Source organism: Rhamphochromis longiceps, linkage group LG14 (genome assembly GCF_057381845.1).
Source record: "Rhamphochromis longiceps isolate RC_006_pf linkage group LG14, R_longiceps_female_GT1.1, whole genome shotgun sequence".
Lineage (NCBI taxonomy): Eukaryota > Metazoa > Chordata > Actinopteri > Cichliformes > Cichlidae > Rhamphochromis > Rhamphochromis longiceps.
In genome coordinates, this window is record NC_140570.1 from 27580670 (window position 1) to 27640427 (window position 59758).

A 59758-nucleotide genomic window follows, 5' to 3' on the forward strand; every position below is an offset into this window, starting at 1 on the left:
TATCTTTTTATTCACTGCAAACCGTTTTATTCTCCGCGGGAGTTTGCTTCATTCATCCTGGCCGCTGTTTACATCCCGCCAGACGCGGATGCGCAAGCAGCTCAGTGCGCACTCGCGGAGCAGATACTCCACACGGAGCGGACATTCCCGGACTCTCTCATCATTGCTCTTGGGGACTTTAACAAAGCCAATCTGAGCCATGAGCTTCCGAAATACAAGCAGTATATTAAATGCCCGACCAGAGAGGAGAGGACATTGGACCACTGTTACAGCACGATCAGCGGGGCCTATCGCGCGGTGCCGCGCGCTTCACTCGGACTTTCTGACCACGTCATGATCCACCTAATCCCCGCGTACAGACAGAGGCTGAAACTCTCCAAACCTGTCGTGAGGACTAAAAAACTGTGGAGCAACGAGGCTGCGGAGGAGCTTCGCACGTGTTTAGAGACCACAGACTGGGACACATTGAAGGCTGCTTCTAACAGCTTGGACGAGTTTACGGACACTGTCTCCTCCTATATCCACTTCTGTGAGGACAGCATTGTGCCATCACGCACCAGGGTGAGTTATAACAATGACAAACCCTGGTTTACTCCTAAACTCAAAAAGCTGTGGCTGGGAAAGAGTAAGGCGTTCAGAAGCGGAGACAGGGACTGCTACAGAGAGGCCAAGTACAGGTTCACTAAAGAAGTGGACATTGCCAAACATCAGCACTCTGAGAAGATGCAGCAGCAGATCTCAGAGAATGACTCGGCCTCTGTGTGGAAAGGTTTTAGGAATATCACCAACTACAAGCCTAAAACCCCCCACTCCACTGATGACTTGCTCTTGGCCAACACCCTCAACGACTTCTACTGCCGTTTTGACGAGCCATCAGGCAGCCTTCACACCTCCAACGGCCCCAACAATAGAGACACTTTGGACACTCATTCCCCCACCTCTCCCCCCTCCATAGAGCCATCACCACCTTCAAACTGTTCACCTGCAACACCCGCCCCCTCACCCCACACAAAAGAGGATTTCACACCACCTCCTCCGACCACAACTCTTCATATTCATGAAGCAGATGTGAGGAAGCAGTTTAGGAGTCTGAATGCTCGGAAAGCTCCCGGCCCAGACGGTGTGTCTCCTGCCACCCTCAGACACTGTGCAAACGAGCTGGCCCCAGTGTTTTCTGGCATCTTCAACTCCTCACTGCAGGCATGTCATGTGCCTGCCTGCTTCAAGTCCTCTACCATAATCCCTGTCCCCAAGAAACCTAGGATCACTGGACTAAATGACTACAGACCCGTGGCTCTGACATCTGTGGTCATGAAGTCATTTGAGCGCCTAGTTCTCTCCCATTTCAAGACCCTCACGGCCCCCCTCCTGGACCCCCTGCAGTTTGCATATAGAGCCAACAGGTCTGTAGACGACGCCATCAACATGGCCCTACACTTCATCCTGCAGCATCTGGACTCCCCAGGAACCTACGCCAGGATCCTGTTTGTGGACTTCAGCTCTGCCTTCAACACCATCCTTCCAGACCATCTCCGAGACAAGCTTTCCCAGATGAATGTGCCTGATCCCATCTGCCGGTGGATCACTGACTTCCTGACGGACAGGAAGCAGCATGTGAGGCTGGGAAAGGCTGGGAAAGAATGTCTCGGACTCCCGGACCATCAGCACCGGCTCCCCTCAGGGCTGTGTTCTTTCTCCTCTGCTCTTCTCCCTGTACACCAACTGCTGCACCTCCACCCACCAGTCTGTCAAGCTAATCAAGTTCGCAGATGACACCACCGTCATTGGGCTCATCTCGGACGGGGACGAGTCTGCCTACAGGAGGGAGGTTGAACGTCTGGTGTCTTGGTGCAGCCACAACAATCTGGTGCTGAATGCCCAGAAGACAGTGGAGATTATTGTGGACTTCAGGAAGCACACAGCCCCACTCCCCCCCATCATCCTGACTGACACCCCCATCACCTCTGTGGACTCATTCCGCTTCCTGGGTACCACCATCACCCAGGACCTGAAGTGGGAGCCCACCATCACCTCCGTCATCAAGAAAGCCCAGCAGAGGATGTACTTCCTGAGGCAGCTGAAGAAATTCAACCTGCCAACACAGACGATGATGCAATTCTACACTGCAATCATCGAGTCCATCCTCACCTCCTCCATCACCGTGTGGTACGCTGGAGCCACTATCAGGGACAAACAGAGACTGCAGCGTGTTGTGCGCTCTGCTGAGAAGGTGATTGGCTGCAGACTCCTATCTTTGCAGGACCTGTACACCTCCAGGACACTGCGGCGGGCAGCCCGGATCTCAGCTGACCCTTCTCACCCTGGACACAGTCTGTTTGACCTGCTCCCCTCAGGCAGGAGGCTCCGGTCCATTCGCACCAGAACCTCTCGCCATAAGAACAGTTTCTTCCCCTCTGCTGTTGGACACATGAACAATAACCACATGACTGTCCCCGCCACTAACACATGACCCTACGCTGTGTCACTGCATCATTTCATGTTTGGCACTGATCACCACCTGCACTCATGTATATATCTTTCTACGTAGCACTCATAATTCTTATTCTCATGTATATATCTCATGTATATCTCATGCACATATCTTTCTTTCTACATAGCACTTTAATTCTTATTGTTTGCACTGAAGCACCGCAGCAATTTCCTAATGTTGTAAACCTCAACATCTGGCAATAAACCCATTCTGATTCTGATTCTGATAAATTGACACATACAAACAATAATTTAAAAAATGTATAATAACTTCACAGAAAAAGTTTTCTAAATAACAAAGAAGAAGAACTCGGTTATGTGCTTTGAAGGTGTGGAATTCCTCTTTTTTAGTTTTATTGTGAGGTAAACAAGACAAACAGGTCCAGTAAGGACAGGTGAACAGACAAAAAAGACAAGCAAGTTGTGCAAAAACATTATTAAGGTGAGTCCAGTATCTGTTTACTATGTACAGTCCAGTTTGTGTGTTGGTTGAAATGGTAAATGAAATAATTTAATGTAGTAATGCAAACTACATAAACTATATAAAGAAATAAAAATGCTCTCAAATGCAATAATGCCCATAATGATAATAATAACGATAACAATAATAACAACAATAATAATGATAATAATATGAAATAACAGTTATAGTAGTGTCATTACAAAGTATAGGTAGCAAAAATAAATGAAAAAATAAATCAATCATTATGTAAATACAGAGATAAGAGATTTTATTAAATTATGACTTTCCTTTTAACCACTTGAAACGGTTGGGTCTAGAGCAAGTCACCAAAAGTGCTGAGGGTGCAGTGCAGATGCCCAGTTCACTCCCCAATCACCCACCAACACAGAGAGACTCATTTAAACCAAATCGGTCAGCACTGACATGATATAATATAATAATAATATGGATAGCAGTAATAATAGCAAACAATAATGAAAGTATTGATGATGAATACCATGTGAGAGACCCTGTTAAGAGAAAATACCAGAAGTTTGTATGTCTGTGTAGGTGCATATGTGTAGTCAGGCAGTTGTCTATTATGTGTAGCCAGTATCCAGAAATTGATTTACAATTATATGCAATTTTGACTTTGAATTGTAACATTAACAATTTCTAAACCACTAAATTATGATTAATTTTTGCTCAGTACATGTTTCTTGGTGTTCTTCTCAGGCTTAAACAATATGATAAAACATTTTGGAGCAAATATACACATTATTAGTCCAAAGCTGGAGGCCAGAATGGCAAAAATCTCCACAACCACAGTGAACTTTCCAGGAGAGCTGACATATGCTGGGATAAAGGTGATCCACACTGCACAAAATATCAGCATGCTGAAGGTGATAAGCTTGGCTTCATTGAAATTATCAGGTAACTTGCGGGCTAAGACAGCTAAAACAAAGCAAAAGGAAGCAAGTAGGCCAATGTAACCAAGCACAGCCCAGAAGCCAACAGCAGAGCCTAATGCACATTCCAGGATGATTTTCTCCTTGTATGCGGTTAGATTTTTTATTGGGAATGGAGGGCTAAGTACCAACCAAATAGTACATATTAAAACTTGAATAAAGGTGAAAGACATAACAGTCATTCTTTGTTGTGGAGGACCAAACCATTTCATCACATTACTACCTGGAAGTCTGGCTTTAAAAGCCATTAAAACCACTATAGTTTTCCCAAGTACACAGGAGATACAGAGTACAAAGGTTATGCCAAATGCAGTGTGGCGCAGCATGCAGGACCACTCAGATGGTGCTCCAATGAAAGTTATTGAACATAAGAAACACAGAGTCAGTGAGATGAGCAGCAGGAAGCTCAGCTCAGAGTTGTTGGCTCGGACAATTGGAGATGTCCTGTGACGTAAGAATATAGCAGTTGTGATAATAGTCAGACAAGCACCAAGAACTGAGAATGTAGCCAGGATGATTCCTAGGATGTCTTGAAAAGAAAGAAACTCTATGGGTTTAGGAATACAAGTGTCTCTCTTTGCATTAGGCTGGAATTCCATGTGGCAGGGTAAACAATCAGCAGAATCTGAATGGGAGAAAAAAAGGAGTTAAGGTGCTTCTTGTAATTTTGGCTTTATAGATTACAAATTTATTCTTGTAATGTATTCGATGTTGCAGATTTGCATCATAAAAACATTTTACATGCACAGACAAGCATTTTACTTTACCTGTAGTATTACTAATCTCTCCCTCAGGACATGCGGTACAGTCATAGCAGCAAATGGGTTTTCCTTTTTGCAGCACTTTACGAGTTCCTGGAGGACAACTCCCACTGCACACTGACACTGGCACCTGTGTAATATAAAAAGGCAGCGTAACATATGTAAATGTTTGCTATAAAACTGAAAAGATTACATTAATTTGACTTTTTACTTTCGTGCTGCCCTCCATCCAGATGATGTTTTTGTTAATCTGGAACTCCTGGCCCTCTGGCAGTGATGCATCATACAGCCCTACAGTCACTATGTCAGTTATGCCAGCCATAGTTTTCTGCCAGTTAACCAACTCATAAATAGCCACAGGATCCCCATTAGTATCGAATGACACATCATATCCATTTCGGGAAAAATTTACTTTCTTCAGCTCAGTTAGAATCTGTAAGGATGAATTGAGACATAAAGGGAGTGGAAAGAAAAAACAAAACAATATTTGAACAACTAAAAGTAATGTTTCACTTAACGTTTCTTAGAGACAGTGAAACATGTTGGCAATGACTGATTCGTTTTTACTGACCTGCTTGGACTGTAATTTGGTTAGTTTGTCACACTGAGCTGTGACATTTCTTCCCTGACATAATGCATTATGAATGGCATGTGCAATTGCATACACAGCCTTGTACACCATGTTACTAATTCTAAGCTGAGATGTATCAGTGTACGGGGTTTGGAGAGTCTTTATATCTTCAGTTCCATTACATACTTTCTTTCCTGCAGAATTACCTAAAAATAAAAAAGGCACCAAAATGACAGACAATTGAATTCATCCATTTAACATCATATCTTTTGAACATATCACTCAACAAACAAAGAGTCACGTTTGAGAAAAGGGGCCACAGTAATAGTGTTGGCTGACTGCCTAAACTTGACCTAAAGGTTAAACATATAGATTATGATTTGTTGCAGTAACGGACCTTTTTGATTATGTTGAATTTGAAATTGCTTAAATTACAAAAAAGAACATGTCTGGCCTTTTTAAGACCAGACATTTTACAAGAAACTCTAACAACCAAGAAAAACAAAAAACGAAAAATGTTTCTCACTTTCTTTTATTGTGCAGTTGAAGGAATCCTCCCAGAACTCAGTAAGCAATGGTGATACAGCCACTTGAGCAAAAGAGAGATTCAACAGGAAGTTTCTGAAACCTGGGATTACAGATTTCTGAATTCCAAATCCAATGGTCCCAGCGAGAAAACTGTACTTCCTTAATCCCGGGTTGGTCACCCATGACTCACTGCCTATCCATTGTCGAGGTGGGAAAGGCTCACGTGATAACTCCTCAAACAGGATCTTCATGTCTCCTGAAGATGCAAATGCCACAACAACTACAGCCTTTGACCTTTAGAGACAAAATAATTTTTTTGACTGTCTCATAACATCATGAAAGATTACATTAAATAAATGAAACTAAATTCCCACATCATATAGAAACCTGCGGATAACATCTGCTACTTTCTGAATCCTGCTATGTGGGTGGGTCCGATAGAAAGATACAGAGTATTCCACACAGATCCCCTCTCTCTGTGCTGCTTCTAGAAAAGATGCTATGCCGTTATTTCCATAATCCGAATCTGACCGAACAGCACCTATCCAAGTCCAGTCAAAGTGTTTTATCAACTTGGCTAGAGCAGCAGCTTGAAACTGGTCACTGGGGATTGTTCTGAAAAAACTTGGGTACTGCTGCTTGTTAGACAAGCATGTACATGTGGCAGAGGGGCTCACCTAAAACAAAAGAAGACAAGGTAATCCTATAAGAACTGCAGATGTGCATGCATATTTTAAACACCTAGTTTGAAAAAAAAAATTAAAGTATTTACTTGAGGAATGTTAAAGGGACTGATGATCCGTGACATGCTGATGGATGGCGTAGACCCAGACTCACCAACAACAGCCATCACCATACCTGACTGGGAGCAGTTTTTGCCAGTGTGAAACACAAGGTCCAAGCTATTCAAAAACTGAAATGCCAAATGCACTGTCATGGAAACTGATGCACATGAGTCATAGATCTGATACCCAAGCCTGATTCCGGGCAGCAGCTCTGTATTGTTGTTAATCTCTTCTATGGCAAAGACCATTGCATGTGACAACTGCAGCTCATCGGCATTTATGCTGCAGACAGACAGTCACCTCACTGTTAAAATTGTAGGCTACATAGATTTTGTTAAGATGAAATTTCATACAGATAACACACAGCAAGAAAGATTACCATTACAATACATGCAACATGTTCATAATTTTTTCCATACTGACCTCCCTTTGCATCTTACTGGCTCAGGCATGATGGTATAATCATGGCTCACTGTTTGCGTGTAGGAGTGAAGAGAGAAAGCACCCCCAATAATGAAGTCCCCATCCATTGAGAATGCAGGTAGATGAATGCTACCCTGCAACTTACATTTCACAGAAGAAGCTTCAGTACCAGCCCAAGCACCTGTAAAGCTACTCCTTTGATTCAGACTATCCAGAGACACACCCAAGGCAAAAACTGAGTTCAGCTGAAACAAACACAGAGCAGATACCAGACCAATTAAAAGAACTGAGACTGCCATCTCTCCCTGATGCCAGGTATGTGTGTAAGTGGAATTTATATAGGGTTTTAGAGAAAGGGCTCTGCTCTACGCCTTCAAGAGGACATGATCTTACGCAGTGGTCTTTGATTAAAAGTCTGAAAGGTCATTCATTACTCTAAACAGGAGTGTATATTACAAATAGCCTTGACAGATACTATGAGTTTAGCTGGATTCATTTAGCTAAAAAAACAAAACAAAACAAAACAAAACTTTGTCCCCGATAAGGCTTGGAGATATCCTAAAGTTATCTTATCATTCAGTATTTCTTCATTTGATGTTTAATACATTTAGCTCAGTTTATGTGTTGAGAGTTCTAAGTTGGCATGTTTGCAGTCATGTAACTGTACAATATTTCCACACAGAGTCTTTGGCAAATTAATGCTGGAAATTTACTAAGAAATATTAAAAGAAGCTATAATTGTAAAGTCTCACTCTGCTACTACCACCTAGTGGACAACACGATTAAATAAAATATGAGCAATTCATCTTTTACTGTCAACTGAAGACATTTGAATTATAGCCTAATCACAAAAACACATCTTAAAATACTAACAACTTAAAAAAAGAGGCTAATACTAATATATACACCAAAAATGAAAAACATAACCATGACTGTTTCTATTATATTCTCTGCTGTTTTTCCTCTTCTGGTTAAAAAGACCTTTTCTCTTCAGTGTCAGCCAGTACTTGCTCAGATAGAATTGCTCTTACTTTATCTGGAATCACAATCACAATTTAAGGTGCTCTGATCAGCGTTGTTGTTGCTATACAAAAAAAGTAAAGTAAAAACATGGAAGCAAACATCAGCAAGAATGGGTGACTGAACTGGAGATTTAGGTTCCACGGGCATGTATAATGGCCAGTACTCCTTAGATTTCTCTGAGTGGTCACTGACTTCAGAGCCAGCTGTACAGAATAAGCCTAACATACAATCAACAAGATACATGTCTACGCGTGAGTCTTGGTCTCCATAGTGTTAACAGTACTAAAGATAAAACTGTAGACAAGTAAGTAAAGAAACTTGATTTATTTACATTGCCAATTTTCTTCTATGTTTTTATAAGCAGTAGTTTTTCTGTGAAAAAGAATAGAATAAAATAGAATGGAACAGCACTTTGTGTCACTGTACATATACACAGCGAAATTATGGAAGCTGCACACCAACTGTGCAGTAATGAAATATAAATAGTAATACAGTAAGAAACAAATAGATAATGGTAATAAGAACCAAAGCTATTTAAACCGCGTTTTCTCAACGATATTAATAGCTCTGCAGTTTGTTGCAATCCACTTGCCATTTGTGTCAGTCAAAAATTGCGAGGTAGACGTACTGAGCCCCCGATACGCTGTGAGGTGGTTCGTTGCAAGCTGAGTGACGCGTTAGCCAATGTGCTAGCAGCAGGCCCGACTAATGTATGCATCGCGTCAATGTGATATTTTAAGCTGAAGAAGAAAATTCCTTCTTCCACAATGTGCATACGACTTTATGTCAGTCAACTGTTCAGTCTTGTTATTTTTTTAATACTCAAATTTCCCATCAAGAGGGCCAATGTGCATTTATCATCACTGCCAGACCTACTGCCCATTTGCACATGTGCGAATGTAACTCTTGGACAAACTGCCTGAAATGCGTTGACAGAAACGTTTCAGGGATTTTGAGTCATTCTGCGCTCCAGATGCATTAATTGCATTATTTATTTATTTTTAATTATCACTGATTAATCTTTGTTAACGTGTTAATTTTGACAGCACTTTTATGGCCTTTATTGTTTTTTGTTTTTGTTTTTTTACAAAAATAGCAACTTTGTCTTCTCTACAAAAATGCCGCAGGGGCAGCAGCAAAAAATATATTAAGTTAGTAATGCCGAATTTATTGATTCTACTACTTGCTTTACTACTCTACTTTACTTGCACTAAATCTTGCATAGTCTGGAAGTTGTCCAGAAGTTGACATTGTCATTAGGGTATTCTTTATCTAATGAGCTAATATGTACCTAGAAAGTGGATGCCCTGTCATAAAATATGCATGTAGGTGGTGCTATACTACAATGAAAAAGAAACCAGAGGAGATATAAAATGAGGTAAGCATTAATTAAGATAAGAAAAGTGGTGTAAAGAGAAAGAGTCATTATGGGGCCATTTTTTGACACACTGAAGTTCTTGTATTTCTATGTGATCATGATTTACTTCTCATCCCACTTTTTCATCTCAGAGTCTCTTTTCTCAACCTGCAAGTTAAGGAGACAGTTTTATCTTAATGGGATGCACAAACCTGGAGATGTGATTTTGGGGGGGCTGTTTGAAGTTCACTACACCTCTGTTTTCCCTGAGCTAACGTTTACCTCAGAGCCAAACATGTTGAGTTGCCAAGGGTAAGTACTATATTCATGCATTAAATGCACCAATTCATGAAAGCAAACACTGGTGCAGATTTTTATACTTTTGTTAATTTTCAATATTGAGTTTTTGGGGTTTTTTGTTTTGTTTTTTACAAGGTTTGACCCTCCTGGATTCAGGCATGCCATGACAATGGCCTTTGCTATTGATGAAATCAACAAAAACGCCAATCTGCTACCTAATGTGACTCTTGGATACAGTCTTTATGACAACTGTGCCACACTTGTAATTGGATTCAGTGCTGCATTATCATTAGTCAGTGGTCGGGAGGAAAAGTTTCTGCTTCACGAGAACTGTTTGGGGACCCCTCCAGTTGTAGGGATCGTGGGTGATTCCTTCTCAACATTTTCTATTGCAACCTCTGATGTAATAGGTTTATTTAAAATGCCAATTGTAAGTTTCCTGTCCTGTATTTTACATGTGCTTTTGGCATGCTGTATTAAAGTTAATGTTTCTCACTAGGGTGAGAAATGACAAAATGAAAAAATAGGAAATATACATTGTATATTAGTTCCAGCTTCTCAGCATCAATCTGTTTTGATTTCAATTGTGTTTTTTGATAGGTGAGCTATTTTGCAACATGCTCTTGTCTAAGTGACCGTCATAAGTTTCCGTCTTTCTTTAGAACCATTCCAAGTGATGCCTTTCAGGTAAAACTTTCTTCTACAAAGAGCAAATGTATTTTACAGCAAGTGAATTGATGTAAGTTACCCCGAACTAAACAACGCAGTTTTTTTTTTCAATTTTTCATTTTTTTCTGGATTACGTATTGTGCAAATTGATTAGAAAGAAAAACTGTGATTATGTAATTTTATTGTTTGCACTGAAATATAATTCAAGCCTAAACTAAGAATTTCACTGGTCTTTATGTAGGTTCATGCAATGATTCGAATTCTAAAACACTTTGGGTGGACGTGGGCTGGTCTGCTGGTAAGTGATGATGATTATGGAGTCCATGTAGCGAGATCATTTCGACAAGCGTTGGCTCAGTCTGGTGGAAGTTGTCTTGCCTACTCAGAAATTTTGCCCTGGGGTGAAAACTCAGCTGAACTAAGGAGGATTGTTGAGGTGATGAAGAAGTCCACAGCACGTGTGGTAATTGTCTTTGCACATCAAATCCACATGATTCAACTAATGGAGGAGGTATATCTAAATCAAATTGTATTCATCAGCCGCCTCTTGCTTAGTAATTAGAGATGTAAATTATATTACAGACATTATATTCATGCAAATGAATTGCATGCTGTGTGGTCAAATATTTATGGATGCTGGAGGTATTTCCATTCTTTGTTGTGATCAGTGATGGGGTCATTAGTCAAAAAAAGTAATTTATTACATATATTTTCCAGCTCACTTTTCTTAAAGTAATGTAGTATGCTACTTAATTACTCTCAGGAGAAAGAAATTCGTTATACTACTTGCTACATTACTTTTGCGTTTCTCTGTTTTTTCTCTGTTTCATAATTAGCATTTTAGGCTACAGCCCCACACACCAGCACAACTCCTTATCCAAATTAGGACACACATATAATCTTTCTCCTTGTATTTCGGGTAGGAAAACAAAGCCCACAACACAAAGCAAAGATGAAAACAGCACAAAGAGACTTCAAAGTCATTGCCACAGAGATTCTACTTTAGAAACATGAACAGATAGAATAGGAGGCTACAGCCTACTCGTGACTGGTTTTGTTACCTTTTGAAGTTCAAGGTCTGTTTGCTGGGCTGGGGTCATCATTCCCTCAGTTTTAACATCATGCTTGATTCTTGGCTAGTTTAGCATTAGCATGCTATCTTTGCAGATGCTTGTAAAGATCTGAAGTTGTGTTAGCAGGATGAGGCAGTTGTTTTTGCTCAGGTTGAAGTTTGCACTTTACCGTCATGCTCATGTCCTTTTGGACAAAAAAATAAAAGTAATGTCCATAGTGGATATGAAAATTACTTTCATCAAACTGTGCCACTATCTTCCTCCTCTGTCACATGAACCAAAATCAGCTGGTTGTAGCACATGTGCAAAAAAGAACCAATAAGCATAATGCATAGCAAGTAAACCAACATTTCCTACCACTACTGAGATCTCAATTTCCATCCCTGTATGTAATGATTTCAAGATTTGTAATGATTCAATCCTAGACTATGTACAGATTCTTTTTGTTCCTTATATTTCTAAATAGGTGATAAAGCAGAATGTAACAGGGCTGCAGTGGATGGCTAGTGAAGCCTGGACAACAGCAGCTGTACTCCAAACAACCCGACACATGCCATATCTGAGTGGCACTCTGGGCATTGCCATTCGTCGAGGAGAAATACCAGGGCTCAGGGATTTTCTAATGAAAATGCATCCTGACATTTATGACAGAAATAACAATGGAAATAGCATGGTAAGATTGTAACTTTAAAATACACTTGTACTCACAAAATTAAAAAAAAAATGAAAATATCTTTTTTAAGACTGTTTGAAATATTTTTCAGGTAAGACAGTTTTGGGAATACACCTTTCAGTGTAGATTTGCTCCACCTCCATCAGGTTGGTTACAAGGTGGGGGAGCACTCTGCACTGGACAAGAAGAACTAGCAAATATGGAGACTGAGTTTTTGGATGTTTCTAACCTCAGGCCTGAGTATAATATTTACAAGGCGGTGTATGCTCTTGCATATGCCCTTGATGACATGCTACGCTGTGCACCTGGGAGGGGGCCTTTCAGTGGGAACAGCTGTGCTACTTTGCAAAAATTAGAGCCATGGCAGGTGTGGTATTGGTTAACACACTAACATTTATTTTTATTGTTGTAAAATTCAGCTCTTACACTCAAGTGAAAAAGAATGTTTAAATGGGACGTTATACAGTACTGTGAAAAACTAAGTACACTCTTTCAATTCGATTCAGTTCAGTTTCATCTATATAGCACCAAATCACAACAACAGTTGCATCAGGGCCCTTTATATTATAAGGTAGACCCTACAATAATACATACAGAATAAAACCCAACAATCAGACCCCATATGAGCAAGCACTTTGGTGACAGTGGGAAGGAAAAACTCCCTTTTAATAGGAAGAAACCTCAGGCAGAACCAGGCTCAGCAAGGGGCGGCCATCTGCTGCAACCGGTTGGGGAGAGAGAAGGAAGACAGGACAAAAGACATGGTGTGGAAGAGAGCCAGAGATTAATAACAAGTATGATTCAATGCAGAAAGGTCTACTAACACATAGTGAGTGAGAAATGTGACTGAAGAAAAAACACTCATTGCATTATGGTAATCCCCCACCAGCCTAGACCAATTGCAGCATAACTACAGGAGGATTCGGGTTCACCTGATCCATCCCTCTATATGCTTTAGCAAAAAGGACAGTTTTAAGCCTAATTTTAAAAGTAGAGATTGTGTGCCCTCTCTCTTTTGATTCAATAGCTTGGAGAACCACCTTTAGTAGCATTAACTTGGAGCAATCAATTTCTGTATGATTTATCAATGTCTCACATTTTTGCAGAAGACTGGCTCTTTTTTTAACAACATTGCTTTAGTTATTTTGATTTTGTAGGTATGTTTATGTACAGCACTTCGTCCATTGCAACACTTTAGCTTTCTTCAAATTGTACTGTCACAAACTTACACATTTAACATGATAATTTAATCTTGTAGAATCTGTAATGTAGATCTTGGGTTTTTGGAAATTCTGTAAGCAGTGCATAGTCTGACTTTCAGGCAACCTTGCTGGGACGCACTCTCCTGGGAAGAATTTGGCATTGTGTTAACACACGTGAATGCTCTAGAACACCAAACTCCTGAATCTTCTGTTTATATAGAGGTGGTCACACTTGCTGATGATCAGTTAATAAAGTACATGTGAGTAGCAATACCTTTCTGCTACTTACCCTTTTAATTCCTATGGAAATAGTAAGAGTGTTCCTGTGAACTTCTTTTTCACGTGAGTAATTGGTGTTAAAGACAGATTTTGGAAACACAAGATTTTATTAACATTGTCATTAGAACATAGTTATTTTACATGTGTGAGATGAGCAAATTTATTTGCAAAATAAAAATGAATAACTGCACATTTGACTAGACATTGTGGTGACTAAAGATTGTTAATTTCAGTAAATTGAAATAAAAAACAATGTTGCAAATTCTGTTATTCCACAAGTTGCAATGCCAAACTAAACTATCCTTAGTTGCTGTAATAAAATCAGTTGAGAATTAAGAATGATCAGTTGAGTCTATAATCAAGTCTCCTTTTCACGTCCCTTTCAATGGTAATCTCTTGATCTTATTTTTTTTAGTTGATGCATTATTTGGAAAAAGTTCACTTCACTACTCCATTTGGAGATGAAGTGTCATTTGATGAAAATGGTGATGCCTTGCCAATATATGATATCATGAATTGGCAATGGCTACCTGATGGAAGTACGAAGGTTCAGAATGTGGGCGTGGTTAAGAAGACAGCCTTGAAAGGTGAAGAACTCAGACTTGATGAAGACAAAATCTTCTGGAACTCTGACTCTAAACAGGTTACTTCTGTTTAATGTTGTTTTTAAATAGTTCTGTGTGACACAGTACAATACAATAATGTTGTGTACAATATATGTGGTATAACTAACCTTGCAGCCAGTGCAGTCAGTGTGCAGTGTAAGCTGTCCCCCAGGTACTCGCATGGCTAGAAAAAATGGGCAACCTGCGTGCTGTTTCGACTGTGTGCGTTGTTCTGAAAGAAAGTTCAGCAATGAAACAGGTTAGTATCATAAAATGTTTCTGATATAAGCAGTTGGTTCACTAGGGTGAATGCTGAAAATACAAAAAAAATGTATCTTCCACTTTACACTAGATTCTTTGGAGTGCACCAGTTGTCCCGAAGACTTCTGGTCAAGCCCTCAACGTGATCGCTGTGTTCCTAAGAAAACAGAGTTCCTCTCCTACCATGAACCTCTGGGTATTTGCTTGACAACTGCTTCATTGTTGGGTACATTTATCTGTGCTGTGGTCTTGGGGATCTTCACTCATTATCGCAGCACACCTATCGTCCGTGCCAACAATTCAGAATTGAGCTTCCTGCTTTTAGTATCACTGAAACTATGCTTCCTGTGTTCACTGTTATTCATCGGACGACCAAGGCTATGGACATGTCAACTGAGACATGCAGCATTTGGGATCAGCTTTGTGCTTTGTGTCTCATGCATCCTGGTGAAAACAATGGTTGTTGTGGCAGTGTTTAAAGCCTCAAAGCCAGGAGGGGGAACCAATCTTAAGTGGTTTGGTTCTGTACAGCAGAGAGGGACAGTATTAGTTCTTACTTCAATCCAAGCAGCTATATGTACTGCTTGGCTGATATCCTCCTCACCAGTTCCTTATAAAAACACTCAGTACTACAATGACAAAATAGTTTTTGAGTGTGTGGTTGGGTCTACAGTTGGCTTTGCAGTGCTACTGGGTTACATTGGTGTACTGGCTATCCTTAGCTTTCTGCTAGCATTTCTAGCCAGGAATCTTCCAGACAACTTCAACGAGGCCAAACTCATCACTTTCAGCATGCTGATCTTCTGTGCCGTGTGGGTGGCCTTTGTTCCTGCTTATGTCAACTCTCCAGGTAAATATGCAGATGCAGTAGAGGTATTTGCCATTTTGGCCTCAAGCTTTGGCCTATTGGTGGCACTGTTTGGACCAAAATGTTACATAATTCTGCTGAAACCAGAGCGAAACACAAAAAAGGAAATAATTGGTCGTGGCACGGCAAAGTCATAAGGTATCAGTTTTCAGCAGTCTTAACTAAAATGAATAAACTATTTTAAGTGCATATGTATTAGCATTACTGTTGCTTTGTATTTGCATTCTTGCTTTTTTTTTTTTAACCATAGTATATACTGGATTGCTTCCTCCCTGAAGAAGAACCAGTATATTGAAATGTTGGCTTTGTAGAAGTGTTTCAAGAATTAAATTATTACATTAATGATTAAATGACTGTAATTGTTGTTGTACTTGTTATTCTTTGTATTACTATTATTTATTATTATTTGCCTGATTGCATTTGTGAGGGTTTGAAATATATGAAAAAAATAATAATTTGTCTATGCTGATTTTCTTTCTAAGGAAAAAAACATGTATGAATGTACTATTGCTGTGTGATTTATTACTATTACTGAAGGCTACTTACCATACCAATACCAACTAGATTTTTAAATCTTAATATAAAATGAATAACAGTAGGGTGGACATTACGTAACGGTGTGTTCACACCGAACGCGATGGACGCGAATAGAGCGTCAGGTTTACATGTAAAGTCAATGGAAAGGCGCGATGACGCGCGATTGCGGGTCCCGCGAAAATTCGGAAGCAGATTTGCGTCGCGAAAACGCCAAAACGCGTGAAACGCGCGTCAGTGTAGCGCGTCTGGCGCGTTTGACGCGCGAATAAAACCACGCGCGTGAGTTTTTGTGTTGCACTTTGTGCATACGCGCGTTTCGCGTCTACCGCTCGAGTTGGAAAAATCTGAACTCCAGCGTCAAATCGCGCCGCGACAACCAATCAGGAGCCTGGTGACGTGGCTGTTACCTAGGTCAAAGGGGCAGATCCAGCCAAAGCCTTTCATACTTCAATGGAGGGGAAGGCTAATCAATGCGGTAGCAAACAACTCGGAGCTGTACAACACCAGCTGCTTTCTGTACCGAGACAGGAATAAAAAGGACTGAGCTTGGAGGAAGATATGTGAAGAGATCGGGCAACCTGGTAAGTTCATTCATTTCTCTTTTGAAAGTTTTCACTGACCCGGGGAAGCCGCACAAAAGCTAGCAAGCCACCGCTATTTTCCCACTGACGTACAAATACCATTCTGCTTTTATGCATGTTATCATTTAGGAATATATTTTATTGTTTATTAATAAACAGCACACAGTGGTCCCGCTGTTCATCCGTCACTGCTTTGCTTTTTCGCTGATTTTTTATTGCACAGTACAGCATTGCATTCTGCAGCCTGATTGACAAATCTCCTGCGCTTGCCAAATTTATCACGTTTGGTTTTGATAACCATCGCGTCCAATAGAAAAAACAGCACAAAAACACCCATAACTATGAGCCTCATTCGGAAATAGACACCTGCACTGTGAGGGAAAAAGGCGCACGAAAGTGGCGGGCAGATGAAGACAAACCGCGGCATAATAATACTTTTACGTTTTGCAATCTACAAAGGTTTGCACTTTGAGAATCAATTGTGAGAACTGTGACCAGGGGCTAGTTATTCTGAGAACCCCTGCAATAAATGAGGGACCACTGTCTACTCTACGATTATTATATCCAACCTGTTAACATTTAATACTGTATTGATAGAACCAACTGATTCTGCAGCAGAGCATCCCCAGTCCCTGAGCTCCTGCTGCTGCACCCACAGATATGTACAGCAAGCACTGATACCTTTTTAGTCGGTGGGATTCCCTTGTGATCACCTTTACTAAATATCTACAACCAATCTGATTATATCCTGTTATTGTTTTTTTTTTTTCCAATGTTGAAATTAAAATCTAGTAGCAGCCTTCTCATTTCTTTGTGTTTTGTGCTGTTTTACAGGCCCACAGAGGAGGACGGCTCCGAGGCAGATGAGGGACGGGTCCCAGGACGGTCCATCGGCGGTGGAGCTGGCCATCCTGGAGTCCCTGAAGAGGCCACACCAGTCTCCAATGGAGCATTTCCTCCTCAGCCTTGTTCCTGCTCTGGAGAGCAGCTGGTCCTTTTTATTCCTGTCTCTCTGTAAATTCTTATATTTTATATATTTATGTTTAATGTTTTTCTGTTTGAGACTTTTAATATTATTTTAAATAAATGTTTATAATGACTAATGTCTCAGTTCTACTACACAGCAAATGTTGGCACACGACTTGACACATGTAGAATTTATTTCATATTATACTAATGACAAAATATACTGATACAGTGGGATGCAGAAGTTTGGGCAACCTTGTTAATAGACATTATTTTCCTGTATAAATCGTTGGTTGTTACAATAAAAAATGTCAGTTAAATATCATACAGGAGACACACACAGTGATATTTGAGAAGTGAAAAGAAGTTTACTGGATTTACAGAAAGTGTGCAATAATTGTTTAAACAAAATCAAGCAGGTGCATCAATTTGGGCACCACAAAAAAGAAATGAAATGAATATTTAGTGTATATCAATGTGTGTGTCTCCTATATGATATATGGGGTGCCTTTGTCTGGATGTGCTTCCCATCCAGAGCTGCACAGCACAGAGGGAAGTTCCAGCGCTCCTGGAATCCCTCTGTGATGGAGCGCCAGTCTCCAGGTGAAGGCACAGCCATGAAGTCGTCCACTAGACAGTCCCAGATGGACGTCGCTGCCTGGGGGGTGATCTGGCTCACCGTGGACACACCGACTCTGAAACTGAACGCGATGGTCCTGAAGGAGTCCCCGGTGACAAGGAACCTGGACAAAATTGTTCAAAATTAGTATTATGTGTGCTGCAGTTACAAAATACATTATTCAAATTCCAAAATACTTTTGTGATGTCAGATTTAAATCACAAAACATGAATCTTACATAAAACCTTTTGTAATTATAAGGATAATTACAAAATGTATATTAGATAATATCTAAAACAGTTGTGTTTTGTTTTAACTTTAACATATCATAATTTGATTGGTAGCAACTTTCACAACTACAGTGAGCCAATCACTCATAATTCCTAAACATGTCAATCAGGTAGGAATGAAGTAAAACATTAATAGAAATAAAGAGTTGTGTGTTGACATGTAGCCCTTTCCTTGCTTAAATCATTAATATTTTTGAAAAATTAATCTGTGATAAGACAGCTTATCAAGATAGAACCATGTAACTAGAGATGAACCAAACTGTTCACAGTTTTATCTAACTCTGTTTTAATAAAGGCTGTGACCCCTGCTATAGAGTCTGACAGCTGCAGGGATTATATACAAATATTCAACTATCCCAGAATTAAACCAGGTCTAAATAAAAAGGAGTGAGTATCACTACAAAGGTTAACTCAGTGGTCCTAATGCTACAGTTTGATATCAGCAAACACCGAGCGCATACATTGATGTGACACCACAGCCATGCTATCATTCAAACACTGATAACAGCATAAATCGAATTAAATCGGGACTTGATGAGACCTTCTGAGTATCACTAGAAATATTATAAAGAGTCGTCTCTGTACCACAGTTTGCTTTCAGTAAACACCGACAGCATTCACTGTTAGCATAGCACATCCATGTTAGCAGTGTATAACTGGATGGATTAGCATATTAGCACAGATATCAATAAAGGACTACCGTATTAAATAGTTTTACTAACCTCAGGCAGACGGACAGGCGCTCTGCAGGTGGGATTGAGCGTCTGTAGTTGGTGTCTAGGCGGGCAATGCTGGGACCGACGAGGGAAAGCAGGTCCTCAAACTGGCCGACGGTGATAGCGCTGGAATCGGCCGTCATCCAGGCGCAGCTCCTGGAGCAAGTGGTGAAACTCACCAAACTGCTCATGCCTCTGGAGGACCTGATGGACCCAGGTATGGCGAGAACGTCTTTTACGCTGCTGCTCTGCTCTCCACAGTACATAGAGAAGGGAGACTCTCTCTTCAAGCGCTAGCTCGATAGCTGCCATCTTGCAAAACCAGGTCTGGCACAACTCCCTCCCACATTCCTCCCACATTTCCGGTTCACGCGCGTCAAAATATCATATTTTGACGCGCGATGGATTTTTCTTGGACACGCGTTGAGACGCGAATGTACACGCGTCAAATTAGGGGCGTTTGGGGCGTTTTATTCGCGTCCATCGCGTTCGGTGTGAACACACCGTAAGGCTGCACTTTTTGCAGCGATCTCGTATAGAAAACTATTCCGTGCGTATAAAACAGGTCCGCGGCTCTGAACCGTAGTAAAGGGACCTCTGGCTTTTTTTTTTTTTTTTTTTTTTTTTTCACTTACTGAATACGGGACAGACTTGACTGGGGGAAAGAAGGGGAGAAAGAAAGAGGGAAAGAGAAACAGCTGAGAAGAGGGACGGGGGAGAAGGGCAAAAGACAAAAACCAACAGAATGGGCAGAAAAAAAAATGCATATATCAATCACCTGGATCACCTGCTGAGAAAGAAAAAAGAAAACAAGCAGAAGAGAACAAGAGTAATAGAATAAACAACATCACAATGATATATGGGAATATGACAGTAAATACTAAATATTAAACATTATTGTGCAGCACATAAGATCAACAGAACACAGTGTGCTTTGAGGTAGGAGCCAAAAAGGGTGTAGTTTGTGGGTGTGATCACCCGTGTGTACACCTGTGAGCATGGACGCGCTTGTTTTTTTAAAAGGTTCCTTCATGTAATGATCTGCTAGAGGGTGTGGGGGGGCCACAGCCCCGTCCTCCAGGGCATGAAGCAGGTATGGAGGAGATCAAAACTCCAGACATCCAGAGGCCCCCAGAACACAAGAGACCAAGGAAGACCAACAGAGGGGCAGCCGCGCCACTGTCCCAGAAAGAGCTGAGGAGAGTCCCAAATGAGGGCTCACTCAGCAGCCGCGGAGCAGAAGCCAGGGGGAGTTGCAGTGACGCGCCCGTGAGCTCCGCCGGCAGCCAGCCGTGCCTGAGTGACCGAGCCCCAGGCCGAGAGGCCGGGGGCACCCCACCTCCGAAGTGGCCCGAGCGAGCCCCAGGCTCCAGGCCCCGATAAGCGGCCGCCAAGGAGTGAGCCGGTGTGTACCTGGACGCCCATCCCTGGACTCAAAGAACCACCAACGCACCGATGTCTGAGGGAGTCCGCCACTGGCAGGGGAAGTGGTAGTAGGGGGAGATAGGCCTCCAAACCTTGGAGGGCCTGAGATGTCCCCAGAGAGGTGGCGCTTGACACCCAACCTGACATATAGACACAGACATACAGGCACACACATATACAAACATCCATTCCCACCCTCATGCTCTCATATGCACTTACTCCACACTCAACCAACGTGGAGACAGACATAAAGTGACGCTGTACACACGATCACACTCCCCAAGCGTACTCTACAAACCGGGTCTAGGTACCCTTGCCCCTGGAGGGGGGAACTGCACCCAGACCCAGGTGGTGTTACCCTTTTCCCTGCGGTGGGGGGAGGCAGACCGCCGGGACTCCGTAGCAGCAGCAGGGAGGCCCCACACTCCAGACCGCAGTCGGACGGCCAACTCCTCCTCCTACCCCCCCCGCTCCAGCAGGCCGCAGAGAATCGGGGTGAGAGAAGACTCCAAACCTCCCTCCACCCGCTCATTGTAGTGTTGATGCATGTGTGTTCTAAGGTGCATTTAAGGGTTAGGGTTAGGGACCTCTGGCTAATACGTCGGGTTCAGTGTCAGACTCGTAGCTGGGAACTAGCTTTACTTTGTTGTCTGGGTCAACTTTGCTAGCGAGAGACAGAGAGAGGCATTGAAACGCTGCTCCAACAGAACTTATTGTTTCGGAGGAAAACACAAACACAGTGTACAGTCCAGTCTTGGCAGCTTGCTTACAACTGGGCTCATCAGGCACTCTTTTTGGCTGCTGTGGTTATTATTATATTTCCATCTCCCGTTTCTGATCGGTGACAACTTGTACTTTTTGACTCTCCTTTTTCTCCCTCCCTCACGCTCACAGACACATAATGTGTATAGCAGTACATTCTCCCTGCGGCACGGAATACACTGCCCATGAGGCTACATTCTTTAGGGCTATGCCTGTAACACTATTGTCTTCATATTAAATACATTTTTGAGTAATAATTGTAAAAAATATTTCTTCACTTCATTATGCGGACGCGAGTAGCGGTGACATAGGCCACGAGATTGAGACACAGGAATTAGGGCTTCTTAATGCATGTTTTGTTTGGGTTTCCACCGGTGTGGAATTACCAAAAATAGAGAGGGCATAGCCTAACATATGAAACAGGAAAAGGGGGCAATGTAATCCATGGAATTGTGTTTTTTTTCTATTTCAGTTGTGTTCTGTTCAACTTTCATTGGGATTTGTGTGGTTTTGCAACCTGTCTGGATTGACTACAAGAATGTCAGGGTCCTGGGTCTGAGCGACCCAGGGACGCTGAGCAGTTATGGACTAATATTATAATGTATGTATTTTGTATCACTGTCCCTTGTTCTCCCTGCTTGTAGACATATGTGCATGTAGGTGTGTGGGTGTGGCCCTGGCAGGTGATTGGCCACACCTGAAGACCTTGACACACCTGCAGCTGATCAGGCCTGTCGGAGGAGCAACTTGAGAGTGTGGTGGAGCTCTCTCCGACGCTGGATCACTGCGTGGCTTCCCGTCAGTCTCTCGACCTGTCACGGTTTGGCAAGGAAAACCGTGGGGGGTGTGAGGAAAAGGAGGACCCAGGCGCGGTGCTCTGTGTGTAGATGTCATCCAGGGGAGGACGGATGTTGTTTTACTTTGCTGTGTTTTAATGTGAAGTGTGCTTATTTATTTTTTATATTGCATGTTTTGGTTATATCTTGTGGAGTGTTTTATTTATACTGCATGTTTTGGTTGCATCTGTCAATTTGTCCTGGAGAGACTCCGCCCTTTTCCCGTTTTACTAATTGGACACACCTGAGAGGAAAGGAGCGAGTGGTAATTTACAGAGAGTGCTCAGTGACAGATAGGACTGGTGGAGCTTGGTGTCAAGCAGGGCAGGAGGATACAGTGTCAGCGACCAGGGATGCGGAGCGAGCGGTCCGACTGCTGCAGCAACAGGAGGCCAGATTAAGCACTGCGGGAGATTAGAGGCGGCGAGGCGGGCCGGTGCCGATTGGCGGTTACAAAGAAGCAGCGGGCGGAGTTGAGAGCTCTGCCCACCCAGGTTAAGTCTTTTGACTTGTCCCCTTTTAATGAATGAAAGCTGCCTAAAAGAGTAGTGACTGCCGCTGCCTTCCTTTCTTTAGCGCACCGGTGCACAGAACGCGGAGAGGAAGGCGAGGATGCTGCCGGGTTTCCCTCCTGCACTGCTTCACTGGATTTTTAATTCTTCTTGACTTTTATACCGTGGCGGACGCCACTGGACTTTTACTGTTGTGTTTTATTGATTTTTATTGTGTTATCCCCTGGCCAGGGTTGTTTTAATTCATTTTAGATTTTTAACTATTTAAATATAATAAATTATATTTTAACTATGCAGTTTTTATTCGTGTGCGTTCCCTTGGCGGCTCCACTGCTCTGTCCGTTTGGAGCAAGGTTCCCCTCCTTTAAAAACACTGAAAAAAAATCACCTTCGCTCCGTTACATAATCAGTGCGTTTATTTACAGTGTATGGAACTAAACAACAATAAATCCCCGTGCTTTCCCCAGACTCCCATGTCGTGTCTTCTCCCAGTGTTTGTGCTCTCCGCTCCCATGTCTCAGCACCCCCCGTGCTGCTGCTGTCTGGCACTCCACACCTCTCCTGGGAACACAATAGAAGCAGCCATCAGGACACATACAACCGCGGGCATACACACACTAACCAAGCTCAACTGGGTGACTAACGTGGAGTCTCAAGCAATGATCCCGCGTCAGTGGGAGCTCCAAGACTCTCCTAAGTAGCTCCCCCGACGAGGCCTGATCAGCAGCCGGTGTGTGGCTTCGGGTGCGGCCAGTCCGCCAGCTGGGCCGCACCCACCAGGCCTGAAGGCGCCCGCAGAAACACATATACACACACACGCGCAAACAGGGAGAAGGACAGCAACACCAAATATCAATACAATAATAATATAATTCATAACTGCTCAGGGATCCTGGGTCACTCCGACCCAGGACCCTGACACGACCAGTTCCTAGTTTGAGTCTGCTGCATTATTGTGTGTCTGACGGCTTCCTCTCTCTTATGTCCCCAGGAGTTACGGGGAGACGAGAGGACAGCGAGCACAGGGGTGCTCATCACGGAGAAGCGGAGACAGGAGAACTAGCACTGCAAAGAGGACACGTCACGGGAGTCGGGAGAGCACGGGATTTATTGTCATGTCTGTCCATCACTGTAAATAAACGCACTGCTTGTACATAGAGCACCGCGCCTGGGTCCTCCTTCCCTACACTCCCACGGTCTGCCACACAGACCGTGACAAAGAAGGCCTATGACTCAATGTACCACAACTGGATCCTGGAATGCCTAGAACTGTACAAGATCAACAGGACCTTGAGAGCCTTCATCAGGAACTCAATTGGGACGTGGCGTGTAAAACTAGAGGCCAATTTCACCATCAAGTGTGGGATCTATGCAGAACAGCTCTGTCCCCACTGCTGTTCTGCATAGGCCTAAACCCCCCTCAGTGAGATCACTAACAAGACTGGATACTGATACCAACTATGGAATGGAACAATCATCAGCCACAGGACGGCTACAAGTATCTTCCCACAGGCAAATGGAAACCACTCAGAACTGCTAGAAAAATTGCAACCACCAAGTACCTGTAGAGGGTCAGGCCTTCCACGAGGAGTCAGTTGAACGGTAAGAACAACATCCGGGCTATCAACACCTACACTCTGCCCATGATCAGGTACCCTCCTGGGATAGTAAGCTGGCCAGAGGAGGAGACCCCAAATCCCCAAATCCTCCAAATCCAGCACTCTGAGGCTGTATGCTAAGTGGAAGGAAGGAGGCCGGGGACTGGTGTAACAGGCAGGGAAAATAATCACAGACCCCTCACAAGCAGACTTGACCTGCTGCCCTCTGGCAGACGGTTTAGAAGCCTGCAGACCAGGACCACCCAACACAGGAACAGTTTCTTTCTCCTCGACATCTCCCTCCTAAACATTTGAACTGTCACACTGCTTCACACTGCTGGAGTGCAGCTGCACTGTATGCACACTCCATGGTATTCATTTCTATTTGATTGATTTCCGTACCGCCGCCACTGAGGCAGGTGAATTTAACCTGCAGGGAAATTTCCTGCAGTCGTTAAACGGTGCTTTGAAGGATCAGCTTGCTGCCCAGGATGGGACAGCTTGCTTCTAGGAGCTTGCCTCTCTCTCTATCGACAATCATTTGTGTTTGTAAGCGAGAGAGAGAGACCCTAGCACATGTTCACATGTTTTCCTTCGCGGGTGCAAAAAGGGAAACACAGTCGCCCAACAGTAGTCTCGTAGACAGGCTACAACAATTAAGGGCATAAAATGTAAGAACATAGAACATAAAATCAGTCTCTATGCGGATGATGTGTTGCTTTTTCTGCAAAACTCACAAACCAACCTCTCTGAGGTAATTACTCTAATAAACTGGTTTTCAAGAGTTTCAGATTATTCAATTAACTGGCCAAAATCTACAGTTCTTCCCATTAACTGCTCCTTCCATAAGTCTTCTTCTGCCCCACTACAATCTAGAAATATTAAATATTTAGGTATTAATGTTTCGCCTAAGCTTTTAGACTTAACTAAATTAAAGCACATCCCACTTCTAAAGAAAGTAGAAGGCGATCTGACTAGATGGAAATCTCTACCCATATCACTCATGCGAAGGGTCGCCACTATAAAAATGATGATTGTAGGATTACAATATTTTTTTATGCCATGTTAGACCCCTAATTAATGATTGTGAATTATTATGTAGTTTTAGTTTGCATTATTCTCCTGAATTAGAAGAAGGTGATAACTATTACATTTGTTAGACTGATTTGCATTACATTAGACTGCTGATTTATTGTGAATGAATGATATTGTTTTATGATGCATTATACTGCTGAGTTATAAGAAATACTGTTCGCAGAAAGTCATCGCCTTATTTGTCTGATTAGAAGAGAACAGAACATACTGGAGAGGTTTTCTGCCCCATCTCAGCAGGAGCAGATAAACAGGGAGCCAAGGTCGTAGCTTAGGCGCTGTGTGAGAGAAAGAATGTGAATGTTTAGGCTTTTATGATTAGGTGGGGGCCACTAGAGGCTTATAAGAGTTTGATCAATGCTCCACCATTTTGAGATCTGATGCTGTCTGCGTACGGTGTCCATCTCCCACGCGTGTGATCATTAAAATCATCGTTTGACTCAACCTGGCCGGACCAGTGTTGTTATTTTGGTTTTTCCTCTTGTGTCCATCCCCAATATTTGAATCCGTAACATGATCTTGCCAAAAATAAATTACTTATTTTTAATGATCCCTAACAAACCATCACAAGATTGGTTCAGATCTCTGGATTCATATATTTCTAAATTCCTTTGGAAAGATAAACCCCCGCGTATCAGTTTAAAAATGCTACAAAGAACCAAGGATAGAGGAGGATTAGATCTGCCTAATTTTCACCAATTCTTCTTAGCCAACAGGCTTCAGTTCATCTCAGAATGGCTAAAACATACCTTCTTAGATGAGCCCTGGCTAGATGTTGAACAGGCACTATGCAAAGATTTCAGACCTACCATTTATCAGCTCAAACATCAAAAGACATGAATGTTTTAAAAGCATCAACATCAGCTTTTTTCTGACAGCATGGTGGGAGTTTCTAAAAATAACGGAGTCTTCATTAATCCCATGCAAACGTACACCTATCTGGAATAACCCTGACATATTACAAAACAATAATATGATTAATTTTCCAGATTGGAGTTGTAAAGGAATTAAATACTTAGAACATATATTAGAGGGAACAGAATTTATTCCATTTGATAGACTAGTTGAACAATATGGGATCAACAAGAAAAGATTTTTAGAATATCAACAAATTAAATCCATAGTAAAAAAGAAATTTAACCTCAGTCAAGTTGAATTACAAACACCACCAAGTGCGGTATATTTTCTTACTCTTAAATCCCCCAAATTATTATCTAAAATATACAGAACACTTTCTAAAATAGATGAATCAATATCCCTTCCTATTGCAAAGTGGGAAGCAGATTTATCAGTCAGCTTAGACCAAAACTTCAGGTATGCTTAAAAACCTTTAAATTGATTAAAAATCCCAGTCTGCAATTAATACAATACAAAATACTACATAGAGTGCACTATACCAACACGTTCTCACTCCCAACTCGTCAAACGTGTGACGCATGGTCAGGCTCCCTCTGCTGCACTTATGGACGCGCAGGGTACCCCCCTCGCGTCGGGAATTGACGTGAAGGGTCCTCCGATTGAAGAGATTGCCGCGGAAGAGCCTGTTGTCCGTATATTTATATATTTCCGAAATCACTTTGTAGTGATGTATACTGAACACAATAAATTATATAATGTAAACAACTACCTGAAAAACAGGTAGAACGATACTTTTGTATGGTTTATTGCATTTATGGAGGGAGTGATGTATGCTGGGTAATGGCACAGCTAGCTACTGGGTGACTTTATTCACCCGCTTCGGCTGTTATCAGTCCATACAATGGGCGTTATTAGCACAAATCAGTCCCATAGATATGGGCCATCTCCTGCTAGATTGTTCAGAAGGTTGTTCTCATCCATCCAGATGGAGGATCACTAACAGGAGCTTGGAAGACTCCAGAATCCACTCTGGCTGGAATCCGGTGGATACAGCAGTGTTTACAGGTAAGACCATTTAAACGGACAGCATTTATAGAATGACCATTAAACGTCAGCGAGTGTCAGTAATGTTAATGTGGTTATGTTAGTAATACACAGAGTGCTAATATAACAGCTTTAAGATGCATTTGTAGATATTATTACGTGTTTTACCGTCTTTATGGTGCTAGCTTAAATTTACGCGGTGTAAACGTTAGCTTATATTGGAGTAAAGCTGTTACTGGTTAAACGATGTTAGCACAGAAATATTAGCTTCTGTCATGACTGATGAAGTTACTAGTTAATAAAGTTTCCAGTAAAGTGTTTAATCGCAGCCACAGACTGACAGCAAATATCTCGATTAGCTTCAGTGCATCTGTAATAAATATGTGCAAGTTTCAGTGCTTCGTTTAAACTGTATGATACTTATAGTGACCCAGGGTCAGTGTAAAATACAATCCTAGCTGTGTGAACAAAGCCTGGCTCCTTTAATCCTGCATGACAAACCTCAGGATGCAGGTTATTATTATTCTTTCCTGCTGGCACACCTGTCACACCTGAGAGTCAGCTAGAAACTTACAGTGACGTGGACATCATGCAAAGACTGCCAGACTCTGTAATACTGCAAATGATCAGTGACTCAGGCTATCACTAAACTTTAAATGGCACCTCTGTGTCTCTGTGTGCTGAACATTTAGGATTGAGTCAGGTTGCATCAGCTGAAGCTGTTATTTGTATATATCAGTATTTTTTATTCAGGTGTGGGGAAAATACGTAAGACTGCAGTGAAGCGATGCACCAGAGTAATCCCTGGCCAAAGGTATCGTACTTAAATCAGACTACTGATCCAGCCACATCAGCCTTTTGTGAGGTCTGTTTAAAGTTGACTAAAAGTCAACTGCAGGTTCCTGAGAGGTGGACTGTGAACACAGAAACACATGTTCATACATACAGCTGCAGCAAACTTACATTAATTTTAAATAGATTTGTTACTCTGATGTCTGTCTCTGTGTTAGTCCTCTGACAGACTGGTGACCTGTCCAGGTGTGCTCTACCTATGACTACTGGGACAGGCTCTAGCTCCTGTAAAAGAAATTTTCTGTTATTATCATTTAAAGTATTTAAGTGCTTATGCATGTGCTTAGTTGTGACACTGTTACTGTTCAGTGAAAGTTTCTAAAACTAGTTGAACTTACTTCAGCGTCAGCAGTTTGAGAAAACAACTCCCTTTACAGGTGCTGATAAGGCCAAGGGCACAAAACAGCACAACCATTGATGCGTTAGGTTTCATAGCGAGACATGTGAAGTGTGGTAGGATCAGTTTAACTTCCTCCCTCTTCCTTGGAATGCATAAAGGAGGAGGAGCACGACCTCTGTGGCAGCGCTGACATGACTGAACTGTGATGTTTGATGTGTGTTGGCGCAGTAATAAATAGCTTGATCACAGCTCTTTCTGTGTTGCAGACTTTATTTTAAAAATTCCACGACACCCCCCCCCCCCCCCCCCCCCCCTCCCACTGTGAACATGAATTGAATATTCAGAAGACATTTGTTTAAATAGTTCTACAAATCTGAGCTGTTGGTGTGTCCTTGGATTGTGTGGTAATAATATTAGAGCCTGCAATATTTCTTACTGAAACTCTACTATGAGTCATGTTACCTGAGATTAATTCTATGTTTACCTGTCAGCCTGGACGAATGTGCTGTGTGAAGGAAATTAAATTAAATCAGATCTGAACTGCGTACATTTAAGGAACCTGTTCATATTTAATATGAACCAGTGATTTTTTTGATTGCTGATTCCAAGACAGTCTTTGTGGAAATCCTGTTTGGCTTTTTGTTATTTTAATTCTCTTCTCTATTTTCCAGAACAGTTCTCCACAGTCACTGTTCACATGGGTCAGTGGGACCAAGAAGCACTCTGCTAATGTGTGGACTCTGACCAGCAACATCCAGCAAGACCCAGACAGCGTTTTCTATCTCCCAGCTGGAGGTTTTGTTTGTCAGTGACTTGAGAGTCAGATTTTTGTTGAGCTTCACACTTGCAGAGGTAAGTCGTTTTGCAGAGATCCCTCCCACCCTGGCTTTTATGTGCTAGATTTCTTATCTGAAACAGTAATATTTCAGTGACTGCTGCTTATACCACAGGTTAATACACTCTACTGATCCCTGATGGGAGAATCATCAATTTTGGCAACAAAGAAGCCTGGTGGATGTTTGTTTACAGTCTGATGATGGGACATCATGCTCTGCATCTTCAAAGTTTGCCTCCTCATTATTATTCATACCCAGTAATGTGAAGTATGCTTATATCTACTATAACTGAACCAACCTGGTGCTCTTCATTTATGGAGGCTGTTGAGTCTGAATGTTGGATGTTGTTTATCTCGTGTTCTCTGGGCTTTGTTGTCCTCAGTCTTTTCGCAGGATCAGAAAACAAAACCAGGAGGCGCGTAAATGTTTCTTCTGCATGATGTTTCTTCAAATGTTTCTTCTGGATGATGATAAGACTGTGACACGGGATGCCACCTTTGGTCTTGTGATGAAGCAAAGCTCAGGAAGAAGTGGGATTAAATGGTACCCACATGTGTGAAGCACTGAGAAGGATGTACAGGGGCACCTGCAGCCAAATCCAAGCCTCAGGTTAGTTGTAGTTGCAGAACGCTACAGGACTGAGACAGCTGAGGCATCTAATGTTTGATTAAACGGATGAAAAAGAGAAGTTTCTTCCCTATAATTATCACTTCTTAAAATCTGTAGCAACTTCAAGTCTGTCAGCGTGCTGAGCATGCTCAGAATGTGACAATATATTTTTGTTCAATATTTAATTTCTTTCAGTTGCAATTGTTAAATGAAAAAAAAATAAAAATATATTCTTATAATTTAGCAAACTAATTTATCAAAAAAAAATATACATATATCTGTATTAGTTTTAATAAATTAATTTGACACCTGTATTGAAAATACCATATTGTATTCATACAGAATCAGTTTGGTATCATTGTTTGTCTGCTCACTGATTGCTGAAACTAAGAGCTACTTTGATCTGTTTAGATCTAAAGCATCCAAAGTTGAGCTCTGATGTTTCTTCACCCCTGTGTGTGATATGTGATGTCCTACATGCTGGCAGAGCAGCAGTTTGTGCTCACAGATGGTGACGGTGTGGAGAGACGGTGGTGTTTCCTCAGAAGAACCAGCAGAGTCACAAAGGACACCAGTCCATCTCACCACCTTGACTTGCTGACTGATGTTCGTCTGCACTGCACAGAGGAAATCAACTGGCCGAGGTTTGTCCAGTGACGTGTTATGAATGTATATTTGTTTTATGCTTACAGTTATGTTTTTCTTGACAGAGGCTCTGCAGAGGTTAGACAAAGCAGAGAAAAAATGTGCTTTACATTTTACTGTGATTTATTGAGATATTTGTTGCCTGATGTTCAGCAGGAATGGAGAAATAGAATCAAAGGGAGATGTTTTTGTAATGATGTAAGTAAATCTTCAATATTATTTATTTGTTTGGTTATATTAGGAGTGTTTCTGAGTGAGGGGGAGAGGAGTCATCATCCAGGTAAAGTGACGTGGATCAGTGGATACACTTGTCTCCCCTTTAAAGGAGACGATCCAAGTCATCCTTAAATGTTAGTGCTTTCAAATACACAAACATTTTTAAAGGACAAAAATGAACATCCAACTTTGACTGTAATACAAAATAAATCTTTGCATGTGTGTTTTCAAACTCTCAGATGGGCAGCATATCAGTCTTGGACTGTCTAACCTGCAGCACTGAATGACCACCGCACGAGCATGTTCCTGCAACATTCAGCATCTGATCCTTCATCTGTGTGCTTCTGCTTTTGGTAAGTAGAGTTACCCAACTCCAGTAACTCTAAACACATGCCATACATTTCTAACGGCCTGGTTACTTCCTGTCAGTTACTTTAGAAACCATGTGGTCACCTGACCTAACACTGTTTCTTCTTCTTCCCCTTAATGTTCAAGTGTCACATGTCAAACAGCTGGAGAGGAAACTACACCAGTGTACTGGGATGTTTCAGCAACACGTGCCAGATGCTGTTCCTTCATGGTGACATCACCAGAGACAGCCCCGCCCACCTCAGGACCTCACCATTGATCATGAAGATTATAATGATGACAGCGAGCGGAACTAAGACTGTAAAAATCCACGACCAGAATTTTTCTTTCTAATTATTAATGAATACTGAGAGCCTCGTTCTGTGTTTTGTCTGTTTTGTTTTTTACCTCATTTGTTTCTAACAAAGTTCACAAACTCACACAGTTTACATTCTGTATGTTTCCATCTTTACCTGCCACACTCTTAACTGCATTTCAGAAAATAATCCTTAGAAATCGTTGTTTTTCTCTTTTGTAATTGATTATAATTCAGTGAATATACTGCGCTGCTTCCTTTTATTGCGTCACACATTGCTTTAAGTTTTTCACTGTCCAGTTATTTTTTACTGCTGTTTGAATTCTCTGTATGTTTGACCCTGTAGACTGTTTGATGGACTGCTTGTCTTCCTGTTTGTTACCGCCGCCTGTTTTTTAATAAAGATTTGGATTTCTGACTTCAACACAGCCTCTGCGTGTCCTCCCTTTGTGTCCTCTTCCTCTGTGAATGTGTTGCATGTGTCACAGATTCATTTTATTAACAGCTTTCCCACAGTGAATTGCATCAGCATTCATTCACAGCACATTGCAGAAGGATTCAGATTAATACAGTGATCTTATGGTCAGAATCATCCTGACAGAGTGCCACTGTAAATGATCTTTCATCAGGTAAATTTTAAAGTTCAGGGGCAGGAGTTATGAAGAATCATGCTGGCATTAGGACTAATAATATGTACTTACAAAGTCAAAGTTTTTTAATTATGCTAGAATATTGGAAGACAATCAACTTTTAGTGTTTTCCGCATATTAATTATTCTGAAATAGAGACGGTGACTCTAACTGTACAGAAGCACTAAACAACTGACAATCTAACAGACATCATTGGGCCTGAGCAGTCATGCACAGTGAGTCTGATCCTTTGCTGTGAGAGTCTGACAAGCATGTTTCTGGTCAGTTTGGAACAAATAATATCACAATGTTGATCTTTTTTTCAATATTCCTTCTCTTTTACGACATAAACTGTGATCAAAGCTACTTATGTTCACAGCATGTAATAATACTGACAGTCCAGGGCATTGTGGTCTGTTGAGCTAGGGTTAGGGTTAGGGTTAGCAATTCAGACATATGTAATAAATATTAAACGTCTCTGACGTGGGCCACTGTCCGCAGTGTTGGGAAATGCATACCAGGCTGGAACGAGTCAAGGTAGGTGAGCATCCATGAGAAGACACAGCAGATGCATCCTACTGACAGGACCAGGAGACTCCAGAAACCGAACATCTTCTCTTCAGTGCCATCCTCTCCTGTCACCCTCTCTGCCCACAGCTCTTTGAATTTGGGGTAGATAAGGGCGCAGAGAAACCCTTATTACTAATTTGTATTATAATTCAATTTTCATGAAATATTCATATTCAGTATCGGTCCTTTTATATTATAACCACGTATCCACCCAGGCTCATGGTGGGGCAGGGCTCTGTCCTGGGATGCTTGAGTACAAGGTAATGTACACCCTGACAGTCTAACTGTAAGCAACAGTCTAAATGTAAAGTGCATTCTAAAGTCCTCTTCAATAAATCATATGCAAAGAGTCATTCAGGACTGTAAAACGTGAACTACAGAACCCAGAGTCTTCATCATTAAATCTCCGGTTGCTTCATTTTTCTATCCTATATCAGACACTTTAAGGTTAGGTTAGGTAAACTTGCATTCTCATGGTGAGGCAAAATGCTTTATGTGTGTGTGTGCGTGTCATGAACGGCTATAAAAGGCCTATAATTAAAGAACAAAGCGGGGTTTGAGTCCGAGTTGCGGCAGACTGTCACTACTTGTAAATGGAACGCAGCCTTCCTACGGCGGACAGCTAATAACAGGAATCGGACGCGGTCCAGCCAAGTCCACAGCAACCACCATAGCAACCGCCTAGCATGACCTTAAAAACATTTTCTGTCTTCATAACTATCAAAAACGTGAAATGATTTGCAAAGTGTGAAAGTGTTACAGCTGCAGAGAGCTATGGCGGCATCTTTGGAAGCTGTTTGCATAGCTAATAATATACGATGTAACCATGGAGACAGTCAGTCATGTGAGCTAGCGGTGCACGTTTACTACAGTGAATAAGGTGATTGCGTGCACAGCGTCCACACGCTGCAGAGGGTAAAGACATTACTTCAATATTGTTTTATATTTGCCTTCTGTTGACCATCACCTCAGGTTCACCATTACAGTTTCAGCATACAGATGCACACTGTCTAAATATCAACACATTCAAAAACTCATGTCTCAGAAATAAGCACAGCTGTTCATGTTTGTCATTAGAGTTTTATTTGTAAGAAAATTATGAACTTCATATTGTGTATCAAATAAAAGAACATTTCACAACTCTGAGTCAACAGAAATTTCTCTAATGTAGACGTGTACAGTGTAGTGTAAGCATTAAAAGATCATAAAGGAAACACTAACATTTATGTGAAACTAATTGTAATAAAAAATGAACAGGTGGTTTATAGATGTAAAAGAAAGAATCTGAAAACAACACTTTTTTGGTCTAAGTGATCAAAGTAGAAAACAGAACTGATGTTCAAGAACAAACCGTAGCTGCACTAATATTACACATCTCCATTGTTGTGGTGAACAGACATGTTGCTTTTAAAACCACATGCAGTGTGTGACCGTGACTGTTCACTGAGACCATGAACGCCACTTCGCTGAAGCCTTCGCCTTCTTCTTCTTCTTCTTCTAAATTGGAAGCAGAAGGAGCACGAGCTGCTTTGATCTACTGAAAGGAAAAAGCAGAACATCTGAGCTGAAACCATTAAGACAGGAACAATCATTCAATGCAGTGTCTCACGTATCTTAGCCTGTTACAACTGTTGATACAAGCTAAATACGGTTAACACACAGTGTCAGGGAGCTCCAGTGTGGGAACTAGTGGCTTTACGTTTGTAGTCATTTAACTTTCATCCATTCATTCATTTAATTCAGGAGGAAGAAATGTCAGATTGATGCAGGCTTATTACATGCATTTGGTCCCATGCTGTCTTTAACTAAATGACTTGGTTCACTTTATGGCTGGGCTGTATGTGGGGTTATATCATGTTATTTGGGCAGGAGTTCCTGTCCTCTGTTAGACTTATAAAGTTTCTCCATAAGTAGAGTTTCTAACTCTTCTAGCACATCTGTGGCTGACAGCTTTTTGGTGGCTCTTTTTACCCCACACTGGTTGTGAGTGTGTAAATAGCCCCACTAGTTCTTTTGGGTTGCAGTTAACTTGGGAGGAAGAGGTAGGTCTGCCATGACTAGATGAATAACAATTATCTGGGATACATAAATTTCATAGTGCATGCATGTATCTCTATAAACCTGCCTGTGGGCTGCCATTTTTACATTCAGTTATTTCTTTGTTGAATCTAAATAATGAATGTGTTACAGTTAAAGTGATACTGATCAGTGTAAATGGCTCATTGGTACACAGAAACCTTTAAATTAAACACTATCACCTGATATCGAGTGTCAAACAATATCAGAGCTGTAAACGCTGTTTACAGTCAGAATTTATAAAACTATGATTGTAAATAAATTCAAACAAGTGAGCTTTTCTCTTTGTGCTGAATATCAACACTGTGATTTCTTAGACTGTAAGCTTTACTTTAGCACAACCAGTTGTAGAAGCCGTCACTCCAAATGTCTTTTGATAACAAGACAAAAATACCTTTTCAGTACACGGCCTGAAGTTCTTCTCCGACATCTTCTGCCATCGGCTTTGTCTGCTGGATTGAAGACAATAAACCACAAAAAGATGATTTAGTCACTTTGTCTGCGTCATGCAGCTCGAATGTGTCGTGTAACGATGTTGAATAGCCGTCATTATCCCTCTGCTGTGTCAGTAGGATTGTACTGTACAGCATCTCATTGATATGTGAGGAATGCTAATGTAACACGATAACAGACTTACATCATTAAAACATAAAGGGCAGGAGATATTTAGATATTTTTATATTTATATTACATTTTATAGCTGACGGATATTACTAAATAGATAGAATTTACTAAATAGCTGGATGAACATGAAAAATATGTCTATAATAACAAATGACCATGAGAGCCAGTAGAATTAATTCAACTGGACACTCAAACGACGTCCTTAAATGCTCTTTAAGTGGCAGAACAGATGAACAAACAGTTAATTGCTTACTTGAGATGAAATCTGCTCAGCTACTTTGAAAACAGCTTCTAACTGGTTCCTCCTTTAACAGGATGACGGCTCAGGGGTAAGGCCATCATGCAGTCCAGCAACCTTTATGGTTCTGCTTTGATTCACCAGGAACTATTAGGGAAACCTTCCAGCGCCTCCTGTGAAAGACACAGGCATAAACACACAAACATTTATTAACATGTTCCACAGTCTTCCACTTTGATTTTCTCATCCTGTGGACAACAACGTACATGGATGCAGGTTTATTGTTAACTTTTGTAAGGTTTATTTAGTGAACATATCCAGCTGCAGCTCCACTGTGATCCTGAACTGGATAAGCACTTAAGAAAATGTGTCAATAAATGGACAAACATCAGGTTATTATATTTATCCAAACAGATGGGACCAATAATGCTTCACTGAGTTAGAGACTTCAACAGACTCTTCTATGTAAGAATGTCTCGTGCTGATAGACCTGCAAACTTGACAACAAAGGTTTTTCAGACTGCATGTAGCTGTCCTCTGTGTCAGCTCACACATTTGCATTTATGTCACACTTATTTCTGCTTTCCCATTTTATAATTATTACTTACATTTTGATTAGATACCTTGAGTTTGTAAATGATCAGATTACATAATTGGAATACAATGTATCCAATTCAGGGTCGCGGGAGGATGAAGCCTATCCCAGCTGATACAGGACAAAGACAGGCTGCCAGTTTATCGCAGGGCTAACACAATATGTGTAACAGAAAATCCACTTAAATGTTTGATATTTCTTATAATAATCATAATTATGACTATTATTTAAAGGTTTCTTTATAAATACATTTTGATTTTTTATAACCTCTAAAATATAAACCTGAGCCGTTTCAGATTCTGACCTCTGACCTCACTGCAGCTCCCTCTTGGAAGTACGTCTGCTTCTTGTCTACCCCCAGTGTTGACCGCCTGCCCTTGATATCACGTACTGTACCTGAGGAACAAAAAAGGACAAACACTTGCCTTCATTTAAGAAGTACATTCATACAGAGGTAATCTATGGAAACACACTAGTTCAACCTTTGGGAGAAATCAGTTCCTGTGAAACATGTGTGTTTTCAAACTCTCAGATGGGCAGCATATCAGTCTTGGACTGTCTAACCTGCAGCACTGAATGACCACCGCACATGAGCATGTTCCTGCAACATTCAGCATCTGATCCTTCATCTGTGTGCTTCTGCTTTTGGTAAGTAGAGTTACCCAACTCCAGTAACTCTAAACACATGCCATACATTTCTAACGGCCTGGTTACTTCCTGTCAGTTACTTTAGAAACCATGTGGTCACCTGACCTAACACTGTTTCTTCTTCTTCCCCTTAATGTTCAAGTGTCACATGTCAAACAGCTGGAGAGGAAACTACACCAGTGTACTGGGATGTTTCAGCAACACGTGCCAGATGCTGTTCCTTCATGGTGACATCACCAGAGACAGCCCCGCCCACCTCAGGACCTCACCATTGATCATGAAGATTATAATGATGACAGCGAGCGTTTGTAAATGATCAGATTACATAATTGGAATACAATGTATCCAATTCAGGGTCACGGGAGGATGAAGCCTATCCCAGCTGATACAGGACAAAGACAGGCTGCCAGTTTATCGCAGGGCTAACACAATATGTGTAACAGAAAATCCACTTAAATGTTTGATATTTCTTATAATAATCATAATTATGACTATTATTTAAAGGTTTCTTTATAAATACATTTTGATTTTTTATAACCTCTAAAATATAAACCTGAGCCGTTTCAGATTCTGACCTCTGACCTCACTGCAGCTCCCTCTTGGAAGTACGTCTGCTTCTTGTCTACCCCCAGTGTTGACCGCCTGCCCTTGATATCACGTACTGTACCTGAGGAACAAAAAAGGACAAACACTTGCCTTCATTTAAGAAGTACATTCATACAGAGGTAATCTATGGAAACACACTAGTTCAACCTTTGGGAGAAATCAGTTCCTGTGAAACATTTCTGTAAATGAACATCATGTGGAGAATGAATGAAATGAGTTCTTCAGGTGACTCAGCAGTCCCACACTGACAAATGAAATCTAGTTAAACTATTAAGCATATTTGCTCTTCTGAAATCTGTGTTAAACAACAACAAACATAAGTTAGTAACAAAAATACAGCTGAGTAGAGGCTTTACAAACCACCAGCAGCCATAATGCTAAATTTTAATCTTCAAATGTTTCTGAGCCATCTTCAACCTGCTTTTAACACATTAAAGTCCCACAGTCAATGCAGCCTGACTCAATCCTAAATGTTCAGCACACAGAGACACAGAGGTGCCGTTTAAAGTTTAGTGATAACCTGAGTCACTGATCATTTGCAGTATTACAGAGTCTGGCAGTCTTTGCATGATGTCCACGTCACTGTAAGTTTCTAGCTGACTCTCAGGTGTGACAGGTGTGCCAGCAGGAAAGAGTAATAATAGCCTGCATCCTGAGGTTTGTCATGCAGGATTAAAGCAGCCAGGCTTTGTTCACACAGCTAGGATTGTATTTTACACTGACCCTGGGTCAGTATAAGTATCATACAGTTTAAACGAAGCACTGAAACTTGCACATATTTATTACAGATGCACTGAAGCTAATCGAGATATTTGCTGTCAGTCTGTGGCTGCGATTAAACACTTTACTGGAAACTTTATTAACTAGTAACTTCATCAGTCATGACAGAAGCTAATATTTCTGTGCTAACATCGTTTAACCAGTAACAGCTTTACTCCAATATAGGCTAACGTTTACACCGCGTAAATTTAAGCTAGCACCATAAAGACGGTAAAACACGTAATAATATCTACAAATGCATCTTAAAGCTGTTATATTAGCACTCTGTGTATTACTAACATAACCACATTAACATTACTGACACTCGCTGACGTTTAATGGTCATTCTATAAATGCTGTCCGTTTAAATGGTCTTACCTGTAAACACTGCTGTATCCACCGGATTCCAGCCAGAGTGGATTCTGGAGTCTTCCAAGCTCCTGTTAGTGATCCTCCATCTGGATGGATGAGAACAACCTTCTGAACAATCTAGCAGGAGATGGCCCATATCTATGGGACTGATTTGTGCTAATAACGCCCATTGTATGGACTGATAACAGCCGAAGCGGGTGAATAAAGTCACCCAGTAGCTAGCTGTGCCATTACCCAGCATACATCACTCCCTCCATAAATGCAATAAACCATACAAAAGTATCGTTCTACCTGTTTTTCAGGTAGTTGTTTACATTATATAATTTATTGTGTTCAGTATACGTCACTACAAAGTGATTTCGGAAATATATAAATATACGGACAACAGGCTCTTCCGCGGCAATCTCTTCAATCGGAGGACCCTTCACGTCAATTCCCGACGCGAGGGGGGTACCCTGCGCGTCCATAAGTGCAGCAGAGGGAGCCTGACCATGCGTCACACGTTTGACGAGTTGGGAGTGAGAACGTGTTGACTATACAGGTCATCGGATGTTCAAGATGGGCTTTACATCTTCCAACAACTGCTCACACTGTCAAGGCAATGGACGCCTGGAGGACCCCTAGAGACATTATCCCTGGAGGGCTTAACCCGGGGGTTGTGTTCATAACCTGGTTAGTGGCTCTGGTCGCTCTTAGAGGTTGTTCTCCTCGTGGCTGCGTGCAGCGGGGCTGGAGGATGGTCTGTGCTGGCAAACGTAGGTTACTGGCCTGGTGGCCTGGCTGCCCCTGAGTGGATCCGGGGCAGGCGTGGGGGCTTGGGGTTCGGGGGTGCTTCGCCTCCATGCTGGGGCCCCGGTCTGGATGGGCCTGGGCTCCCTTGCCTTGGTGGGTACCAGAGGACGGGGGGTGCCTACTGGGGTCAGCGGGGTGGTTCTTGGTGTCCGGGGCTGGGCGCTCAGGTATGTACCAGCTCACACCCGGTGGCTACTTGGCGGGGCCTGGCGCCTGCTGCTCGGTCAGGCCTCTTCCGGGGCGTGGGGGGGGGGGGCCCTCGGGCCTCTGGGCCTGCGGCTCGGTTCACTCTGGCACAACTGGCTGCCGGCAGAGTCGGCGGGCACACCGGTGCAGCCCCCTCTAGCTTCTGCTCGGTGGCTACTGGGTGACGCCTCGTCTGGGGATCCTCAGCCCTTCCCATGAGGGTGGCACGGATGCCCCTCCGGTGGTCCTCCTTGGGATCTCGCACTCTGGGGCCTCTGGATGTCTGGGGCCTGGATCTCCTCCATGCCTGCTTCATGCCCTGGGGGACGGGGCTATGGCTCTCTACATCCTCTTGCAGACCATTACATGTGGAAACCATTTGAATACAAGCGCGCTGATCCACACAGGTGTGCACACAGGTGTTCACTGTTCGCACACCTTTCTTGGCTGCTACTTCAAAGCACATTGTGTGCTGTCTCTCCTGCGTGCTGCACAACAACATTCAATATTTAGTATTTACTGCTGTTTACACTTAGCTAGATTAATGCGATGGTGTTGTGTTTAGTATGTTGCTTTTTCTTTTTTTTTTTTGCTTGTTTTCTATTCTTTTTCTCTCAACAGGTCATCCAGGAGATTTTTTTTCCCCTTTCTCACTGTCCCTCTCCCCTTCTGTTTTTCTTTTCCTTACTCTTTCTTTCTCCCTTTCCTATCCCTCACTCATGTCTGTCCCATTTGTAACAACTGAAAATAAAATAAAATAAATAATAAAAACAAAGGTCGATCAAATGGACCAATACGGCAATGCCACGATGATCCATTTGGCAAAATAAATCCATTGGGTATCTTTGTTGGTCTTCAGACAACAATTCTGACGGCTAAAGAACCAAATGGGACAGGCAAAAAAAAAATAAAAAATAGTCTCGGAGATACAGGTGGGCGGTTCACAGACCTCTGCCAGACTAAAACCCCGTACTTTCTTTATGCGCCGCTTGACTAGAGCCAAGAGAAATTGCGCCGTGGGAGACCGGGAGGGTTCGGAACAACCCTTAATAGTATGGACAAATCATAAAAACGTAACATATTTACATAGTGTTAAAAGACTAAATGCTTGGCAAGCAAGGTGGTCACTGTTTTTCGCTCGTTTTAATTTTTCCATTTCATATTGCCCAGGTTCAAGAAATATTAAAACAGACACTCTTTCTCAGCAGTTTGAGTCAGGTGAAGAAACCATGGAGGTGGCACCCATTCTTCCTGCTAACTGTGAAGTGGGGGAAGTAATGTAGGAGGTGCAGGACACTATCACATGGAGTTTATACATAGAACCAGATCCTGGCTGGGTCCAGCTAACCGGCAGTATGTATGTATGTGGGAAGACTGCCACCCTACTCAAGAGGTATTTTTGGTGGGAGACATTAGAGAGATATGCAAGAGACTACCTGGCAGTTTGCACCGTCTGATCTAGAAATAAAGCCCAAAATCAACCCCAGGCTGGTCTGTTACAACCACTATCCATCCCACATCCATCGCCCGTGATCGCACATTGCCTTAGATTTTGTCACAGGACTCACAGCTTTTTCAGGAAAGATATAGTCATACTCATGATCATAGTCCATTTCTTCAAAGCCGCCAATTTCAATGCCTTGGAAAAATTGCCCACGGCGTCCGAGATTGCCATCTTTTAGTTGAACATGTTTTTAAATTACATGGCATTCTGGCTGAGATTGTTTCTGACTGGGGCCCCCACACTGTAAAAAAAAAAAAACGGTGCTAAAACTTAAAAACTCAAGGCAACCGACTGCATTTACGTTTTTAGGTTCTGATGGATAACTTATAATTTCAAGTTTAGGAGATAAGTTGCTTTAGCTAATGTTTTTGTGTTGACAAAATTAATAATTGTCCTTTTTCTCAACTCATATTTTATTGTTTTTGCAACGTATTTCCTAAAGTTTACACAAGGTATTAGTTTTAGTTTCGGCAACGTATTTCCTAAAGTTTACACAAGGTATTAGTTTTAGTTTCGGCAACGTATTTCCTAAAGTTTACACAACATTTTTTTTTTTGTTTTGCCAATCAATTTCCTAAAGTTTAGAAAAAGTATCTTTCATAGTTTTCATGAGGTGCTCCCTGTTGTACCAATGAATGTTTACACAGTTGATTTTCAAATAACTTTGTGTTCAAACACAACTGCACCACTGACAATGTTGACTTTTGAGATCAGCCATTTTTAACATACTGACAACATTCAGCCACAAATAAAGTCCTTCCAAAAACACAAAAAAAAGTCAAATTTTTGTAACAAATGTTACTCATCCAATTTTAAAGGTGGTGTTGTCAGACAGAATATCAAACCTATCTTGATAGATAGTCACTAACAAACAGATTCAAAACATCAGATGGCAGGATGTGAACAACTTCTATCTGGTTTCCATACAGCAAACAACTTTCAAACAAATTTTTCCACCACTTGTCTTTTAATAGTAATGGTATCAACACTCCAATTTCCTGTGAAGTTCAGTATCGCGCCACATTTGTTATAAAACTAGTACAAATGTACCTAAAACCAGATTATAAAAATTGTTTAAAACAGCTCAAGTTAGAATAAAACCTTTCAACATTTTATAATAACATGTTATACATGAAATCTGCAATCAGTCATGCAAGCCACATTAAGTAAAGTTAGAACAGAAGACATTGATTCAGAACTTTCTGCACCTTACAGTTTTCTTAAAGACAGAAATGAACTTTTTTCAGAGCAACTTGCCACGAAACCCAAAAACTGTAAATCAAAACAAATTGCCATTCTGTTTTACACAAGTTGTATTTGAGTTGAACATGTTGTCAAATAGGTTAGACTTTGGTTAAGAGCTTGGTTTTGAAGCTTCTTATCCTCTGGGAACAGGTAGATGTCAACTCCATAAAAATGTGTTGCACAGCTTCAAATGTGTACTTGAGTTCTTTGGGAAACTCCATGTTGAGCCCATAAAGTAGGCCAAACAAGTAGGCAAAGGCAGTGGGAAGGTCTGGCAGATCATCAAGAATAATGTCCTCTTCCAAAACAATGGCAGTGTTGACCACTGTGGACTGCGAGTTGGGTCCCACGTAGTCCTCCAGAACAGTGAGGATGCCCACCGTAACACCTCGGGTTGCCCTCTCAACTGGATCTGTATCCTATGCAAAATAAAAAACAACAGTACATATAAGTCTCTGAAAACCAAAACTGAAGATTGAGTAGATTTGCATACTCACCAGACATGTTAAGAAGAGTTTGGTCTCGTCGTTGCGAACAAATATCGGTAACCCTTCCAAACTGATGGTTCGTCGATGCTGGACTATGTTTGAGACCTAAAACAAGGAAATCAAATAAGACTCAGTCTCATTTATAAACCTACCATTTTGTTTTTAACCTCTGGGTGGTCTTGGGTCGATTTGTGCCATTTTTCATTGTTCGTATACACGCCATTCGCACTGTGTTGAATGGAATATAGCGAAAGTCTGCAAAAAAAAGTTTGGTCACATTTACTATTAAAATTCCAGTATGACTTCCGGAAATTAGCTTCAGTGGCTACACTGTTAACCTTTGCTGTATTTTTCACAGTAAAATACCACAAAATGCCCAGTAACTTACCTGAAAACATTTCTACAGTTAATTACTGTAATTTGCTTTGCATTATGGGTATATTAAGGTTATTTACATTTACTTACTGTATTTTTTAAAATTGCGGTAGTAGTTATACCTACCGTTAACACATTAGCAGTAGTGCTACTGTATTATGTGATTTGAATGGTTCATCATACTGTTTGTGTATTTTTACTCTTTCAGTGGTTGGTTGCAATAGTGCATTACATTTTAACTCTTTCACTGCCAACCATTTCCAGATTTTCCTCCAACCTATGCCATTTGTCAGTATGATACCAGTGAAAGTATTATGGTTTTGACTTTTTAGGGGACTTGCCTGTGTGTAAGGTTCAAGAATTCTGATCATCTAATCTGCTGCATGCAGTTGTATGCACATGCACAGCTGCTGCAAATGTGTGCTTGCCACTGCGTTGCCATAGAGATCAATTCAAGTGACAGCTGCTCCTGGGGAGAGGTAAAAGAATGCAGAAAGGCCTCCTTGTAGGGAAATTTTATAAAGCAAGGTTCTCCAAATCTCTCCCAAAATTCTGTGTTTTCTTAATTGACTTCCATTCATATGTAAAGACTATAAGGTTAACTACAAATAAAAAAAGCAGAATTCACATTGCTGCATCTCCATCACTTATCTCTGATTAACCCTGAACAACATTCACACTTCCTTTTGTTAATTTTTTTACTTGCCACTATTCTGTTGTTGGATTTCACTTAGGTTGTTGCTGCTGTCTGTTTTTGTGTAATTTTGTACTTGTGACAAGTAGTGAATAAAGTTATTTAAAAAAGACGCAGAAAGGCGAACTTCAGTCAGTGGAGAATATTGTAATAATTTGGCGGAGGCTTCTCAGTCGAGCAGTAACTGAATTGCTCATTTACTGAACGTGCAACATGTACAGAACTCTTCTGAGAACTACTCAACCCAACTTGGTGAAACACACACTGAATGCATGCTGGCCCCGCCCATCCACCTACCTCTACCAACCACCACTCCATATCCTGACTGACATGACCTGTGACCCAGTGATTGACAGGAGAGGAAAGACAGGCCAATTTTGTTAACTCTTCGTTACGATATGCTCGAGAGGACAAAAGATTTTGCACCTCGTTATTGTTGGACCTCTGTGTGGAAACTGCAAACGGGACGTCATAAGGTAATGCAAAGGACTCTCCTACCTAACATACTCGTTTATTAATTCTTAAGAGCATATATCTTTTTTGTGTGTGGGGGGGAGGGGGGGGCTTAAAATCGGTGTTAGCTTGGTCGAAATAGCACATTAGCTGAATTATTCTGGAAAAAATAGGTTGTGTGTGTTTTTTCTTTTCTTATTTAAATATATATTTAGATATATATTTTCCACGGGGAGGGGCGAAGAACACAGGCGCAACGACAGTCTTTGTCTTTTTCCCGCCGAGTGTGGTGCATTGTTCTCCTGCGCTTCTGTTCTATGACTATTGAGAAGCTGGCCATGCTAACAAGTAGGACATTTAGCTTCAGCTAAAGCAGCAGGTAAAAATACACATTTAATGAGAATAAAGAAAGACAACTCTTTTTTTTGGAAATTTAGAGACTGCTAAAACAATCTTATCCAGTTTGGAGCTTGCTCATGTAGGTTAGCCTGCTTTATTTAATTGTGTGTGAGCTGCAGTACACAACATTAAAAAGTTAATATAACATTAGGTTGGTGGCGCGAGGAACTCCAACCTAAGTTTAATATTTATTATTTTTTTAAGTGGGAAGGGGAGCATGTTTTTTTTTCTCCTTTAATACGTCTTCCAAGGTCTTTTTCATAGGAAAACCATGTAACGTCTGTGTTAGGTTGGTCAAAAGAGCAATTAGTTGAATTATTCTGGAAAAGATGGGTTGTGTGTTTTTTTCCTTCTATTTACTTATGTAAATATATTTTTCAAGGGTTAAATAAATGCAACATTAAATTAACAATTGTCTCTCTGTCTTTTCCCGCCCAGTGTGGTGCATTGCTGTCCTCCTGCCCTTGCTGGCCGCGCTGACAGTGTGATGTAGCCTCAGTTCTTTGAGAGACAAGACAAAACAGCAGGTAAAAAGACATATTTAGTGAGAATAAAGGTAGACAACATTTTTTTGGAAATTTAAAGACTGCTAAAACAATCTAACCCAGTTTTGAAGTTTCTCATGCAGGTTAGCCTGCTCTAATCTCAACTGTGGTTTATTGTTTCATAGGTTTCATTTAAAAAGCAAGACAGTGTAGTGGTCTGTAAATTAGTCGCAGTTAGTTGCAGTGCCATTGTTAAGGGGTTTAACGTCAGCTTGACAGACCCTCCAAAATTTTTCCTCCAGTGTTTCAGGGTCTGCATGGTTTAAGTTAATAACATTGATCTATAGATAGTTTTTCTTTTAACTTTTTCCCATTTTTTGATACAACCCAAGCAATGTAGATCCCTTCTTTAATAATAGAACAAACAGAAAATAGATTGAGATGTTTTTCAGTCACTGTTGTGTTGTTGCCATGCTCTTTGCAAATTAAAAGTTAAGTCAAATTCAGACACATGCAGCCATGTACAGGTGTAAATTTTGTGGTGTTTGTAGTTCAGAATTAAGACAATTTTGTTATCATACGAAGAAACATCAGCACACAGCTAATTATCGATTCACATGTGGAATAGAGCAATGTCCTTCTTCCTATCGAACATTTTCTGCATTCAGATCCCATATGCACAGGAATCACCGCTATCGCAGGGCTCAGACTAAACACACCCATTTTAAAGGAAATCTTGCTTGTGGAGTTGAGGCATGTTTCTATGTGGCAGAGAATTTTTCAGCATTATGCACTCACTTGAGATTTCATATTAAAGATGGCAAGAAAGTTGTCTGTCCTTATGATGACTGCCACAAACATTTCAGAGTGCGCTCATCTTTTGCCACACATTTATCCAGGAAACATAAGCTGGTGATAACAACTCAGGTGTCAACTCTCCCCGAAAATATAGACTGTACTCAGCCTTCTGAGGAGAATCTGACTCCAACTCCATGTGATCATCTAGAGGAGTGTGATAATCAACAAGAGACATTTTTACATAATTTGGCTCTTTTCTACCTGAAAATGCAAGCCAAGATGCTGTTGCCAGCGAGCACAATACAGTGTATTCTTGATGGATTTCAGCACGTCCATAGCACTTCTATGTCAGATGTTTTTGACAAGTTGAAGGGCAAGCTTTCTGAGCTAGACATACCACAAACTGAGATAGAAATGATTATTCAAAATCTCTCTAAAGAGGATGTCTTCACAATATACAACAAAGGAATACTCAGATCTGACAAAACAAGGAGAACATTTTACAAGCAGTATTTTGACTATGTTGAACCCACCCAGATTTATCTGGGAAGTGATGCTGCTGGAAAGGAATGCTTTTGCCAGTACATTTCCATCAAAGAGACATTAAAATCCCTCCTTAGACAGTCAAGTGTTAAAGAGCAATATCACCAATCCAAAAATCATACCTCTTCCAACATGGTTGTAGAGGATGTGGCAGATGGAAGAAATGTAAAAGAAAATGCTCTGTTAAAAGACAATCCTTCTTCATTGTCCATCATCCTTTACCAGGATGGATTTGAGGTTGTGAATCCTCTTGGGTCAGGGAAGAAAAAACAAAGTTTTGGGGGTTTACATGAGTCTAGGTGAGGTCCAGCCACACAATCGCTCTTCAGTTGATCCCATGCAGTTGGTGATGCTGTGCAGAGAAAGGGACTTCAAGACATTTGGTCAGGAGAAAGTTTTCTCAAGTATTATCTAGAGATGGACCGATCCGATATTACGTATCGGTATCGGTCCGATACTGACCTAAATTACTGGATCGGATATCGGAGAAAAATAAAAAATGTAATCCGATCCATTAAATATCACGAAAGCACCTCACAAAACTTGCAACACGCCGTAACTCACCTCAGAACGTTAGCACGTCGGAGCAGTAGGCATCACGTGATAGAGCGGCTGTGGCATGCGGGACCTGTCGGTGGTCTGGATAGCATTTGGAGCTTCGCTAGCAACCCGGCATTTCATCTCCGACAAAGTTATCCCGAGAGAAGTAAAGCAAGTGTGTAAGTCCATCTCTGAATGTTTGTAAAGCATTCCTGCGTTAAGCTTAACGAGCGATATATGGAGCGACTGCCTCTCCTGCTGCTACTTCAATCATGAAACTGCTTAACGATCAGCTTATCGGCTTTTCTGTCGCGAGTCAGTGTCTCTGGTTTGCTTTTGGCCCACTTTGCACCAGAAAGAGGAAACCAGCGGCTGAACAACAGCAGCACGTTTAAGCTTGATCAGCTGTTGTTAGAATTTATTTATTATTACTTTCTACTCGAGGATCTTTTTCTACGTAGTTGACGGCTGGTAACTGTGCAGGGGCGGATCTAGCAAAGTTTAGCCAGGGGGGCCGATAGGGCATTAACAGGGAAAAGGGGGCACAAAGACATACTTTTCTTTCTTATTCTCATTTAAAATGTCGAGCTTTTAATAAATAATTATCTGACACCCAAAGTTTTAATTTGATGTAAAATGAATAGAAGTCAATTACTGTATATAGTAACTATTAAGTCTAATATATATACCCTAGTAAGCTATAGTACTTTTTCCTTTGGGAAGGTACCATCTGTGCAGTCTGCAATTTTGTTGAAGAAAGATGTTGAATCTATTTAATATTTCTTGAAAAATAATTGATTTCTGTGCATTTTTTTTCACACTGCATCAAATTAAGGTTGATTACGTCGATTAAGCATCATGAGGTGGAGCGTGAGGGGTGGTTCCCTATTTTTTATTTATTTATTTTTGTTGTTGCTGGGAGTTGGAACCCTATTAGTTAGGTTGCTTAATATTTATGCTAAGTACTCTTTAAAATACCAGAATAGGGAGGATGGTGTAGGTTTAAGTTTATTAGATTGATCAGTATTGCTGAACTATGAAATTTTTTTTTTTTGCATACAGGTATAACAGAATAGCTTTAGTGTAGTTGTTGTTTTAAACTTGAGTATGAACTTGCAGACTTGCAAAGTGCAGCAAGATATTTTAAAAAACACTTTTGTTGATTAAAAAACACTATCGGATTCATATCGGTATCGGCAGATATCCAAATTTATGATATCGGTATCGGACATAAAAAAGTGGTATCGTGCCATCTCTAGTATTATCACAGACCTTAAAGATCTAGAAGATACAGGGATTGAGACAGATGATGGAAATACCCTCAAAGCGGCCTTGATTTCCATTTGTGGAGATAATCTTGGTTCACACTGCTTAGGTGGTTTCACTGAAAACTTCAGTTGTAGTATGCATTTTTGTAGATACTGCTTGATTGAAAGGAGAGACTTTGAAAAGACACCACTAAAGCTTGGTCCAAAAAGAACCATCACTGATCACAAGGAGAGTGTACAACAGCTATCCACCACTGACCAAGACATGGTACAGGGGGTAAAGTTTGACTCACCTTTCAATTCTCTGAAATATTTTCATGTCTGCACTGGGCTTCCCCCATGTTTGGGTCATGATTTATTTGAAGGTGTAGTCTCTAATGACTTGGCATTGTACATCAGTCATTTAGTGAAACAGGAAAAGCATTTCACTTATGCACAACTAAACAGGTCGATCACACAGTTTAAATACTCAGGGAATGATAGTCTCAGTAAACCATGTGAGGTTAAGGAGTGTGGCAAAAAACTTTCTGGTTCTGCAGCACAGAACTGGTGTCTGTTGCGACTGTTGCCATTGTTGGTTGGTGACAGGATAAAAAATCCTGAGGACAGTCAGGTCTGGCAACTGTATCTACAGCTCAAGGAAATGGTTGAGCTCATATGTGCTCCCAAGATCCATCATGACCAGATTGCATACCTTAAGATAATAACTGAGGAGTATGTTCATTTAAGACACACAATTTTCCCTAATCACCCACTCAAGCCCAAGCATCACTATTTACTGCACTATAGTGACCTCTTTTTGCACTTTGGGCCTCTTATTCGTTTGTGGACTCTCCGGTTTGAGAGTAAGCATTCGTATTTCAAGGAATGTGCCCGGAAACTGCACAACTTTGTTCACCTTTGTAAAACACTGGCAGAAAGGCACCAGCTGCTTCAGGCGTACCTCAGCAGTGGACCATTGTTTGCCCCAGCAGTTCAACCAGTTGGTGAAACTAGTGAATATGATGAGCAGTTGTACAATGGTCTAATTCAGGAGTCTGTCAGGACAGCTGGCTTGATGAAAGAAACTACGTCAGAGGTATCAGCAGTAGTTTACAAAGGAACAAAATATTGCAAAGGGCTTGTTGTTGCGATGGGTCATGATGAATGTGGCCACATCTTTGGAAAAATCTCAGTGATCCTCATCAGTCACAAACAAGTACACTTTGTTTTGGACATCCTTAAATCTGTGATACTGATCAACCTTGGACTTCACTGTCTACACAATTCTGAAAAAAGATTCATATGTGTTCAAGCAGACAGTTTGTTTGATTACTACCCTCTGCCAGTGTATATCGCTTCAGGTTTAACCGTTGTATCTTTGCATAATTCAATATCATCCTCTTAATTCATTGCAGATATGGACAGTGGCAGCCTACATCATGAAATTAACCTGGCATTACCTGACCTGCATGACGAGACAAAGAGGGCAGTTATTGAGCACATTATTGGTGTCAGAAACAGAGAAGATCTCCTGTTTGTTGAGCCTGATGATATCAAGCCTTTCTTGACACCAATTCAAAGTCGAAGACTTGTTCAAGTATTCAGAAAAGGTGAGAATGCATTAATGTCATAAATGGTTGCAGACCTATCTTGAAAATAGTTGTAAATTAGTTATTTTGAGAGTTATTTTGAAATTGTACTTTATTTTTCAATTCATAGTTCATAAAAAATCTAGCTTTCAAAACTAAAACTAGCTTTCATTGCCATTGGTATTATTTCTCCAACACTCTTGCTTTTGTGTCTCATATAAGAGTATTACTCAATAAATACTCCAAAAAACCCATCTGTACATAGTTAATGTGGAATTGTTCTGCTGTGTTTATGTGTGTGTGTGAATATCGACGACCAAGTGGAGTCTGGCTCTTCAAACAACCCAAAGGAACCTGAAACCACCTGCTCAACAACTGTGCAAGTGCCACTACAGGGTAATTCACTCTGTTCTGCACAAGCATCAGGTCAACTCCCTTCCACACAACCAAATGTAAGCAACACCTCCTGGATCAGCAATTTTTCAGTTCCCTGGGAGAAGATGCCAACAAGACTTTCACAGGCCTTGGCATCTGGTGGAATGGCTCACCCAGAAGACAGGAGAATAATGATTAGGACTGTTGTAGAAGGAATGCGAGTACACTGCCCCAACCCTAACAGAGCTGCTTGTGGGGAGGTAGCTAGAGCTATTGTATCTAAGTATCCCGCTACCTTTGCAGATAAGACTGCAGAAGGTGAGCAATTAGGCTGTGGTTATTATTCCCTACTCAAACAGCTTAAAACAAGAGTTGAACATGTAAATAGAGACAATGTCAGCAGCAGAATCCGGCAGCCAAGGAAAAGGTCTACCAGGGAAAACAATGAGGGTGATGTTGCCATCAAAAGGGGGAGATCTGAACTTGATAGCTATGGTTGCATCAACTGGCAACCCACAACCCTACCAGAAGGAGAAACGACTGAAACTTTGGAGACAAAAAGACAGACTATGTCAACTGTGTTCAGATCAGCAGGTCCTCAAGCAATTGAAACAACAGATGTAAATACTTATATGTCTTTGACTTATATTTACCAGAGGCACATGCTTAATTCTTGGCCTGCCCCCACCTTATGTGAGGTTCAAGAGCATTGGCCATTTCTTTTTACTAAAAGAGGCCTCTGCACTCACTTCCACACACTCACAGATATTGAGGTAGAGACACGTCTCAGTGAAGCCCTTCTTACGAAAGGAAGGAGAATTTTGAACTTCTTTCAAAGCCAGAGACTTCAGTGGAACAAGGAGATTGAACATCTGCTACGTGAGTGCGACAGTGCAAAGCTGAACCACAACCAGATCGCCACAGCAGCCATCCTTCTTCTGATGAAGTACTTCCAAGAAAAAGAGGACTCAATCTTCATCTTGGCTGACGTAATTATATTTAAAATGTTACACATGCACTCTCAATACTGTCAACATAAACAAAGGAAAAATATTTCAATGATTTTGGGTATCATCATTCAAATCAGTTCCTTTTGTGTTTTAAAGGCTTTTTCCACCAAGATGTCTGTTGATAGAGAGATGACCTTACCCATCACACCAAGGGTAATAGCGCTTGGTAAGTAAATAGTTTCAATCCTCTTGTAATATTTTTGTAAAAAATCTATGTAATTATTGTGGTATTTGTACCCACAACAACTTACTTAACAGGGGTTTGTCTGTTCTATATTGTATAAAAATAGAATACACACAGTTTGCTGCTGTTTCTCTTATTATTTATTATACACAATGACCAACAGGAAAAAACAGCCTAACATTTCAGCACAGGCCAAAATGCCAAAACATTAGGCAGTTTTTTCCTGTAATTGATCATAATTTTCATTACATAATAAATAATAAGAGAAATAGCAGCAAACCGTATGGATTCTATTTTTGTACAGTGTGAGGCCTGCTATCCAGCATTCTTGTGGAAACCTTATTTGTAAGGGTGAGCACATTGTCTTATTGGACTCTTGTCTGTTTTTAGGGAATAATTTCATGTCTGCAAGCCGCTGGATGATCAGTTTGGAGGGCAAGGTATTTTATGAGCCTGAGCAGATGCATGACTTTGCCAGCACCCTTGCTGTCTTCTTTGCGTCATACTACGTTTTCAACCTTGAGTATCAGGAGTCAGCGTCCATCACACTGGAGATGATACAGAGGTAAATACTTTACACCATTAAAGCTTACACCATTTAAGAATGAAATATATGTGATAGCTTGACTACAGTTGCAGAAACATATAGGTGATTGCTGTAATGTATGTTTTAATTTTGAAATTAAAGCAGCCTTTTTTCCATTAAAAGGTTCTTTGTGAGGATCAATCCAGACATGGGAACAAAATGCCCTGCAAAACTTGGTACAAGCTGCAAGACAGGTCGTGTCGTAAAGAGGAAGGTTACAAGCATCAGCCCTCGGATCACCACCTTCCTCCAGCGGCTCTCTGAGTTTGAATGGAGGACTTCCAACTAGGTAAGAATACAGAGATGATAATATCTTTTACATAGCTGATAATTATATACATACTGTACACACATCCATACAACAGTATGAATGATCTCAGACAGATGTGAACAAGTGAATAACCTGAGCAAACATGAATATTGATGATGTGTCTTTGACAGGTGGTGATAAAGACTACGCTGAACCCGACCATCCTGGTAACGGAAATCTAAATCCCATGTCACATTCTATTTCCTGGGACCCACTGATAATTATTACAGTTTGTAAATGATTTTTGTTTTACAATTGTAATAGTTTATTTAATGTTCATGCTGGTGGGTTTGTCCTGTTTTTAGTGGAATGAAAAACTGTTTTCCTTAAAAAAAAATCAGACACAGAAAGGTGAAGGACTGTGTAGTTTTCATGTACGCTTCTATTTATTTTGGTTATTGGCATTGTTTTTATTCAGTTGAAAAATGTTTTTCTTGTTAAAAAAAATTATCAACAATAAATGTTGGTTTAATTCACTATTCTGAGACTACTTTATTGAATTATATTGTTTTTTGTAAATGTTCTTATATTGAATATGAATGTTAATATTATTTGTAAAACACAATTACAGTCTAAACAAATTATACTGTACACAATTACAGTGTTATACCATAAACCACATTTGCAGTACAGTGATACTATAAAACTTAATCACGGTAAGTCTTTCTAACTGTAAACCACGTTTACAGTAAAGCTGTTATACTGTAATATATGTTTACAGTAAAGTGGTTGAACTGTAAAACATCACAACAGTAAAGATACTGTAGATCAGTAATTGCAGTAACTTACTGGCAATAGTGTTGCCAGTAAGTTAATGTAAAAATACAATAAAATGTCTAACAGTGTAAGCTACAGACAAACTTACACTATTGGTCTTAGTGGTCGATTTGTGCCCCATTGAAACCATTATAAACGCTATTTTTCACTGCAGATTAATTACGGTTAAAGGGATCGTGATCGTTCCACCTTCAGTCTTTGTGGGGAGCTTGCCAGCAGCTGGCCGCCTGGGGGGCTTTTTATGCTCCTGCGAAAAAAAAATAAAAGTGGATCGAAATACATGTTGGTGCTAACCCTAACCCTTAAAACAACGAAACTATAATTAAAACTTTGTATGAATATTTCAGGGAGAAGTAGTTTTAACAGACTGGCTAATTTAAAGTGGAAAAAAATATTAATATATAATCTTTTTATAGCACTTTTTATGGCGTGGTTGATTTGTGGCTCTAAGACCAATAGTGTATGCATTTTTCTAGGACCCCCCAGAGGTTAAAACACATTAAGTGTTGTTGCTCAAAATACAGCCTTAAGAAATAAGATGTTGAAATGAGTTATTACAGATAATTGGTCATGTTTTTGTCAGATTTTTTTTATTTATTTATTTTTTAAGTAATTTTGATGTGCAACAAATGTAGCACACTTATTACAACATTTATAACAAAAAGTGCCATGAGTGGGATGAGAGTTGAACTGTCTGTCATGACCTGCAATCTGCCAAACACAGCGCTGCTTGTTAGCTTATAATCCCATTCAGGACACACTTTTTGAAAACTAACAATTTTTACATCAATTTAGTAAATATTTAATAAAGTATCTTTCGTTACAGTGGGAACTTCAGGTTCCTCATAAACCAGACACAAATACATTTTTATATATTACCTGTTCATCAAACTTCTGCAACAGGGAATCCATGTCATTGCGGAAAGCAGCTTCTCTAATTCGATACAGCTTAATCAGCCGAATTGAGTAAGTGTCGAGGGCAGTCAAGAAGGTCCCCATGAGATCCTTGGTGGTAATGCGTGAGAATTCCGCACAAATCTACAAAGCAACAAAAAAAAAATATAGAAGAAAACTTTTAAAGGTACATTATATAAAAATCACATTGTTTTCAAATTTGGTTAAAAGAGCTTAATTTCAAAACATTTAGTCTCGGTTGATCTATTGGTCAGGCCTTGATTGGATTTTTTTTTTCCTTTAGTGGTAGTGGTGGTACAAATTATAACTGACGTATTAAAAAAAACAAAAAAAAACCAAGACAAATCTGATCGGCAGATCTTACAGTAAGTCTATAGAATACCTAATCAAATGTTGATAAGACAAAATGGTTTCAATTGTTACAGGATGCATTGCAGAAAAGAAATAAATCAATAAATTGTATTTTAAATTCATTGAAAAAATCCCATTAATTTTATAGTTATGTAGGAATGAAGTAAGAATAACATCCTGTGGTCAAATTTGTATACTTTCATAACACGTAAGTGACTTTCTCAATCCTGTTCTGTGAGTTTCATGGCTGTTGCCTGCTAAGGGTCAGCACCAAAAGATTCTAGATGCCCAGTGAAGACAAGTCATTGCGGCGACCGTGGTTCAGGGGGTTGGGAAGCTCATCTGTAACCGGAAGGATGCTGGTTCTATCCCCAGCTCTCTCTGTCCTGGTCGTTGTGTCCTTGGGCAAGACCCTTTACCCTACCGCTTACTGGTGTTGGCCAGAGGCGCGATATGGCAGCGTCACTTCTGTCAGTCTACCCCAGGGCAGCTGTGGCTACAACTGTGGTTTCCCTGCACCGATGTGTGAATGTGAGAGTGAGTGAGTGAGTAGTGGAATTGTAAAGCGCTTTGGGTGCCCAGAGAAGAGCGAAATAAAAGCAATCCGTTATTATACACAGCAAGTTGACAAGTAAATAGATTTCACTTCAATAGTTGTTGGTAATACCAAAATTAGCTTCATATTTTTAGAGCCAAGTATTTTTTTATATTTTACCACTAGCATTGTTAGCTCATCGCGAGCCTTCAACCTTTTCTACAAGATATTGGAGTGATACAAACAGATGCTTTTAAAGGTCCTATATCATGTAAAATCAACTTTTTGGAGCTTTTAAACACATTTTAATGTTATTTCCTTAGATTAAAAACCCTCCAGAGTGGTTTTTGGCTTAATTCAGGCATTTCTTAGTTGTCTCAGTGAATCCTTTCCCCATAACCGTGGCTCAGCTCTCTCTTGCAAAACGACTGACTCGTAACATTGGGATTAAAATTTCTTTCTAACAACTCCAAATGCCTTGAAATTTTTCTGGGTGAATAAATGAACGTTTTCCATTTTAGAAATAAGACCACACTGGGGGAAAAGGGAAGAAGAAAAAAAAACCGGAAGTTTTCCTTTAAATATTTAAGAGATTATCTTACCTGTTCTTTCAAGAAGAGAGCTGGCCATCTGAGCTGCATTTCCTTGACCAAGGGCTGCATCTCCACAACTTCTTTCCTCCTGAGAGAGAATGTGATGTCCATCTTTTGGGTGATGAGTGCCATGTTCTTATCCCTCTTCTTCATTTCATCTTCCAAAATGCATCTTTCATTTTCAAGAGACTCATCATTGTAGTTTTCTGGGCCATCAGGGATAAAGTTGACTTCACCTCGCTTTGGTTTCTTTAAGGAAAATCTATTTGAGCCACTGTCATCTTCTTCCCCTCTTCTTTTTCGATTGACTGCAACTTCACTACATCCAGCTTGACTTAGCTTGGAACGGTAGTTGCCAAGCTTGAACTTAATGCTTGTTGCCCAACCATCATATCCTGTGCCATTGCCAGGCTCTTTGAGGCAGGGATGTTTGGAAACTAGCTCCTGTGCAACAGATGTTATTTCATTCTTGTCAGGGTACGCTTTGATTGCAAACATTTCTTGTGCCAGCTTGTCTAGAATTTCCATCTTGATGTCTCTTGTTACACTTAAATTTGCCCCTGCTTTCTCATATACCTCATTGCCCTTGCGAAGTTTTAACGCTACATCATAGGAAAAGGTTGGGATAGGAAATGGATTTGGCCACTGTGAAGTGCTACGCATGTAGGTCTTTGTGGATGAGGATGGGCTGAAAGAAGATGCTGAACTCACACTGGCTGTATCAATAGATGAGATAGCGCTATGATCAGATGGAGTCTGTGGTGGCGAGGCTGATGCATTTTCCTCCCAAATGAGGTGCAACACTGCCCGTCCAGCAGGTAGCTCCTTAATATCCATCAGGTTGCAAAGTGCGTTCCCAAAATCTGGGTCTTCATATTGTATTGCAAAGTCACCTTCAAGTCCAAGCTTTGCTTGTAGTTCATCTTGAAGCTGCTTCACAGATTCTGGAACAGTGGACAGTTGGATTTTTCTGATAAGTTTTGGACTGACGTGGACTCGCAGTAACAGGGCCTGTGAAGACAAACCAAAAAAAAAAAAAAAGGGCGCAATTCTAAATAATTGACAAATTCAAAGTAATCAACTGAAAACTATTTATGAATAATACATACCATCACTTTCAATGCAGGAGGCACGTAACAGGTGTCACCATCAGTTGTCCATCTACGCAGTATTCAGCTAAAGGGTGGTAATCATTCAAATCTTCTGGGTCAAGTATTTCCAGATCTTTGTAGCTGCTGTCAAGCCGATATGATCTGTAGTGTTCCATAAACCAAGAGGAGAGCTTTGTAGCAACAAATGACACTTTCCCAGAGTCTACCAAAATGTTCAGTATCTTGTAGAATTCAGGTAGTCCACTCAGTTGTCCTGATGAAATGATCATGCCTTTAACATACTGGGTCCCATACAGATAAACACATTTAGCAAATGACACAGCTTTTACCTGTGGATATTTCAGTTTCAAGCACTTCTGAAGATTTTCATTCAAGAAACAGATGTCAACTGTGTCAATATTATCAACATGCAGACTTGGTTTAAAAAGACTGTGACCATCTAAGAAGTATGCCATCATTTGTTGATGCTTTGAAGAAAGTGTTAGTAGTATATTCTTAAAACATTGGACATCATGCACAGTTTTCTTGAAAAAGTTGTGCTTAGATTCAAATCGAATAGTCCACAAATCAACTAAGGGACCAAAACAACGCACAAGATGACTATAATGTTCAATATAGTGGTGTTTTGGCTTCAAATTAAAATCAGGAAAAGTCTCTATCAGTAATCGTCGATGATCCAATATTTTGGTGTCCAAGTATGACAATATTTCTTCTGATAGAGTTGTCGAGACAACAATTTCAACAAGCTCCTTAAGGTCCATCAATACTTCCCATGATGGCTCATGTTCTGGTATACGGGTCCCAATGATAAAAGGCAGCAAACGCAAAAGTGTCCAGTTTTCATGTCCATTGCCACTCACTCTTCCTGTTCCAAAACTGGCTTTTGTAATTTGTTGTGGCTTGTTGAGCTTATCAGAGAATTTATATGGAAATGATTTTATACGTTTGTTTAGTCCTTCAAATGTAATAAAACCCTTTCTGATTAAATCTTGAAGACACAAACACAATTCCACAGGGACAACACCTTCAAAGAAATCATGTAATATATCTGGAGGAAATCCAGTGACTGGATGAAAATAGGACAACGCACTTAAGGCACAGGAACCTTTGACACCACACACACTTTGTCTTTGACCATCCTCAAGCTCTTCTAGAAAAATGTTATGCTGTTCCACAGTTCTTAATGGAAATTCTGTAGGATCAAGAGCTGCAATCTGATGTTTATCAATACTACAAAATCGACAAAATTTGTCGACATTAAAGGACTCCAAAAAGCCTGCAAGGCTGTGAGCCCCAAGGTTATCTGCACAGACACAAAATACAGTTCCCTTTAAAAAACTATTTAAAGATTCAACATACACCCCTGTGCTTTCAAGACATTTTAAATCCTCAATGAGTGGATAAAGAAAAGCATCATACCCAAACTGTTTAACGTCTACACTTTTACCAAGAAGAGCAAGCTGTATTGAGTGTAATGTAGAACGAAACCTTGCAGATAAGTTGAGTACAACCCAATAGACAGCAGTTATTTTATGAATTTTTCGAGATGTTCCTAAAGGGTTGCATATTTCAAAGTCGTCAATATACAAAGCTAAACTAATGCAAGTATCTTGCAATCCTAAAAGCTTGTTGTTTTTGAAATACTGCCCATCTCTAAATGATCTGTAACCTTCACTAATTTCTTTATCAAATGCTAACTTTTCAAAGAAACTTTTCTCTTTCAATAAGTTCTCCAAGACCTGGTTTACTGAGACATAAACAAATGTGTTAGGTATTTTAGTACCATGGTAGCATTTACTGGATATTGTTTTATAGTGACATTATACAGGAAAACTCTGTCATTCAATAAGGCCCCTTTGTTTTAGTTATTTTTCTCTTTGACCCAAGAATTGATGTGTGAGAATCACAGGCTGGTACAAGGTTGAAATACCACAGAGATCACTCCCTCAGCTACATTAGTTTCTTAATCTTTTAGGAGACGCCTGTTGAGGCCAAATGGTTTGTTTCAGATTTCACTAATGTAAGAACTCTTTGTTTTGTGCCTTGAAAATATGTCGCTGAGATAATCACAATTGTAGCTGAACTAATAAACTACACAAAGGATGCTTCTTCACCCAAGGGCAGGAAGACGCTGCCTTATCTTGGTCTGTACTGGTTTAAACTGATAAATCTGCTGTCTCATGAATTTTACCCTCTATATAAACTGTTGTACTTGTGAATAAAGTTGAGTCACTTTGGGAAGACAATCTAAAGCAGTCTCTGTTTTCTTGTTCTCCCAAGCTGCTCCCGAGCTGCTCGTACTAACACGCTGAATGGCATGCTTGAATATTACTTGAGAATATATTTGACTGTGTTACAGACTAAGGGACATTCTCTGCTGATAGGTGAAGGTACATTCTCTGCTGATAGACGTCCACGCCTCGGAGGAAGCCGATCCACGGAGTAGGCCCTGGAAACAGTTTCCTTCAATTTTGGTGTCAGAAGTGGGATACTGACGAAGGTAGGCACTTGTCTTTTATTTTATAAGACTGTGTTATGCCTTTCTCAGTGATCCACATAGAAACGGGATACGCTGACGAGGCCTTCTTCAGTGGCCCACATAGTAACAAGTGGGATACGCTGAGGAGCCTTATTTAGTGGCCCACATAGAAACACAGGAAGTTGCCTGTTGTTTTGTAAATAAAAGCAGAAAGGACACAGGAAGTTGCCTGCTGTCATAAACTAAGAAGTTGCTCACCAGCAGAAAGGACACAGGAAGTTGCCTGGGGTCATAAAACGAGAAGTTGCTCGTTAAAAAGTGAGAAGTTGCTCACTAAAAACATAAAATTGCTAGCAAAAAATCAAGTAACCTCAGGTGTGCCACAGCAAAAATAGAAACTAACTTAAATCCTTCAAAGCGTCTAAACCCCTCTGGAAATCACTGACCATGGGTCAGAATAATTCAAAGACCTTAGACGGGTCCGATAAAAACTCAAAATTAACTGTAAAACCAAAAAAAATAAAATATAAAATCACAAATAGCGGCTCAGTACGACTCCCACTTCCGGTTACGTTTAACCCACGCTCGCGAATCAATGAAGACTTCCATGATTACGTATCCAGAACATGCGGAAGTGCTTACGTGACTGATTTCGTCTCGAACTTAAGAACTATAACTTTAATGCATCCTAATGTATTTCCGGAGCCCTATCCCGAACGATTATCGCCAGAAAACAGGTCAGTAGAAATGTTAAATACTATTTGTGATAAGGAAAGTAGGCTGATTAAAAAGTCCTG

The 59758-nt window shown here is 40.7% G+C and overlaps 6 protein-coding genes and 3 long non-coding RNA genes across 9 annotated transcripts; 5 read left to right on the top strand and 4 right to left on the bottom strand.

Annotated features, from left to right (window-relative positions):
• Positions 1-3626: 3626 nt before the first annotated feature.
• LOC146654260 (extracellular calcium-sensing receptor-like) lies at positions 3627-6793 on the bottom strand. The gene is made up of 7 exons (XM_085379682.1): positions 6533-6793; positions 6148-6437; positions 5759-6054; positions 5233-5438; positions 4873-5094; positions 4668-4791; positions 3627-4525 (listed from the first exon to the last, which is right to left on the bottom strand). Exons 1-7 carry the CDS (start codon positions 6791-6793, stop codon positions 3627-3629), a joined length of 2298 nt encoding a protein of 765 aa, XP_085235808.1.
• Positions 6794-9520: 2727 nt separating this feature from the next.
• LOC146654261 (extracellular calcium-sensing receptor-like) lies at positions 9521-15415 on the top strand. The gene is made up of 9 exons (XM_085379688.1): positions 9521-9660; positions 9784-10078; positions 10249-10335; positions 10559-10828; positions 11857-12063; positions 12155-12430; positions 13960-14187; positions 14285-14408; positions 14502-15415. Exons 1-9 carry the CDS (start codon positions 9551-9553, stop codon positions 15413-15415), a joined length of 2511 nt encoding a protein of 836 aa, XP_085235814.1. The 5' UTR covers positions 9521-9550.
• A 593-nt stretch (positions 15416-16008) lies between these two features.
• LOC146654262 (uncharacterized) lies at positions 16009-17495 on the top strand. Its single transcript, XR_014907157.1, has 2 exons — positions 16009-16396; positions 17231-17495. It is a non-coding gene; the product is annotated as an uncharacterized LOC146654262 (long non-coding RNA).
• Positions 17496-17538: 43 nt separating this feature from the next.
• LOC146654263 (uncharacterized) lies at positions 17539-19317 on the bottom strand. Its single transcript, XM_085379690.1, has 2 exons — positions 18994-19317; positions 17539-18105 (listed from the first exon to the last, which is right to left on the bottom strand). The coding sequence occupies exons 1-2, from the start codon at positions 19251-19253 to the stop codon at positions 17835-17837; spliced, it is 531 nt and encodes a 176-aa protein (XP_085235816.1). The 5' UTR covers positions 19254-19317; the 3' UTR covers positions 17539-17834.
• A 7357-nt stretch (positions 19318-26674) lies between these two features.
• LOC146654264 (uncharacterized) lies at positions 26675-29495 on the top strand. Its single transcript, XM_085380394.1, has 4 exons — positions 26675-26762; positions 27056-27135; positions 28978-29158; positions 29257-29495. Exons 1-3 carry the CDS (start codon positions 26675-26677, stop codon positions 29116-29118), a joined length of 309 nt encoding a protein of 102 aa, XP_085236520.1. The 3' UTR covers positions 29119-29158; positions 29257-29495.
• A 322-nt stretch (positions 29496-29817) lies between these two features.
• On the top strand, positions 29818-31687 carry LOC146654265 (uncharacterized). The gene is made up of 4 exons (XR_014907255.1): positions 29818-30395; positions 30638-30746; positions 30852-30965; positions 31108-31687. It is a non-coding gene; the product is annotated as an uncharacterized LOC146654265 (long non-coding RNA).
• A 2267-nt stretch (positions 31688-33954) lies between these two features.
• LOC146654266 (uncharacterized) lies at positions 33955-36458 on the bottom strand. Its single transcript, XR_014907289.1, has 4 exons — positions 36313-36458; positions 35429-35586; positions 34946-35003; positions 33955-34012 (listed from the first exon to the last, which is right to left on the bottom strand). It is a non-coding gene; the product is annotated as an uncharacterized LOC146654266 (long non-coding RNA).
• A 13104-nt stretch (positions 36459-49562) lies between these two features.
• Positions 49563-52598, top strand: LOC146654267 (uncharacterized). The gene is made up of 6 exons (XM_085379689.1): positions 49563-49755; positions 50056-51098; positions 51216-51285; positions 51694-51868; positions 52013-52178; positions 52331-52598. Exons 1-5 carry the CDS (start codon positions 49563-49565, stop codon positions 52176-52178), a joined length of 1647 nt encoding a protein of 548 aa, XP_085235815.1. The 3' UTR covers positions 52331-52598.
• Positions 52599-53121: 523 nt separating this feature from the next.
• LOC146654268 (uncharacterized) lies at positions 53122-58447 on the bottom strand. The gene is made up of 4 exons (XM_085380557.1): positions 56480-58447; positions 55380-56381; positions 53856-54014; positions 53122-53223 (listed from the first exon to the last, which is right to left on the bottom strand). The coding sequence occupies exons 1-4, from the start codon at positions 56480-56482 to the stop codon at positions 53122-53124; spliced, it is 1266 nt and encodes a 421-aa protein (XP_085236683.1). The 5' UTR covers positions 56483-58447.
• Positions 58448-59758: the final 1311 nt, after the last annotated feature.

Excerpts from the sequence above, each read along its gene's own strand:
- LOC146654260 (XM_085379682.1), bottom strand. The coding sequence starts at position 6,793 with ATGGTCTTTGCCATAGAAGAGATTAACAACAATACAGAGCTGCTGCCC. Across the intron at positions 6,438-6,532 it reads GTCCCTTTAACATTCCTCAA|GTGAGCCCCTCTGCCACATG; the intron begins GTAAATACTTTA and ends CTTTTGTTTTAG. Across the intron at positions 4,792-4,872 it reads GGATGGAGGGCAGCACGAAA|GTGCCAGTGTCAGTGTGCAG; the intron begins GTAAAAAGTCAA and ends TATATTACACAG.
- LOC146654261 (XM_085379688.1), top strand. The coding sequence starts at position 9,551 with ATGCACAAACCTGGAGATGTGATTTTGGGGGGGCTGTTTGAAGTTCAC. Across the intron at positions 10,829-11,856 it reads TGATTCAACTAATGGAGGAG|GTGATAAAGCAGAATGTAAC; the intron begins GTATATCTAAAT and ends ATTTCTAAATAG. Across the intron at positions 14,188-14,284 it reads GGAACTCTGACTCTAAACAG|CCAGTGCAGTCAGTGTGCAG; the intron begins GTTACTTCTGTT and ends CTAACCTTGCAG.
- LOC146654263 (XM_085379690.1), bottom strand. The coding sequence starts at position 19,253 with ATGTACTGTGGAGAGCAGAGCAGCAGCGTAAAAGACGTTCTCGCCATA. Across the intron at positions 18,106-18,993 it reads CGCCTGTCCGTCTGCCTGAG|GTTCCTTGTCACCGGGGACT; the intron begins GTTAGTAAAACT and ends AATTTTGTCCAG.
- LOC146654264 (XM_085380394.1), top strand. The coding sequence starts at position 26,675 with ATGGACGCGCAGGGTACCCCCCTCGCGTCGGGAATTGACGTGAAGGGT. Across the intron at positions 26,763-27,055 it reads CGCGGAAGAGCCTGTTGTCC|ATGGAGGATCACTAACAGGA; the intron begins GTATATTTATAT and ends TCATCCATCCAG. Across the intron at positions 27,136-28,977 it reads GGATACAGCAGTGTTTACAG|AACAGTTCTCCACAGTCACT; the intron begins GTAAGACCATTT and ends TCTATTTTCCAG.
- LOC146654267 (XM_085379689.1), top strand. The coding sequence starts at position 49,563 with ATGGACAGTGGCAGCCTACATCATGAAATTAACCTGGCATTACCTGAC. Across the intron at positions 49,756-50,055 it reads TGTTCAAGTATTCAGAAAAG|TGGAGTCTGGCTCTTCAAAC; the intron begins GTGAGAATGCAT and ends TCGACGACCAAG. Across the intron at positions 51,869-52,012 it reads ACACTGGAGATGATACAGAG|GTTCTTTGTGAGGATCAATC; the intron begins GTAAATACTTTA and ends TTCCATTAAAAG.
- LOC146654268 (XM_085380557.1), bottom strand. Across the intron at positions 54,015-55,379 it reads CTCTCTTCTTGAAAGAACAG|ATTTGTGCGGAATTCTCACG; the intron begins GTAAGATAATCT and ends GTTGCTTTGTAG. Across the intron at positions 53,224-53,855 it reads TGCAGAAGTTTGATGAACAG|GAGCATAAAAAGCCCCCCAG; the intron begins GTAATATATAAA and ends TTTTTTTCGCAG.